Source organism: Aotus nancymaae, unplaced genomic scaffold, assembly GCF_030222135.1.
Source record: "Aotus nancymaae isolate 86718 unplaced genomic scaffold, 86718_ANA_hifiasm-v0.15.2.pri h1tg000032l_1, whole genome shotgun sequence".
NCBI lineage: Eukaryota > Metazoa > Chordata > Mammalia > Primates > Aotidae > Aotus > Aotus nancymaae.
The window spans coordinates 917,907-988,218 of NW_026988446.1; the positions used below are offsets into that span (position 1 = coordinate 917,907).

Below are 70,312 nucleotides of genomic sequence, written 5' to 3' on the forward strand. Positions count from 1 at the left end.
ATGTGGTGCTGAAGAAAATTACGCTGCGTGAAGGAAATCGGGAGTAAATCTGTGAGAAGAGGAACACTAGAAATAAAACGGAGATAACAGACTCAGAGAGAGTAGTGCCATCTTGCTTTACGGAGCTGCGGCAGCCGGTCGGCTTCCGGCCTGGTGACGGAGGCGGGCGCGACGCCGGAAGTGAGTGGTAAACTTCCGGCCGTGGTGGCGGGGGCGACTTCGCCCGCGAAGGAGAAGTCGGTTTCCAAAAGTGACTTTCCTCACTCCAGTGAAGTCGGCGGAGGCCTTAGGGACGGCGGACGGCCCCGATAGGTAAATCCCAGTCCTCAAGGCTTCTGTACCTCGCACCTCGAACGACATTTGGTGGGGTCACCAGTTACTCCGTGAATGCTAATCAGGAACGTAGTCACCGTGAACGCGGTGAATTCTCTGGTGCGCCCAGGCTCACACGCCCTCCATGAGCAGGAGTTTGTTACGCGGCAGTGCGCGTCGTTACCTAGGTCCGTGAACCCGCGGCCTGGCTGTCACCTGTAGGCGTTGCTTGATGAGGCAAGGGCCCAGGCCTGAGGGGAAGGGCTTCGGGATTAAATGTGTTGTTTTAACGAAAGGCGTAACTTCCTCAAAGCCAACTCAAAGTTCGCCCTGCGGCTGGAAAAGGCAGATGGCCTGAATTCCCCTTCCTTTTGGATCCTGTCGAAGATAACCCAGCTGGACATGAAAGCAGTGAAAAAACTTGATTCAGTAACTACTTGCAGAAAGGGAAAGAACTGACCTCTGTTCCGATGTGTGCAGAAGCGACTGGGCATTTCCGAGGGAGAATGGGGGAAGGAAGGTCATCAGGACTCGGTAGTGTCAGAGAAGTGAAACATTACAGGTTGATTAGGATAAATGCGATTAGGCCAGATGCGTCTGCTACCTTGAGACAGAGTTTCGCTCTTGTTGCCCAGGCTGGGGTGCAATGGCGCGATCTCGGCTCACAGCAACCTCCGCCCCTGCTCCCTCCCCCGCGGTTCGAGCGATTCCCCTGCCTCAGCTTCTCGAGTAGCTGGGATCACAGGCGCGCGCCAACACGTCTGGCTAATTTTTGTATTTTTAGTAGAGACAGGGTTTTGCCAGTAGGCCAGGCTAGTCTCAAACTCCTGACCTCAGGTGATCCACCCGTCTAGGCCTCCCAAAATGCTGGGATTACAGACGTGAGCCACTGCGCATGGCCTAGAGTGTTATTCTTGCACCGAGATTGGGAGGTAGAGGCTCTGCCCTTCCTGACGATCCCATTTCAGAGGAATAGCTCTCAGGTCCTTGAAAAGGACCTCTTGAGTTGTAGGAGAGGCATAAACACCCTAAAGAGAAGAAGAAAGGATTCGTAATTGTAAGCCCTTAATAAATGCTCTGAGAAAGGGAGGTCAGGAGGCTATCATCAGGTGTTGGCTAGAACAAACAGTAAATTCTCCTAGTAGCATTGAGCTTTCTCAGGCAGGCATTTTAATGGGGGAGCTGAGGTTAATCTACAGACATGCTCTTAAACTGCTAGAAGCCATGTAAAGTTTGTCTCTTAGTAACTCAGAGGTTTGGATGGAGTCATGTGCCCAGAGTTCTACAGTTCTCAGTCATTTCTTCTATCCCTTCACCCCATAAATAACAATTTTTTTAAATTGAGCAGAGCAAAATACATTCCTTTAAAAGAGGTGATTGAAAACAGATTTTTCCATTAAATTGGAGGGGTTTTTTTAAATTACAAAAGTGATTTCTCTAATTTCAGTAAGTCAGGATCTTGAGTAACATTGTCTAAGTGGACGCTCTGATGGATAATATGCCTTAGTCTTCTACCACAGTTCTTTTTGTTATTAAAGTGCCATACAAAAACCATAAAATTTAAATATAAGGTGATAAACATTTATTTATTCTCTACCAGTCACTTTAATTTTGTAGAACTAGAATTTCACTATAATAACCTCATTTTACCCAAGATGTCTGTCCACCCTAGGCTGAATTCTCCAGGCTTTCTTATTCAGCAATGCTCCAATACCTATCATTCTAATGCCCCATCCCATAGCCCCTTTTCTCTGTGTAATGCTTAGCAATCACAAACTGCTGCTGCTTGTCACAGATCTTCGGTGGGAAAATATGAATACTTACAATGCCCAGACCCCTAGATCACATCCTGAGCTTTAGCAGCCCCTTTAAAGTCTCTATTGGCCTCTTCCAAGGTTAACTGTCACCTACTGAGACCAAATGTGATTCTGTCATGTATGGATTGTAATGTAATCCCACAGTAGTTTTTTTCTGCTGGGTTTGAATAATGTTTTGGTAGAGATTGGGGAATGCTGTGCATTGATTTAACCTAAGCTTCTTTATTGAAGCCAGCACAGACATGATGAATTAAAACTTTTGTCTAGAGCAACACTGTCCGAAAGACCTTTCTGCAAAGAAGGAAATGTTAATCAGCTCTGCACAGTATGATAGTCTGTAGACACATGTGGCCATTTAGAACTTGAAATGGAGCTAGTGTGATAAAGGAATTGCATTTTTTATTCTATTTTAAATAGTTCTGGCCAGGTGCAGTGGCTCACACCTGTAATCCCAGCACTTTGGGAGGCCGAGGCAGTGGATCACCGGATGTTGGGAGATCGAGACCAGCCTGGCCAACATGGAGAAACCCCATTTCTACTGAAAATAAAAAATTAGCTAGGTGCGGTGGTGCATGCCTACAGTCCCAGCTACTTGGGAGACTGAGGTAGGAGAATCACTTGAACCTGAGAGGCAGAAGTTGTGGTGAGCTGAGATCGTGCCATTGCACTCCAGCCTGGTCAACAAGAGTGAAACTCCAACTCAAAAAAATAGCTCTGTGTAGCTAGTGGTTCCTTTCGTGGACAGCACATTTTTAGAACCTGCCTTTTCTCTGTAACTTCTTCTGAGTACATACTGAACTTTCACATCTTCAATACAAAACAAACAGATGCCTCCTGGTCTCCACTATCATTTGTCTTTTCTTCCCTTCCTTTCTTCCCATTTACTTCTGTAACCTGGCTTCAGGTACTGCCAATTCATAGGAATTACAAAGATAAGGTCATCCATGCTCTCAGTATTGCCACATCACTGACATCTGACACTGGGTTATTTCTCTCTCTTTTTTTCTTATCCTTTAGTTTCTGAGTAACCCTAGTGCTGGGTTTCCTCTTCTCTTGCTTGTTGATTCATCTCTTTATGCTGTATGTCTTTACTGACTGCCTGTTATGTGCCAGAATTTCAGGCAATGATGAGAAAAAGGACACTATCCCAGTCCCCATTTAGCTGCTGGTCTATGGTGCTCTATTGATTGATTGATGATTGAATGATTGTAGAGTCTCACTCTGTTGCCCAGGCTGGAGTGCAATGGTATGACCTCGGTTCACTGCAACCTCCGCCTCCCAGGTTCAAGTGAGTCTCCTGCCTCAGCCTCCCGAGCAGCTGAGACTACAGGCGCATGACACCATGCCCAGCTAATTTTTTTGTAATTTTAGTAAAGACAGGGTTTCACCATTTTGGTGAGGCTGGTCTCCCAACTCCTGACCTCAAGGGATCTGCCTGCCTCAGCCTCCCAAAGTGCTGGGATTACAAGTGTGAGCCACCATGCCTGGCCAATGGTGCTCATTTTATAAACTGGTGAAATTCAAACTAATTGGAAGACAACCCAGATACATGTTTTACCTTGCAACTCAGTATACATATATATGTCTAAATATATTCATTAAAAAGGTACAGGAAAAGATCTTTACCCAAATTATATATAAAGCACATTAATGTTTGTATACTATTTTTAAATGCTGGTGGACATATCTTTTATTGATTTCATGACAAAAGATATTCACAGTTTGAAAACCCTATCCTAAATGTTACTGTGCTCCACGCCCTGATGCTAGCCTCTGACCATCTCAAGCTGCCTACTTTCCCTGAGTTCCCTTACCCTAGTGCATGGCTACAGTCCTTACCCATGGCTACTGTTCCTTCCTTGGAGCTCTGTCTCCACAGACTTGCCACAGATCACATTCTGAGATCCATCGGCCTTTGAGATACCACTGGCCTGTCCCAGAGTTGCCTTTCTCTCAGTGGATGCAAATCTGATTTCATCCCCTTTCCCAAATCCTGCTCTTTTGACATTTAATGTTGGTAAATGGTTCTATGGTCCATCTCTTTACCCTAGGGAAAAACCTAGAAGGCACCCCTCCACATTGCTTTTCATCACACTAAGTATTTCAGAGATACCTTCTGTTCATCTCATTGCCATAGCTTCAGCTTAGATTCTCCTCATTTTCATCGTAGATCACATACCTCAGAAGTCTTCCAAATCAGCGCTTAAAGTAGCACTTAAGCGATGATGGAAATTACTATATTTGCACTGTCCAATATGGTAGCTACTAGTCGTGTAGCTCTTGAGCGAGTTTAAATAGTCACATACAGATCCTGCCGTGAGGATCCCTCCTAGTTCCTGGCCCTAATAAACCACTAACAACCCCTGTCGACTGAAGCCATATAAAGATGTTAGCAACACCGTCAATTACTATGTAATATCATGAATCAACTTTACTTCTTAAATATTTTTTTCATAAATTTTTACTTGTAACTTTTAATTTTCTCACATAAGTACCCTAAATTGCTGCCATCATTAAAAATTACCTTTTTTTAGTTTTTTTCTACCAACATAAGCCACCTTTTTATAGTTCTTAACTTTTTTTCTACTATCAGTTATGTATTTAATAAATACCATCAGTAACTGCTGATTAAACATTAGTTGACAAACGTATAGTAACAGAAAACAGGTCAGTGGTTGCCTGGTGGGGGAGGTGGTAAAGATTACAAAGTGGCGTGCAGCAACTTGTGGGTAGTGGATGTATTCTCTATCTTGATTGCAGTGAGGCTTTCTTGAGGGTGTATATATGTCAGAACTTCTCAAACTGTACTTTCAGTGTGTAATTTGTGTATCAATTATACCTCCCTAAAACGTTTAAAATCCAGTTGAAAACTTGCTCCCAGAAATATATAAAATCTACTAATAAATGTTAATGAAAGGGGCAGCCTGTATTACATTTATTTATTTATTTAATTTTTTTAGAGACAGGGTCCTGTTCGATCACCCAGGCTGGAGTGCAGTGGCCTGATAATAGCCCACTGCAGCCTCAAACTCCGGGGCTCAAGCAATCCTTTTGCCTCAGCCTCCCAAGTAGCTAAGACTACAGGCCTGCACCACCATGCCTGGATAATGTTTTATTTTTGTTTTTGTGAGAATTGGGTCTTACCGTGTTGCTCAGGCTGGTTGTGAACTCTTGGCCTCAAACAGTGCTCCTGCCTCAGCCTCCCAAACCATTGGGATTACAGACATGAGCCCCCATGCTTGACTTAAACCTACATTACTAAAAATCTTTATTTTTACCCTTGTTAAATCTGCTAAGTTTTCCAGAGGTAAATTACTTCCCCAAGTTGCTCAACACATTTCTTAATAAAAACAGCAAATGCTTATGCAGTGTTTGCCTCGTGCCAGACACTGTTCTGGTTTACTCATTTGATAAAAAAAAACTGCAGTAAATTGTACCTTTGTTTTACAGTTGAGGAAATTGACATACAAGGATATTAAATAACTTGTCCAAGGTCATACTGCTGCTAAGTGGTGGAACCAGTCTTTAAACACAGACAAAAGTATTTAAGGTTTTTAAAATTAATTTATAGCAACACATCATATCATATGTTAAGTGTAAATGTATCTACTTACATTTTAAATGCTCTAGTTTGTGAAAATAGCCAAAATCAAAATACTTTCTAAAGATCCTACAGGTTTGCATGTGATACCATTATTATTTATACTACTGTTCTTAACCTTTAAAGTGGTTTCAGTTATAAAAACTTATTTTATCTTACCTTGCATTTTGTGTTGAAACTGATTTTTTTCCCTTGAAAGTTCTGCTTTGTGATTTTAAGCTCATTTTCTGTATATTTTGTGAACCACTGAGCCTAAATGTGAATTTTGAACATAATTTTTATATAACATAACTCAAAAAATTGTCATTAAGGACTAGGAATTTGTATTTTAAAGAAAGTTGATATTCAAATATCCTGTCAACAAATATTCTACTTTTGTGCTATTCCAATTTTATCTAGTTGACTGTAGTTCTTCACAATTAGTTTACTTGTACAAATGTAAAAATAAGTAGCACTCTCTCCGATGGAATCAATGTTTGTGTCCTTGAAGTTGACCTCAGACTGTAAGCAGCACAAACTCCAATCGTTTTCTGTTAAGGTTACTGTTTAACTTAAAAGACATTAAATCCTCTGTGTCAGATTAATATGTCTGTTACTGATTCAATTTATATTTTCACTTATTTTCTTGTTTCCTGAAATCCATTTTGATACGGCATTACAATATGTTTGCAACTTGAAATTAATGCAAACCCTTATTCCTTAAACGTATATATAAAATCTGCATTTCAGGATTTAGTCAGCCCAGTCTTTCCAGTTGTCATTTTTCTGAATTGTTAGATTTCACTTTTCTGTACTTGGTTCTTTCCTCTATTTGAAAACTGTGTCAGTTGACATCTGTGGAGTTATTTGGGGAAGAACTGGAAGCTACCCTGCTCTTGAAGCCAATATTTTTATTGTAACTGAAATTAGAATGTTTGAAGAATAGAAAATACTGTATTTAGCAATATAGGAACAAGATGAATTAAATTGAAACAATCTTCTCGGTCCTTCTACCACTAGTAACACAGTAAGCCTTCAACATCTGGTATTTGACATTGTGAATATCCATTGCGCTCACATTTCAGACAGGGATTTGAAATAGTGATCTATACTTTTGCCCTACTTACTTGCCTTTCAGTTGCCCCAACAGTAATGTAAGCCGTGTACTATGTGCCTGCTCTGCATGCCTATAACTTTTACTTCCCTTCCTTTCTGTCTCACTTCATAAACCACTGACAGTGTCCTCTAGCCAAACCCAACTGCCTTGATGCTATTTGACTTACTTAGCATTGGACACCGTCCACCATTTCCTGACATAGGAATCCAAAATCTGACCATGTCCTGCTCCTCTTCCTCCCCAAAGGCTTTACTGGCTTCTGCTGCAGCTGCCTCCTTTTGGAGACTGGTGCTCTAGGGTGCCTTCAGCCCCTACTAATCCACCTATAGCCTCTTAGAAATGTCATCCACTTAGAAATGGCTTCACTTACTCACCTCTAAATTCCTAGTCTTTACAAATCCTGATACACCACGGCTCCTACTCTTCCCACTGAGGGAAGCCTACACCCTTGGGTATGGGATAGATTCCATACTGTAAAGGAACATATTTTATTCATCTCTATATTTCTATTACCCAGACAGCTGTAGACTTAGCAGGTCTTCAGAAGCTTGTGGAAAGGAGGGATTCCTTGATTTAGCCCAAAACTTATTTGTGGTTCCTCTTCCAATACCTCCACCCACTCTACTTTCTTGAATTCCTGTCCTACCCCACTCAGCGTCTTCCACAGAGATTCTGAATCTCCTCTACTCGTTCTGTCAGGCTGGACTGAGTTCATGCTCACTACTTTCCTATTCATTTAATCCCTCTGCCTGACCCAGTCCCATCACATTGGCAGAAATCTCTCAGTGTGGGTCTGTTGGGGAAGGTGAAAATAATGGTCACCTCCATTCACAGACCCCTATACAAACTGTTGGCTACAAGCTGAGTCAATGAAGTTTACTGATGGCCTATTGCAGAATTACCCTATTCTTCCTGTTCTACCTTTATACCACTTTGTACTTTGCACTTGATGGGATGGCAAGGTCTGGGGGTGGGGGAGGGGGTAGGGATCTGCCTGCCCTCAGCATGTCCTGAAAGGACTCAGTCTTCATTTTGTCTCCAATACTTAGCCTATTTCTTTGCACCTAGCAGGTGTTCAGAAATGTGCACCTAGACACTGACTGACTCTGCCCTCAAGCTTATACTTTAGTAAGAGAAATAAAGTATGCACATTATTCTAAAGTACATGGTGGCCAGGTACAGTGGCTCATTCCTGTAATCCCAGCACTTTTGGAGGCTGAAGCCAACAGATCACTTGAGGCCAGGAGTTCAAGACCAGCCTGGTCAACATGGTGAAACCCCATGTCTACTAAAAATACAAAAATTAGCTGGGCATGGTGGTGCATGCCTGTAATCCCAACTACTTGGGAGGCTGACACACGAGAATCACTTGAACCTGGGAAGTGGAGTGAGCCAAGATCACACCACTGCACTCTAGCCTTGAGTGACAGATCAAGACTGTTTTAAATTAAAGTACATGGTAAAGGATGTAAATACAGAGAAAGTGTCTTATGCATCTTGTGGCTTGCAAAGACAACAGTTTTTTAATAAATACTTAAGGAATTGCTGGATGAAGAATACTAGTGGTCTTCAGAAGAAGATAACGGTTTTCACTTTGAGAGTGGGTTGGCATTTGAACAGAAGCCTGAAGGATAAGTAAGTCTTTGGCAGACGAGAAAAAGTGGAGGAATAGGAGAAGTGTATGTCAAGCTGAGAGAATGTAGAAGGCAGGTGGGGAGTGATCTGGTTTAATGGAGGGTTTAAGAGAATGGTCTGGAAAGAGGCTGGAAGAGGTGGAAGAGGGTCTTGACCATTACACCAGAAGAGTAAACTTCATTTGGTGGTTAATATAAACGTTCGACTGTTATGAGCAGGAATGTGCTGCAATCAGAACTTTAGGGAGATTCATCTAGTAGATTCACAGCTGTTATCGCCAACATCTAGAACACTACCTGGCATATAGTAGCTCATAAATATTTTGAATATTTACAGAACCACATTAAGAGTTGTCATTTATTGATGTAGATGTGCAGAGAAAACCATTTGCATGTGATATAGTTGACAAATATACACATAACTTCATCCTTGACCTTTCTTTCACTACACTCAGCATTTCTGTTACAATTATCATCCCCCACTGTGATGCCTCCCACAGCACAGGAAACCCAAATCCAGCTTCCTGTTCTTCCCCCCATTGTTCGAGTTTTTCCCTCCAAAGCTACACAAAAGAAAGTCATCTAATCCAGTCCTCACATGAAAGTTTGTTAGAATTTGTGTACAGTCATTATGTACACACAAAAAAGGTTTCTAGGTTAAATATGTCCTGCCCCTTCGATTATATGACCATCCTAGTTACCATCCTAAGCCAAGTGTGTCAGTGCCCTTAAAAACATCATATCAATAATGAGCAATGAGTCCAGAAATGTCTAAATTAGTCCATTTCTCTGGCTTAAAGACTCTGGAATTATCCTCAACTAGTCACTCTCTACATAATACTACCTTATCTGTATATGATTCTTTACAATAAAAATATGTGTACTTCAAGCACGTTTTCCATGTGTCTCAATTTTATCCCTTCCTGATTCAGGCCCTCGTCACTCCAGACCTGCATCCTGTGTCTTGGTTTTCAGCTTTCTTGCCTGCCGCTACCAGATCTGTCTTCCTTAATCTGTGTTGTCCTATACAGGTCAGCAAACACTCATCGATCATCTGTGGTGTGCTGGCCTTGTGCTCATGCTTCAAGGGATCAATCGTTCATGAGTAGGACAAGGCCTGTCCCTTAAGCTATGGGGGAACAGTGTTCATCTGACTATAACGACAGTAACAACATGCAGGAGGTTGCACTGCCACATGGATGTATCCCCAGGACTGAGGATGGAGAGGGGCATTCTAGCATAGGCTTATGGAGATGGCGTTTGACTCAGCTTTTAGAAATTAAAACAGAGAAGAGGGTGAGAGTTTTCCAGGCCAAGCGTGCCAGATCTGAGTGTACACTAATTTAGGGGACCCCCCCAGCAGAGCTCAAGATGTGTAACAGGAAGAGTGGTACTAAGTGACCTCGAAAGGAAGATTAGAGCAGTGAAGAAGGACCTTGAGGGCCATCCCTGGGCGTCTGTTCTGATATAGGCACCCTAAAAAAAGGATGGTCAGGCTCCCAAAATGCGTTTCCGTAAAACACTAGTAGCACTGCCTAGCAGACATTAGGGTCAACATTTGGACAGGCAGCTGAACCAGAAAACTCGTGGAGAGGCAGCTGGCAAGCCGACCAGGAGCAACCCCTATACCTAGCATTGCGACTCTGGGCGCCTCATTAACTTGTGGGGTCCTCACTTAAAATACAGGGAAAATGCCCAGATTTCCCCTGGCAGGGCTGTGGTGAGGATTGAGAGATAATAGGTATCAGTCTGGCCTCACTTATAAGGAGGCGCTAACCTAACTTCGGGGATGGCTGCCGCGGCCCTGTCCGCGTCAGGCACCGGCTACCGCGCCGGCAGCACCCAAGGGTAACCCCCTCCGGAAGAGCTGCGGAAAGACCGCGCAGCGGACCGCCGAGCTCCCAGGACTTCGTAAGGCGGGGCTGAGGCGCGCGCAGGCTCAGCACCCTTTCCTCTGATTGGGAGGGACGAGGCGCAGGGGCGGGCCAACAGGCAAAGGGGGAGGCAGGAATTGGTCAAGTCCGGAGGGAGGGCGGGGCCTTGGCCCGCGCGGGGGGCGGGACTGGAGTCCCTGGGCTTTCTCTCCTAGTCCCGCCCCCTTCCAGGCCGCAGCTGGGGCCGGAGAGACTTTGTGGTTGCTACGCAGCTCGCTGGCCTCTCAGTCCTCCCACCAACCGCTGACGCTGCTAGCGCGAGACGGACCACTAGCCGGCGTGGGCGAGAGGGACGGGGGCGTGGGCGAGAGGGACCGGAGCGAGAGCTCCCCGACGCCCAGGCGCCTCCTCGCTCCCCTCACTCGGAGGCCGCGCGCGCCGTCATCCCCTTCGTCGCTCCCCCGCCCAGTCCCGCAGTCCGGGAGGCGGGGGTCGGCCGCCGGCCGAGTGGGAACCGCGCGGTGTCAGAGGAGCCAGTCGGCGACCGGTGAGGGGACGGAAGGGCAGGGAGGGCGCGGGTGGCGCGGGCCAGCGGTCCTCAGCTGCGGCTCGTCTTCGCCCATCCGCCCCGGGCGACTCGTGTCTGTGGCGGTCGGGAGCGCCGCGCGGGCTGGGAGTGACGCGGAGACACCGTGGAGCGAGCGATTGGCCGGACAGGTCCGCGGGCAGCCGCGCGGCCTGCTCCTCCCAGGCCTTCCCAGCCGCCTGTCCTCGCTGGTCCCCCCGGGTGACCTTCGGGGCTGGCGTCACCACCACCGGCATCGTCAGGCTGAGCCGGCTTAAGGGGGCAGCCACCGCCACCGGGTGCTGGCAGCGGTCAAAGCTCCCCTCTCCCCGCTCCGTTTTTGGTGCCCGGTCTGGCCCTCCAGGTCGGCTGCGCCACGCGCCACGGGCCACGGGCCAGGGTAGGCTCGGGGGTGGGAAGGCGCTAGCCCAAGGAAAGTTTGCCCAGCAACTCGTGACGCGCACCGACTGAGGCGCCCCAGGATTGGCTGCGCTGCTGTGGGTCACGGAGACCGACCTGTTAAGGTGCCATGTTCCTCATTCGGCGGAGAGCTGTGCTCGGCTCTTAAGTACCAGGCACCGAGCCCCAAAATGAGTAGCCAGCTTCCCTTGTTTAATCTTAGGGGCCACAGGTCGCGCAGGTGGAGCTATGAGAGGCCCATGCGGTGTTGCTCTAATCGTATGAGGGATTCTTAGGGGTTGAGTGGGGAGGACTGAAAAGGGCTGCAGACCGTTTAGGATGCCTGGAGTAGAGACGGGAGTTAAGCCCCTTACTCAGAGTTCCTCTTAAGAACTGTCCAGGGCCGGGCACAGTGGCTCACACCTGTAATCCTAGCATTCTGAGAGGCCAAAGGGGGAGGCTCTCGAGCTCGGGAGTTCAAGACCAGCCCAGGCAACATGGTGAGAACACTCATCTCTACAAAATAATAATAATAATAATAATAATAATAATTAGCCGGGTGTGGTCGCACGAGCTCATAGTCCCAGCTCCTCAGAGGCTGAGGTTGCAGGGTCGCTTGAGTCCAGGAGGTCGAGGCTGCAGTGAGCCAGTGATCAAATCACTGCACTCCAGCCTGGGTGACAGCAAGACCCTGTCTCAAAAGACAAACAACAAAAAGGACTGTTCTAGGGAGATTGAATCCTGCGCACTGGACAACCGCAGTTCTCAGTCTTAGCATTTTTTTTTTTTTTTTTTTGAGATGGAGTCTCCCTATGTTGCCCAGGCTGGAGTGCAGTGATGTGATCTCGGCTCACTGCAGCCTCCGCCTCCTGAGTTCAAGTCATTCTCCCACCTCAGCCTCCCCAGTAGCTGAGACTACAGATGCGCGCCACCACACCCGGCTGATTTTTGTATTTTTAGTAGAGACGGGGTGTCACTCTGTTGGCCAGGCTGGTCTCGAACTCCTGACCTCAAGTGATCCACCTGCCTCGGCCTCCCAAAGTGCTGGGATTACAGGCGTGAGCCACCATGCCCAGCAAGACTTAGCATTTTTTTTTTTTTTTTTTTTGAGATGGAGTTTCACTCTGTCATCCAGGCTGGAGTGCAGTGGCACAATCTCAGCTCACTGCAACTTCTACCTCCCGGGTTCAAGCAATTCTTCTGTCTCAACCTCCCAAGTAGCTGGGACTACAGGCGCACACCACCACGCCCAGCTAATTTTGTGTTTTTAGTAAAGACGGAGTTTCACCATGTTGGCCAGGCTGGTCTCTAGCTCCTGACCTCAGGTGATCTGCCCGCCTTGGCCTCCCAAAGTGCTGGGATTACAGGCGTGAGCCACCACACTTTCTTAACTAAAGTTTTCCCAGGCAGGAGGATCAGACACTCCAAGTCTACTGTCCACGATCAGACAGCTAGTAGTGGGAAAAACCAGAATTTGGACGCCTGCCTCTCTCGTTGTGCTACACAGCTTGCAAGCTCAACTCGGTAAATCAAAGCAGAGTATTTGCAGTATATGCAGCAGGTAGCGCTGTGGCGGATACGATGACTGTAGTCAGGCTCTTTCCTCCAGGAACCTAACATTTGGGAAAACTGGATTCCAGACTAATACGTCGCTTACAAAAAGCGCTGAGTGCCTCCTGTGTGCCCAGGTCCTTGCTAGGCCCAGGGAAGGTGCAGAATACCTTATAATCCCTTCTCCCTGATCTGGGATGCTCTGGCCACTCTAGGCTTCAGTGTTGCCTGTGTCTCAAAAGGACAGGACAAACTTTCACTATGTTTCTTCTCTCCCTGTCTACATCCATACCTTCTCTACGGTTCCCAGATTTCACAGGAAAATCTTTGTGATATCAAAATTTTCAAAAGAATGTATTTGGGCCGGGCCTGGTGGCTTGCGCCTGTAATCCCAGCACTTTGGGAGGCTGAAGCAGGAGGATCACTTGAGGCCCGGAGTTCGAGACCAGCCTGGGTAATATGGCAAAACCCTCCTCTACTAAAAATATAAAAATTAGCTGTGGTAGCTCAAGCTTGTAATTCCAGCTACTCGGGAGGCTGAAGCGCGAGAATCGCTTGAACCTCGGAGGTAGAGGTTGCAGTAAGCCGAGATCGCACTGAGATGGTGCCACTGCACTTTATCCTGGGTGACAGAGTGAGACTCCGTCTCCAAAATAAAAAGAACGTATTGTCTTACCGTCAGACTTGAACACTTGGGTGAGAGCGAACTGTCATTCCTACTTCCACCAGCTCCTTAGACATAGACTGAATCTGAAGCTGGAAGGAGCAACTTCTTTTGAAGTACTGGATTTTGTTTCTTTATGGGGAGAAGGAAGCAAGGAGTGGCAATTCTGGTGCTCTGAATTCCATACCCTATCAGCACCTCCTAGAATAGGGCTTAAATCTTTTCAGAGTGGATAGTAATCCCTGTTTCCTGTTAAATTCACTGATTAATATATTCTCCTTCCAGCTTCAGATTCAGTCTGACATGTCTAAGGTGCTGGTGGAAACAGGAATAACGGTTCGCTCCTACCCCATGTGCCCAAGTCTGATCATGGTCCACATACATTCTTTTGAAAGTTTTGGTTCCACAAAGATTTTCCTGTGAAATCTGGGAAGCGTAGAGAAGGTATGGATATAGACAGGGAGAGAACATATAGTGAGAGTTTATCCTGTTCCTTTGAGACATAGGCAATGCTGAAGGCCAGAGTGGCCAGAGCATCCCAGATAAGGAAGAATAAAGCTGAGCAATGAGTATGAGGCAGGTGTGGAGGCAGGAGGAGCCTTTCTGGGAAAGGGTTAAGTAGAGAGTCCTGAATGAGAGAGTGAGAGAGCTTTGCTGGTAGAAGGAACTGTAAGTGGCAAAGCCCCAGAGCTGCCTTCTGAACGCCAGGGAACTTCTACTCCATACCTTTTCTAGAGTGGGGAATGGATAATTTGCTTCTGTCTCATCTGGATTTCAGGGCAGTCTAGGGGTATCACAGAATCCTAGAGATAGCAGCATCACTCAGATCCTGAGGGGTAAGAATACAAGCAGAAGCCAGCAGAAGAATCACCTCTCCTGATGCACCTACAACTCCCACCCTCCCACTGCCAGTTCCTGCCCCTCTTCTCATGGGGACTGTTCCATTTCTGGACCAGAGCTCCAAGGTTAACACAGCGCACACAGCAATCCCAGGGCCCGAAGTGGTGGTTCTTGGGGTTGGCATTTTACCCTCTTGTTCCCTGGCTGCCTGGTGCTTCTCTGTGAACTTCACAGCCAGGTCTGTCCCTGGTGTTGAATGAGCTGCTACCAGCCTCCTGGGGCCTCTAGGAACGGGCGGGGGCTGCCCCAGGGAGAGTGAGAGATGGGCTACCTGGCCTGCTGCCTTACTCCTGTCCCCAGACCCAGCTGTGCACTTGTGCTGGATGACTGGACAAGCCTGCATAGGAAGCCCACGTCACATGCGGGTTCCTGGTAACAGCCACCCAAAGGACTACTGGGAGGACAGAAGGGAAACATGTACAAACGTGGCTGTGTGTTACCAGTAACAGCTGGTATGCTTTCACCTTCTGAGAGTCACAGTGAGAGAAGGTTTTCCATAAGTCATAACCCCAGTTCCCTACCAGGTCTGGATGTCCAGTTTCCAAAACAGCAGGTCGACTTTTCTGGAGAGGGTGGCTAGGAACTAGAGTCTTGAAAATGCGAGGAACTCTATGCTTACTGAAGCTCTGAAGGTTAGGCAGAGTCAGTGAACTTTTCCCAACTAAAACTCTCCAAGTTCGGAGGTGGGCCAGCCCCCATTTGTATGTTCAAGGATTTGGAGAGGCCATCTGGACAAGCACTATCCAACAGAAATAAAATATAAGCCACTTCTGTAATCTTAAATTTTCTTTAAAAATGGGCAAAATGTATTCTGATATATTTCATTTAACCCAATATATCAAAAAAACATCATTTCAACATATAATCAATACTAAACATTAATAACGAGGTATTTTGCTTTCTTTTTTAATACTAACTCTTGGAAATGAGGAGAGTATTTGGCTGTTACCACTCATCTCAATTTCAACCAGTCATGTTTCAAGTGCTCAGTCACCACATGTGGCTCTGGGCTGCTGTAGTAGACAGCACAGCATTGGAGAGTTCCCCTCAGCCCTACTCCTTGCTGTGCAGACCAGGTTTACCAACTCCAACTTCAAGGTGACCACTTGTGTCTTGTGAGTCATGACTTTTTGAGGTCTTTTGTCCCACCCCAGAAATACTGGCATGGCAGAACAGATAACCAGGGAAGAAAAATCTTTATTCTGATTGAAGGATGCAACTCAAGAAAAATCTGTCACAGTAGATTGTTTTTTTTTTTTTTTTTTTTTTTTTTTTTTTTGAGACGGAGTTTCGCTTTTGTTACCCAGGCTGGAGTGCAATGGCGCAATCTCGGCTCACCGCAACCTCCGCCTCCTGGGTTCAGACAATTCTCCTGCCTCAGCCTCCTGAGTAGCTGGGATTATAGGCACGCACCACTGTGCCCAGCTAATTTTTTGTATTTTTAGTAGAGACGGGGTTTCACCGTGTTGACCAGGATGGTTTCGATCTCTTGACCTCGTGATCCACCCGCCTCGGCCTCCCAAAGTGCTGGGATTACAGTCATGAGCCACCGCGCCCGGCAGTAGATTGTTAATAAATGTTCTAAATCCTGATTAAATCTAACACTCTGGATTTGCAATTTGTGATTAATTCGGATATGGTTTGAAATACCTGCAATATCTATTAAGAAACAAATGACATATAAAACTCAGAAGTTCATCTTGGCCCTGTTTTAAATATTAGTTTTTCTGTTAGCTTATCTTCCTTAATACCTGGGTTTGTTTGTTTGTTTGTTTGTTTTTTTAGTTAAATATATAGTATTTGTATTAAATGCTTGAAAGGTACTTACATATGTATTCAACAATGAGAATTTTCACCAATTCACACGTAATTTTCCCCTTCCCTCTTTCCAAAAACTCACGTTCAATCAGAAGAGTAGGAATTAGGATGGTCTAGACGTCATTATTTTTTTGGCACAGTAATATTTTTTCTTTCAGGTTTCCACTCCAAACACAGACCCCTTTGCCTGTGGGATGAGCTCCAGCATGGGTTGAGATATAGAAGAGAGACTTGAAGAGCCTGCCTTGGCACTCAAGCTCCAAATCCTGCACACTAGCGAGTGTCTTGCTCTGCATCCATAATGGAAAGAAATGGTATTATTATTTATATGCCATTTATGTGTGCATGTTGGCATTTGTGCATTTGTCTTCCTTGGGCATGTGCCCTGGGAGGCAGTGGCCTGGGTAAGGGCGGGCTCCCAGAAACATGGTTTGGGAGGTACCGTGGTCTCCAGATACCGAAGGAGGAGGCAGAGCATTCAGTGGAGCATGAGCATTGCTTTCCTTGGCAGTTGGGATCAGCCACTGAGTCTCCAGAGAAGTTTTTATTTTCAGAAGGGCAAACATTCCTCTGAACTGACATCTAACTAGAATTAGCAGCTCATGTGTCTGGGTTGAAAGTCCCTCTGGAGGAACCAAAGGATTCTCTCTGAAGTCTACTTCAGCCTGGGTGTGGTGGCTCACGCCTGTAATCCCAGCACTTTGAGAGGCCAAAGCGGGGAGGTCACCTTAGTTCAGAAGTTCAAAACCAGCCTGGCCAATATGGCAAAACCCCAGCTCTACCAAAAATACAAAAATTAGCTAGGCACAGTGTTACTTGCCTATAATCGCAGCTACTTGGGAGGCTGAGGCAGGAGAATCACCTAAATCCAGGAGGCAGAAGTTGCAGTGAGCTGAGATCCAGCGACTGCACTCCAGCCTGATAGACAGAGAGAGGCTGTCAAAAAAAAAAAAAAAGTCTATTCCAGAGTTCCTGCTTGCATTTTTTGATTAAAAATCATACTAATCATACTGTTTGTATAAGATGTGGGATTTAAAATGTTCTAGAACCTTCCCCCACCTCCCCTCCTCCCCCAAAAAGCAGAGTGGTGGTGTAAATGAAACAAGAATGATAAAATGGTGAGTGATTTGTGATACTGTTCTCCCTAGTTTTTTGTATTTTAAAATGTCTGTTAAATAAATGCCCTCCTCCAGAAAATATTTCCCTCCCTTTCTCCCCCTCTCAGTTGTAATTCACATTTTCCCTTGTACTTCACCTCTGCAGGGCACAGCACATCCTACTCCAGAGGCACAAGAGGAGGACATCCCACGCTGGCCACTCCTGCCCAGCCTGGTTGGGGAGCAGAAGCTCCAGAGCCTGGGCTTGCAGGTTTGCTATTTTCAAGGCTTTTTTCACTTTACCCCATTTACATCCAAAACATAAGGACCCTGTCTGTGGGGGTATTTTTAACCAAAGTTTTGAGTATTTATGATGAACTTTCATCTGCTAAGAAGAAAGTGACAGCACACCATTTTGTTTGCCTCCTCTCCCTGATCTGTTGAGCGACAAGAGGCTATCCTGTACTAGCAAGTAGACCTGCTGTCCAGTTAGGCTGGAGATTGACCGGTGGGCCTTGAGAGCAGTGGTCAGTGGTGAGGCAAGCCAGGTGAGGAGAGCAGCCACGTTTGTGCTCTTGACTAGAGGGCATGTGCAGTTCTGTGCACGTACTGCAAAGGCTGACCCTGCTCCCAGAGAGCTGCCTGGACCAGCTTGTCAGAAGAATTCAGGGATATCATGTGAGACAAACAGGATAATAGAGCAGATTTGTCTCCATAAAGGAGTTTTTCTGCTACTCCGGATTCTCAGATCCCTGAGGCTGGGACAGTGAAGAAATGCTGCAGAATGTTTATAAACAGTATGGTTTTCTTCGTCAGATTCATCATACTCAAACCTTCACAAACAACTTGGATATCCTGACAATTACTATAGAAAGGATGCCCATTCCTTCTCCCCAGCCTTTCCTGAAAATGTGAAAAGTATTTCTTGGATAATGCCACCAACTTTTAATAATGTTTTTTGTGAATTACCTATGCTCCCTTTTTACCCCTTTTCTGGGTCCTGAGTTGCTTTCTCAACTTTGGGGCTGTATACTGGCATGGGATAGTGTGTTTATCAAGTGCTGTCCAAATCCAAGGAACAGTATTTTGGGGTTTCTCAAATGCCTTCCCTTGGCCGGGCCCCAGCCTCTTCAGTAACTTTGGGGTCTGAGCCCTTTACCTGGCTCTTGCTGCTGGACCTGTTTGTGCTTCATCACATTACCTGCTTTGTCCCTCCCACCCAAGCCTAGCTGGGTTCATGTCAGTGACTCAGGAAACCTGGGTCTTGGAGGAAGGCATTGGTATAGCCTAAACCCAGGGAAGCGCTCACTGCCCATTCCGCCTTGGTCCTCTCCTAATGTATCTGCAGACAAGGATCCCCATCTAAGGCCAGAAAACAGGCGTTCCCTTCCCTCGGAGCAGTGTTGATGGATGGCTCCCATGCAGAATGCAAGCTCCCCTTTGAATCTATTCCTGTCTGTTCTCCAGGACACTTGTAGTTTGTACCTCCTGCCCTCACAGGTGGTTCGAGGACGCTTATGGCTTTGCTTTGTCTTGGAGAAGGGAATCCTGGAGATGGATTACCTGAGGAGGTTATAACAAATAGGGAGTTCATGTTCCCCTCTCCATTCCTCAGGAGCTGCTGCAGAAGCTCACGATGACTTCTCCCCACAGGCTCACGGTGCAGGGTGAACCTGGGCACATCCCACCTCTGGACAGCTGCAGTGTCTGCCCCTTAGAGAAGACCCCTGGAATCGGACCAGTTTTCATGGCCTCCTCCTTTCCTCTCTGTTACATTGCCCTTTCCAGGCCTTAAGAAAAGTAACACTTAGCCACAGCATCAGGAGGTGGATCCCCGAGTGTGAGTGGCACATTCTCCTGTGAACTCATCCTCACCATGTTCACCATATCTGCAACGGTGGCAGCGGGGAAGCCTTACATGTGCGGCGAGTGTGGCAAGAGCTTCTGCTACAGCTCAGTGCTGCTGCGACATGAACGATCTCACAGCGGTGACGGCCGCTTCCGTTGCCTAGAATGCGGCGAGCCCTGCGCAGGCGCTGCCGACCTCCAAGCGCACAGGCGCAGCCATGCTGGCCAGACCCTCTACATCTGCAGCGAGTGCGGCCAAAGCTTCCGCCACAGCAGCCGCCTTGACCTACACTTGGGCGCACACCGGCAGCGTGGCCGCTCCTGCCTCTGCCATACATGCGGCCGCCGCTTCCCGCATCTCCCAGCGCTGCTGCTGCACCGCCGCCGGCATCACCTGCCAGAGCGGCCCCGCCGCTGCCCGCTGTGTGCCCGCGCATTCCGACAGAGTGCGCTGCGCTTCCACCAGGCGCGGGCGCACCGCCCGGGGACAGACTCTGACCCTGCTGGCCCACGCTACCGTTGCGCGCAGTGCCCGCGAACCTTCCGAAGCGGCGCCGGGCTGCGGAGTCACGCGCGCATCCACGTGTCCCGGAGCCCCAGGCGACCCCGTGCCTCAGACGCCCACCAGTGTGGCGTGTGCGGCAAGAGCTTTGGCAAGAACTCCACGCTGACGCGACACCTGCAGACGCACTCGGAGGAGAAACCCTTCAAGTGCCCGGAGTGCGGCAAGGGCTTCCTGGAGAGCGCCACGCTGGTGCGCCACCAGCGCACACACACAGGCGAGAAGCCATACGCATGTGGCGACTGCGGACGCTGCTTCAGAGAGAGTTCCACGCTGCTGCGCCACTGGCGCAGCCACCAGGGCGAGCGGCCACATGCGTGCGCCACTTGCGGCAAGGGTTTCGGGCAGCGCTCCGACCTGGTGGTGCACCAGCGCATCCACACGGGCGAGAAGCCCTTCCCGTGCCCAGAGTGCAGCCGCCGCTTCAGCGACCGCTCGGACCTCACCAAGCACCGGCGCACGCACACGGGCGAGAAGCCCTACCGCTGCGAACTGTGCGGCAAGCGGTTCACGTGCGTGTCCAATCTCAACGTTCATCGACGCAACCATGCCGGCCACAAGCCACACAAATGTCCCGAGTGCGGCAAGGCCTTCGGCGTCGCCTCTAAGCTTGCGCTCCACCGCAAGACGCACCTGGGAGAACGGCCAGCGGAGTGCGCAGAGTGCGGCAAGTGCTTCAGCCACAGCCGCTCGCTGTCGCAGCATCAGCGGGCCCACACGCGCGCCCGCGCCGCCGCCGCAGCTGCAGCTGTTGCCGCTGTCGCCATCCAGGCCGCAGTAGGCGCTGCCCTTGCCTTAGAGGGGGCGGCTGAACAGGAAAGGTCAGGGTTCTTTGTGTCCTAGTTGAGGGATGCCTGCCGAGGCTTCTCTACAGGTAGTTAGGCCAGCACCTAGACGGCATCACAGGGACCGGTGAGGCAACTTGTAGACGGAGGTTTGGGAAGAGCATGTGGCCTCCTGCCTTTCCAGTTTCCGTCGGCAGCCGTTCACTTGGCTTCCTGCCTCGCCTGTGCACCTACTTCCCTGTCAACTCTTTTGCCATCCTGTCCTGGTATAACTTGGCATCTCTCCTAAGGTGTAGGTGCAGAGAGGGAAACCTTAGACTCCCCCGTGTGCAAGAGCCCAGGTGTTGGTGTGTCCCATTGCTACTGTGCTTGCTGGTGTTTCCGATTTTCCTGCCTTTGTCTGTCTTCTCTTGTCCCATCTCCTTATTCCAGCCTGCATCCCTTCTGCTTCTCCTTTCCCGATTACTTTTGTTGTCCTGCCTCTTCAGGTTATGGCCACAAATTTGGCTGTAGTTACGTATCACTAGCCGTATGGTCTTGTCTTCATGCTGGGCGCTGCCTGCTCCCTGGTGGCCACCACATAAAGGTGGACAGGGCCCTCAGCATGGCCACGTGTCCCCAGGGCAGATCAAGGCGTCTCTCAGGACAATGTTCCCTAGCCAGGTGGACATTTTTGCCGAGACCCAGGCCAAAACCATGTGGGTCCACAAAGCCAGGAATGCCAAGTGGAGCATGAGTTTATTTCCAAATCATGGGAACCATGGGGAAATAGGTTCCACCACAGGGAGGGGGCAGGATGGAAAATCCCCTTTAACTGGTCAACAACTTTTTGCTAATGGCTAGTGAAATAAAGTTGTTTGTTTGGGTCCTAGATGCCAAGCGCCCCCTTTGTCAAACCTAAGACTGCTGACCAGAGTTTGGAAGTGATCCAAGAGCAGGTCCATTCAGTTCCAAGGTCTCTCCCAAGGCAGCTCAGTGATCTTACATGGAGGACCACTTGATTCCACACTAAAAGGTGAGACAAGGCCTACACATTGGGTTTTCTCTGCTGATGGAAGTACAAGATGGCCCAGGGTCATATGCCTCTATTTCTGCTCCAGCTAGTCCGCCAGGAGTGACCCAGCACTCTCCAGACTATCTCTGCCTGCTCTATTTGAGTGTAATAGTGAGTGTTTTACTCCACAGGAAAGGGCTGCAAAGTATCAGTGAGTCTGGAAAGGCTCAGAGGTGAGGGCCTGCAGAGACAGAAACAGGGCCTCCACCTAAGCTGCATTCTGGTACATGTTTTCAAAGGGATCCAGGGTTTCTGAACCTTAGGTGCCAAAACACTCACTCTGCCCATACATGCCCACATAAAATACTCTGTTTATTTGTCCTTTAGGAAGATTAAAGTAGTCTGGCTCCCCTACAGTCCAGTCTTGCCCCCACCCTGCACTCTGCACTCTGCAGCCTTAGTTCCTGGGGACCAAGCATCTGGTGTTTCTCAGCAGACTCTCTTCATTGCTCCTTTTCAGTCTCTGGAGTCTGGCTCCCCAAAGCCAAAGCTGGAGAGCTCATTGCTGAGGGGGCAGGGTTGGAGCCTGAGGAGATGCAAAGGACTTGGACCCCTCGCTGGATCCCAGAGGCCCAGGGGCAGAGATGCTGGGACAGGGCTCTAGGGGGCCACTGGGTGACTCTTGAGGGGCTAACAGCAGGGCAGGATGACTTTTGCTACAGTGGGCTGCAACACTGTCTGGCTTCTCAAAGCGCTTGCCGCAGAATTCACAGGGGAAGCGCAAGGCAGCTACCGTCTCTGCGTGCTTGCGCTGGTGCCAGTTCAGGGAGGCCTTCTGGCGGCAGGTGAATCCGCATATCTCACACCTGGAGCCAGGGACAGAGGAGGGAAGGTACAGGCCTCAGGCCATCCTGACTTCCCTAGGGGGTTCCTCCTGCTCCCCACGGCCTAGGTGTCTTGTATGCCTAGCTTCCCGACTCCACCTCCTCCCTTCTGTCCCCTGGCCCACAGACCCACACCCCAGCACTCACTGCAGGGGTTTTTCTCCAGTGTGGATACGTCTGTGGATGACAAGGTTGCTGCTAGTGCGGAAGGACCGGGCGCAGAACTCACAGATGTAGTCCCGGGTGTCTGCAGGCACATGAGGGGCACTCCAGCATCTGTGCCCACCCTGCGGCCCCTCCTTGGCCCACCTCCCCAACTGTCCCTCATAGGAGTGAGTACACCAGTATTGGAGGTCAGAAGGCTCAAGTTCTAATCAGTTGTTACCCAAATCATGGAGCCCGTCTGGACCTCTTATTTGATCAGTCATGACAACCAAGTAAGATATGAACCCAGCTAAAAGACTTCATTGTTATTCACCCCAACCCCTGCCCGCCAATCCCACTCGAACCAATGAACTCCCAATGGAGGTGCACTACCCCACCTCTGAGCCTCTAGCCTGGTTCCTTCTCAAAGGAGACACATGGAATGGAGAGCTTGGTCCTTAGTATGAATTGAAGGCACTAGGCAGCAGCCCCAAGCAGAAGCTTGGAGTTGGTGATGGGAATTATGATTGAAGCTCAAGGCCCCAGGACAGTCCCCAGCACCTGGAGTCATCTACCACCTGTTCAGGCTTGCATATCCCAGCTGCAGCAGACCCTATCAGGGCCCTGGGGAACTACCTGTCTGCAGGCAGCCAATCCCCTCTCCTCTTTTTCCCTGAACCTGCCCTCCCTGCTTGTTCCAATAGCACCTGCCTGTTGCCCATGGTCACTGTGTGGCCAGCAGCTCTCACAGGCTGCTGTGGTTTTTCTAACCCACCAAACCTCACGGCCTGCAGTAGAGAAGGTGTCTTTGCTCTTCATGATGCCCTTCAGACCACCTCTACCATCACCACCTCTCTGAAGACCCCACCATCAGACCACACACACACATACCTGCAGCCTCCTTGGTTCCCATCACTCCCCCGCCATCCACACAACTCTGGGTTCAGTGCCTCCACTCCTGTCAGCTGCCACTACTGCCCACTGTTCCCTGACCTCACTGACTTCATCGCTAACCCTCCTCAGCCACCAGTCTCAGGTCACACCCACACACTGCACCACTTCAGAAACTGCAGTTTCTTCTAAGATACAGTAGGTTAGGGGGAGAAAAAAGGAAATTGTGATTTCAAGTATCCTGGTTCCTGCCAGGGCCTCCTTCCTTGTCCTCTTGCTATGATAATCCCATGTGAGGCCAGTCGACTGGCCCTACCATCTTCCCTCTGAGCCCATCCCCGCTCAGCTGCATTTCCACAGCCATCTTTGTTGCCTTCTCTCATTCACACTACCAATCTTCCTGTCCCTCTCTCCATCCACTGTACTTGCTTGGTTAAAGCCCAACTCAGGATAAACAACTTTTGGTCTGCTCCAGGCTTGCACGTGTGTACAGAAGTGGGCAAAGTCTTCCTCTCCGCCACCCTTTTCTATAACCACAAGTCCTAAGGCCCCCTTCCTGCCCTACTGCATCTGCATTTCCCTCATCAGTTCACTTTTCCAAGTTTCTAGAAATACAAAAGACATTTCACACCACCTCCTTTCTCCACCAGCCTGCAACACCCCCAGCCTACCTTATTCAGCAGTGCTCTTGTTTTTAAAGTTGCTAAGAAACTAGAACACCCACATCTTCTGCCCACCAAATCCACTATTCAACTTGCATCTGTGCCCATATAAATGACTACTCAAACTGCCTACCCTGTGGCAGCTCCCCACTCTGCCCCTAAAGACCAGCTCCTCACTTGAGGTCTCCCATCCCACTCCAGCCTCAGCAGCAAGCCTTTCTCTATGGAATCATTTCCATCTCTGCATCCTGAGCCCACAGCCTTCTAGCTAACACTGCATTTATCTGCCCATCTTACAGCGACACTCCACAGAGTTGTTGATACTTGTGTCTCCACTCCGCCTTGAGCGCACCCCATTGTGACTATCAGACCCACAGCTACACTGCCCCCCCCGTCAGTTCCATCTTGTCATCTGGTGGCTTCCCCACTGCCAGATCTGGTGGCGTGTTCTCAACTTACTTTATTTGGCCTGTTGCACTGGCAACCGTTGCCCCTTCCTCCCTGGAGCATTTTCTATACTCAGCTCCTCAAATAGCACTCTCTTCATCTTCCTCACCACGTACCTGGCCTGCCCTCTGATGAACGGTTAGAGTGCCATGACACACACTCCCTCTATGTAGGGACACTCTGGCCCCATGGCTCTAAATACCACCCATAGGCTCATGACACACACATTTATATTTATAGTTTTGCCTGACATCTCTAATCTCCACATTCACATCTCCTGGATGTTTAATTAGCATGTCTCAAATCAAATTTCCCTTCCCAAGCCCATTTCTCCCTTGTTTTCAGGAAATCACATCACCTTCTGCACAGCTGCTCAGGCTAGAATCCTCTGAGTTACCCAGCTCCTCCCTGCCCACTCAACTGTAGCCAACCCATCCTTCCCAGAGCACCCCATTTGGCTCCATCTGCGCACACACTGGCCTCCAGCCGTTCCTCACCAACTCAACTACCACCAGCAAGTCCAGGCACCACCTTGCCTTGCATGTTTCTGCAGTCATCTCACAGCTGAGTGCCTGGTGCTGCTCATCTGAGGTCCCCACGTTCTTCACACAGCTGCCACAATGATGTTTTAAAAAGTCAGCCATGTCCCTCTGCCATTCAAGACTCTGCAATGGCACCCATCTCGCCTGAAGCAGATGTCAGACTGTCCTGTGGATGGTCTCAGAGGCCTCCACCAACTGTGTGACCTCTCTCCTTTCTCAGCTCCTGGCCTCTTCCCTATTCCTGGAACATGTCACCTAAAGGCGCTGCCCACAGTCTGTAAGGTACAGGTCTCCACTCCTCACTTCACTTAGGTCTTCTCTTTCTCCAACAGCAGCTCCTCCTCATGCTTTCCTCTCCCTTGCTTCCACATTTCTTCACAGCCCCATGTCACTAAAGCGGATGTCTCGGGAGGTCAGCGCTGCTCGCGCTGCTCATTGTACCCAGTACCCAGAACAGTGTAAAGCAAGCAGGTGCTCAACACACGGGGCATGCAGGGTGAGTCAGAGTTGTCCCTCAGAGGGAACTGAAGAAACCCGCAGAGTGGGAGGTGACGAAATCCATAGAGCAGGGGTGACGGGACCCACAGAGGAAGGTAAAAAGTCCCGCACGCAAAGGCGGAGTCCGCCACTCACCACTGTGCAGCTTCATGTGCTCCTTCAGGTGTTTCTTGAAGTTGAAGGACTTCCCACAGGCTGGCTCTGGGCAGGAGAAGGACTTCCGGTGGATGTGTTGGTACTTTCTGTGGTGCTAGAGAAGGAAGTGGGTGGTGGAGAGAGAAGAGGCAAAAGAACAGCCTTCCACAGGGAGATAACTGAGCTGACCCAGCAGGCATGCTGCTCTATCCCCTCCCTGGGCCCCAGCAGCTCTCCCTGTCATGGCCCGCTCATCTCGAGGCTCAGTCCTCACCTAGACCAGGAGAACCACACCCATCCCGTCCTGACCACTCGGCTCTCCCATCACCCTGTTCTGTGCTTCACTTCTCTTATCTCACCTCCTCGTCACAGTCTCACCCTGCAGTGTCCTACAGTGTTGTTCCCTGTACCAAGTATCACTCTGGGTGACACCCCTGGTTCACCAAATCATGAATGCACTATCTGCTAGGGAGGTGAAAGTAGTTCACCTAAGTATGATTATCCTTTTGACGTCGGTATTCATATACAACAGTATCTCTCCCACACACTCACACACGCTATCAACCTAGAACACTGTTAAGGGTAACAGGCTTTTCAACCTTAACTCCTTAATATCGAAGCACTTCTCTTTTCACCTGACCTAACTTGGCATCCTGGCTCACTGAACTGCATGGGCTGTCCCCTTCTTTAGAATCCCATTTTTCCACAGTTAAACTTCCAGGGGCTGCTCCGGTCTCTTCCATAACAGACTCCAGAATGTCTCGCACGCCCTGCTGAATGCTCTCTTTAGCCCAGAGCTTCACTATCTCACGGGACATCTTCCCTTTTCACTGGATTCCTCTCTCTGTCACCTGTGGGCAGAATTCTCCTGTCTATCTACCCACACCTCACCATCCCAGTGTCTGTGGCCCTCCCCAGCCCTGGTACCTGCTGTGCCAAGGGCTCTGGCTGACTGTGGGGATTGGACCCTTCCCCTTCTGTGCCTCTGACTGGGGACAGGACCATCTCCCAGCCCTTTACACTCTCAAGCCAGGATATGAGGCAGCCCATGCATGGACTCCGAAGCCAGGCCACCAGGCTCAGAACCCCAGCACTAACACACACTAGCTCAAGAGCCTTGACCAGTGCCTACCCTTTCTGTCTGCAAAGTGGGAACAGTATCAGCACCTAAGCCATAGGGATGTTGTGAGGACCAAAAGACTTTATACATGTCAAGTGCCCAGAACTGTCATTAGCACCCCCAGGGGAACCTGATCCATGCCATTGTTATCTCTGTGGGGTCCACCATGGAACGAGCAGTAGAGGGCAGTGCTCTGTGCACCTGAGGCATGCTTTCATCTATCAGTTGTCTGATTTTTTTTGTTTTGGTTTAGTTTTTTCTGAGATGGAGTTTCATTCTTGTTGCGGAGGCTAGAGTGCAATGGCACGATCTTGGCTCACTGCAACTTCTGCCTCCTAGGTTCAAGCGATTCTTCTGCCTTAGCTTCCCGAGTAGCTGGGATTATAGGCATGCACTACCAAGCCCAGCTAATTTTTTGTATTTTAGTAGAGATAGGATTTCTCCATGTTGGTCAGGCTGGTCTCGAACTCCCGACCTCAGGTGATCCACCCGCCTCAGCCTTCGAAAGTACTAGGATTACAGGTGTGAGCCACCACACTCAGCCGTCTGGTTTAATGATGATAATTACAGGAAAGCTCTGCATGTCTACCCTAATCTCTGCTTCCTGGTTCTGAACCCTCCCATGCCTTCGGATCCTTCTCCTTAGTTTCTCTTTCAGCCCTTTTCCCACTCCAGCAGCCACACAGGCCCCAACCTGTGCCCCTTACATTCAAATACTGCCGGTTGGAGAAGATCCTCCCACAGCCAGGGAAGTCACAAGGCATCAGCTCTCTTTTGGCAGCTTTCCTGGGAAAGAGAATGGAGAAGAGCAGGACAACTCCTGCCTCCCCTTCTCTGCCTCCCTCCTCTCCGCCCTCCTCAGAACCCCATCTCCCCAAGTCCTACCTAATTCTCTTGGGGCCAATCTGTGAAGTGTCCTCATCCCAGGCTGGGGTTGGAGCAGACTGGGCCAGACTCCCAGTGCTACGGGCAGCAAAGAGGGAGCAGAGGGCCTCGAGGGAGGGCCACATCCCAGGACGCCCCTGCCCTTTCTGTCTCAGCCATCAGGTTACCTGGCCAGAGGCTCGGCCTGCTGGGCCGCTCGAGGGGTCCTGCTGAGCTCTGGCTGCACCTCGACTTCTGCAGGTGGAGGAGTTCTGGATCCCAATGAGGATGCTGACAAGGATGGCACAGCAAGAGGAGTGGAGAGTGCTGCAGGGGCTGCTGGTGTTTCTCCCTCTTTAGGTGGGCAGGTGACAGGGGAAGGGGGTAGTCTGGGGGCGTCAGGCTCACTACTAAAAGGAGAACAAAGAGGAAGATGGCATTATCTCTTAGCCAGCCAGCCCCAGCCCAACCCTAGCGCCTAAATCGAAAAGATCTCAAACTTGAATCAACCCTACCCCCACCCTCGGCTCCCCATTCATACCTGCTTTCAGCCCTCAATCTCCCTGCGCCTGACTTTACCCCTTTTCACTCCCTCAGTTCAAAGCCTCTAGTTCTTTTGCTTTTCCCAAAACCCACCCTTCCCTCCACACCAACAAGCCCTTCCCTCTAGTCTGCAAAGCCTTGAACTGCCAGGCCAGCTGGCTCCTCCCTCTCTTGCTCTGCTCAGCATTCTCCCTCAACCCCAACTTGCTCATCTGGGGAGGAGCTGTAGGTCCATAAGCTGGCATCACTGAGCATCTCCTCTTCATCCTCATCATCGTCCTCTTCTTCCTCACCCTCTTCCTCTCCTGGAGGTGGGAAGGTCTCTGGTGGGGGTCCCACCCTCCTGCAGGCCAAAAGAAGACAAGCCTGAGGTCTTGCTCCCTCATCCTCCCATCCATGCAGTCCTGCCATTTCCCTCCTACCTGCATCCTCACCTGGGCAACCTGGCCTCGTGGGTCCTCTCATCATGCTCAGATCCCAAATCTGTGGGACAGGCAGAGTCAAAAGGGAAGCAACTCTGGACTCGAGGGATGAGGACACGTAGAGTTCTAAGGTCTGAAGTGATGGGAGACTCTTCTTTTTTTTTTCTAAATAGAGACTGGGTCTCACTATGTTACCCAGGCTGGTCTCAAAGTCCTGGGCTCAAACGATCCTCTTTCTTTGGCCTCCCAAAGTACTAGGATTATAGGCGTGAGCTGCTGCACCCAGTCAGAGGCTTTTAAGGAGGAGGAGGAGGGAGCAGAGGCTATTGGAGTAGGAGAAGCTGTTCTGTTTCAGAGATGATATTCATAGTTCACAAAACTATCCATTCAAAAGTCTCCTTTCCAATACTGTTCCCCATCACCTGCTTCTTCCCACAGGCAACCTGGTTTCCTGTGTGCCTTCCAGAGATATGCTATACATTCACAAGTACACACATACACACACACACACGATTTTCCCATTTGTATTTTTCACCAATGATGTCATACCATACACCCTATTTTGTTTTGCTTTTCATGCCCAACAATGTATTTGATGATATATTTCTTTGTTAACATAAGGAGTTTTTCAATTGAAAATGGATCACTTTTAGAGGAAAGCGTTCTGAGCTAGAGAAAATGGGAAACCTTTTTCCTCCCTTTTCTCCACAACTCTGCTTTTTCCCAGCCTACCTGCAAGCTCCTGCCCACTCGTGGCCTCGGGACACCAACTTCTCCCGGTAGTATGTGGAAGGGAGGCTGGCTTGAGTGCCTCTGAAGGTGTAGGGCTCAAAGAGGGTCCCCAGGAGAAGGTATGGCCTGCTGAGCACTCCCACACAAGCCCCCCATCTTGGCCGCCAGGCCCCCGAAGCCCGGGCACCAGGCTGCACTCTCTGCTGTGGGCATGAGACAAGAGCACCAGATACTGCAGACCTTTTGGAGGCAAAGGCTCAGGACCTGGAGGGGTGAGGGAAGCAGTCAGGCTGAACTGGGAAGTCTCCTCCTCTCACCCAGAGAGCCCTGTTCCCTCAAACCCCAGGGCTATCTCAGCCACAGTCCAATGTATCATTCTTCAGAACCTAGACACACTGGGTCCTGAAACTTTGCTCCCTTCCCTACCAAGAGGCTGCCCCCATCAAACTGCCCTGTGTTCCCCAACTCACCCCACCCTTCTCAGACTCACTCAGGGCTCCCTCTGATGCAACCCTCCTTGAGGAGGGTGTTTCTGGGTCACCCTGTGGCCCCTCTTCCCTCTGGCTGTCACCCCCTGCCATCCCCTACCTACCTGCACAGAGGACACAGCCCGAAGAAGTGTACCTGCCAGCAGGAGAAGAGGCAGGTCAGGGCCCCGGTGGCCAGCCACCCTCAGCCCTGGGCACTCACATATGGGAGGGGCCGGCCCTAAGGGCCCGCTATTTGCTGAGACCAAGAGGAGGGGAGCAGGACCCTGGTGGGGCCACGAGTCACGCAGGCCGTCCTGCTAAAGTGAGAAACCTGGGGTGGGAAAGAGCAGCAGGACAGGCCCTGGAGCGGGGTTAGGGGCTGCTGCCTGGGTGCCCTCCCCCCGGCCCCTCTCCCGGCCCCTCACCGGTCCAACAGGAACTTGGCGAGCTGCGAGTGGAGGGAGAAGCCCAGCCGCTCCTTGAGGAGGCACCACTGCTCCATGTGCCCGCCCAGCCGGATGCGGCACTTGCTGCGGCGCGCGTCCAGCTGCCGCCGCTTCTCCCGCCGCCTGCAGGACACGTCCCCCGCCGGGGAGGAAGCCATGTGCACCCGCGCCTGGAGGGGGGAGGAGCCGTCTCCAGCGCCCAGCCCATCTTGGGGGGCGGGAACGCGGGCTCCACCTGTCGCTAGGGCCTCAGTTTCCTCATCAGCGAATTGGGGCAAGACTAAACTATTTCAATAGCAGCGGCGGGTGTGGAGCCAGACCTCCCGTCCTTCTGTGATTCGGGGTGCGGAAGCCCCGCGCTGCGTGTGGGTGTCGTGGAGTGCGAGGTGGGCAGACAGAGGCAGTCAGAACAAAGGCCTTCGCCCTGCAGCCCCCTGAAGTGGAGCCGTGGGGAAGCGGCCACAGACTCCCACGGGAAATCTGAACCGGTCGGGGGGGGTCCACACGTCACCTTGAAGCGGGCGGCGGCCTTTACTGGTTACAGGGAAGGAAAGGCCGTGTCCTGGGGTGCAGCTGGGGGCGCTCTTAGTTGGGTTGACGGGAGGTGGGGCGGGGGTGAGAGGTCTGGAGGGCGCCCCCCGCCGTAACGCTAACAGTGAGTGGGGCGGACCGATCCCAGTGGCAGCTCCCCAGGCTGCCCAGAGCCCCCGTGGCGACCCACGCCCACCCGGCCTTACCTGTGCGCCCCCACGCGCCCTCACCCCGACTGCGCCTGCGCCTGCGCCTCCCGGCCTAGCGAACAGGCCCGGAGCTGCGGGAAGACAGGGGCCCACCTCGCGAGCGCAGCCGTCGTTTCTCTTTTAAGAGGAAACCGTGCCTTTCGGCGGCGGCGGCTCTAGCCCGGAAATGGGGCCCGGGCGCCCGAGGGAGGGGAGAGGCGGAGGCCCACGGCGTGCGCCTGCGCACTGGGTGCCCCGCGCAACGCCTGCCGGGAATTGTGGTTCCCCGACCCGAGTCGCTCGCGCGTGTCGTGCAGCCTCGCGGGAGTCGTGGAGTCGTGGTTGGGTCGCTTCTGTGGTGAGCGTCTGCGCTTGGCAACCAAAGGTTTGGGGGAAAGTAGAAGAGACAGAGTCAGGCCTCCTGAGTTCCAACCCCAGCCCGCCCGACCTGTTTGCGGGCGTGGCCTCTTCACTTGCTCGCGTTTTGTACTCACCTGCGATTTCCCCTCACAGTCGCCACCTGCAAACATGATGCAGAAGCAGCCACTTTGAAAGCCAGCTGGAGCCCTCTCGGGACCGCGGATTCCCGCCAGCTACAGCCCGCTTCTATTAGCATCGGAATTCTTGCTACAAGTTGCCTCCGTTCTCTGCGGACTCTCTCACTTCCCAGCCCCTTCTCTCCAGGTGGCTCTGATGGAACTTTCCTGCCCATCCAGCGCCCGCCGTGGCTCTTCGCAAGGTCGCTGGCGACGGTCGTGTTGCTGCATAGCAGCTGTCAGGTGTCTGCCTCTCTGCCCTAGACAGAGTGCGACTACGTAGCTCTCTTCCCCATCCTGATGGCTCCCTCTACGTTTTTTGGCCCCAGTTTTACTTCTGTGACTTCATATGCTCCTGATTTTCCACCCGCCTCACTGGCGCCTTCTTTCCTTTTTTGGATCCATCCCCTCTGTTCTGCCAAAAGATGAAGTGTGCCTTGGCTCAGGTCTTGAACCAGCTCTTCTCTCTGGATATATTCTCTTGGGTGATCTAATCAGTTCCATGGCTCTAAAAACACCGATGGCTCGTAGCCTAGCCCTCTTTCAACTCCAATCATGTATCTTACTGCCCACTTAGCAGGGCTAACTAAGCTAACACATGTAAAGAATTTAGGACAGTGCCTGGCATGTAGAGAGCATTGACACATGATAGGTGATATTTTCTCCAACATAACTATGGCAAAATGTATAACAATAATGCCTGTTCCCTCCCCCGTCTCAGTAAACGATGTCATCACCCACCCCCTTGCTCAGAAAAAAGGGAATAAAAGGGAATCAGACTTGATTCTTTGCCTTTTATGACACCTAAACCATATACATCAGCAAATCCTGTTGGTTCTGTCTCCAAAAATTTATCTTAAATCCAGTCACTTCAGACACTTTCAAATGCTAAAACCCTACTCCAAGTCACTTGTATTAATTTTCCGTGATTGTTGTAACAAATTGTGTTGTGTGTTGTTTTCAGCCACAAACTTGCTCCCTTTACTCAAATGTATTTTCTCACAGTTCTGGAAGCCAAAAATCCAGGTCATCTGTAAGGGCTCTAGGGGAGAATCCTTTCCTTGCTTCTTCTGGCTTCTAATGGTGGCCAGCATTCCTGACCTGTGGCCACATCACTCTAATCTCTGTCTCTGAGGTCACATTGCCTCCTTCTGTGTCAGATCTCCCTCTGCTTCTCTCTTACAAGGATGCTTGTGAATGCATTTAGAGTCCATCCTTATAATCCAAATAATCTCTCCATTTTAGTATCCTGAAACAATTACTTCTGTAAAGTATTTGCCATATAAAGTAATCTCCAGCTGGGCACAGTGGCTCACACCTGTAATCCCAGGCCGAGGCAGGTGGATCACTCAAGGTCAGGAGTTCAAGATGAGCCTGGCCAACAAGGTGAAACATCTGTGACTTCATATGCTCCTGATTTTCCACCCTCCTCACTGGCTCCTTCTTTCCTTTTTTGGATCCATCCCTCTGTTTTGTATTTTTAGTAGTCTCTACTAAAAATAAAAAAATAAAAAAAAATTAGCCGGGCACGATGGCACAGGCCTGTAATCCCAGCTACTCCGGAGGCTGCGGCAGGAGAATTGCTTGAACCTGGGAGGCAGAGGTTGCAGTGAGCCAAGATTGCGCTACTACACACCAGCCTGAGTGACAGAGCAAGACTCCATCTAAAAAAAAATTAAAATTAATCTCCACATGTTCTAGGGATTAGGACATACATATCTATCTTTTCCAGGACTATTTTTAAGCCTACAATACCACCATCATCTCTCACCTGATCTATGGCTACATCTTCCTAATAGCTTTGCCTCCTACTTTAACTTGTATCCTCACAAAGCAGGGAAGATTTCCTCAAAGAGCAAATCTTTTGCTTAAAACCTGGGAGTGGTCTCTAGTGCAATCCAAAACCCTTATCATGGCCTCAAGGCCCTACTTAATCTGGCCTTTGGCTACTTCCCACTTTGTCCTGGCCACTCCCACCTTTTTGCTATTTCTCAAGTGTGCCAAGTATGCTGGAGGGAGTTCTTTTGTCTCTGGAGCACTCAATCCCCCCCACTACCCCGTGCCCCAACCCCATCCCCCAGCCCATCACCTAGCTCTTCATCCATTTGCTCTCTTCTTGTCATGTAAATCTTGGCTATAAAATCACCCACTTAGAAAGCTCCCTTTCCTCAGTCATTCTCTACCTCACTGTGCCCTGTTGTATTTTCTTCATGGCACTTACTCTCTGAAATCCTCTCAGGGACTTGCTATTTGTACTTTTGTCAGTGTTGAGCTATACACAGTTTACAGACTGCTGAAACTGCCAATTCCTTTTTACACATAAAAGGGTCCATGTGGAGGACATATTTATCTTCATAACATTAATTTTTCCTGGACTACACATGGCACCATAGCCCTCTTCTTCTCTCCTGCCTTGGGCATAGCCAAATCTAATATTGCTGTACCCTCTGAACTTTTAGTATCTTCTCTCCAAAGAGAAAAACTACTTTCCACTCCCTGGGCCCAAGGAGGAATGAGCCAACCCACTGCTCTCAAATCCTGAGATGTATTCCCTGTGGGAAAAGGAACATGCCTTCAGGACTCTGTGCCCCAAATTTCACAAGACCCACAGACACCCTCAGCCCAGCCCAGGCTCCAAGTATTTGCACAAATCCTCCCTCTTTCTCAGCCTGCATCCTCTCAGTGACTGGTATCTTCTTCCTCCAGCCAGTCATTATTGCTGGGAGTGCAACTCCGTTTTTCTTGAGCACTAAATTCCCCACCCCCCGCCCCCACCCCCACTCGGTCCCCCAGTCCACCACCCAGCTCTTTAACTTGTATCCTTACAAAGCAGGGAAGATTTCCTCAAAGAGCAAATCTTTTGCTTAAAACCTGGGAGTGGTCTCTAGTACAATCCAAAACGCTTATCTTATGCCCAGGGCAGGAAATAAGAGGGCTATGGTGCATGTGTAGTCCAGGAAAAACAAATGTTATGAAGATAAATATGTCCTCCACATGGACCCTTTTATGTGAAAAAGGAATTGGCAGTTTCAGCAGTCTGTAAACTGTGTGGTTCAACGCTGACAAAAGTACAAATAGCTCACATTTAATCTTAGCTGTTGTAATGGGATGCTAAGATGGAATTCAAGGTCTCAGACTGCAGTGAGGCCACTAAAGGCAGAGAACCTCTCCTAAAAATGACAACTGATGGTGATGCCTCTACCTTGAGTCTGATCAGGCCCTCATGCGGCTGACCTGGGCCCTCTGTGATGCCACGTGGCTGAGGCAGGATAGGGTGGTATATAAGACATGCGGTTGCCCTTGCTCCTGGCTGGCCCAGCTGCCTGGGCTGGTTCTGTTAGCTTCGGCTCTGGGCCGGAGAGCAGAGGATGAGGAGCAGGAAGCTAGAGACTCATCGTGGGAAATTCAGCGTCTGCAGGGGTGCTGGCCGCTGTAAGCCTGCGACGCTGGCCGCGGAGGGACATATTGCTCCTAATGCTGAAGCAGCAGCTGTCCAACCTCGCTGTGGTTTGTGCTGGTGGCAGCGGCAGCCCGTCTAGAGTTGCTACTGCCAGATGCTGACTGCAGTGGGGGAGGGGGCCTTCTCCACAAAGCTGGTGGGAGCTGGGACAGGCAGAAGCCACGCCCCCTTCTGAGGTGACGGGGTGGGAGCTGGGCGCTCCCTGGGTGCAGCTGCTGTCGCGCAGCTGTGGCTGCGGACCCAGGCCTCCCTGTGCTCTTGGGGGCCAGGAGCAGCCAGAAGCCCCGCCCTCCCAGGGACAGCTACTGCTGCTCAAGCCTGTGGCTGCAGACCCGGCTTCTCTTCCCTCTCCAGGGGCTAGGAAGGCCCCCCTTGACCGCGGCAGGCTCCGAAATGCCTGCTTCTGCTGCCTGGTCTCTGACCGCTCCCGGTGCCGGCTCCACGGGCTCTGAAATGTCGGATCCAACTCCTGGCCTCTCCCTGCTCCCAGTGCCCACTCTAATCTCGGAGCAAAGTCGAGGCCAAGGCCGGCGCTATTGCAACCCGGCCGGGTGTGCGCACACTCGGGCAGCACTGACACGCCAGCCCCCTGCTGCCTCGGCCCCCTCTGGACTTTGGGCGCCAATGAGCCCAGGAGGGGCAGAGCAGCATTGGCCTGCAGATGCCCCTCAGCACGAACAGCCTGGGTGCTCTAATGTTCCTTCTGTTTTACTTCCTCCCTCGGCCCCACGCCAGGACGGAGTGTCACTCTTGTTACCCAGGCTGGAGTGCAATGGTGCGATCTCGACTCACTGCAACCTCCGCCTCCTGGTTCAGGTGATTCTCCTGCCTCAGCCTCTGGAGTAGCTGAGATTACAGGTGCATGTCACCACACCTGGCTAATTTTTGCATTTGTAGTAGAGACGGGGTTTCACCATGTTGGTCAGGCTGGTCTCGAACTCCAGACCTCAGGTGATCCACCTGCCCCGGCCTCCCAAAGTGCTGGGATTACAGGCATGAACCACCGCACCCGGCCTCTGTTTTACTTCTAACTGCTCTTCTTCCCCCTTCTCTGTGACTCTCTCGCTGCATAATTTTGCCCCCGCTTTCTCTCCTTCATCTACTCCCCTTTTCTTTGCCTCATCTCATTTCCTCCCTCTGTACCTAGAAAGTTTTGCATTTGGGCTAAAAAATGAATCCAACCATTTCTTTTCAGCCATCTTCCAGCATTAAGCTTCTAATACAGAAGAATTAGTGAGCTACCAACAATCTGAAGATCTCTCTTCTAGTTCTATTCTTGTTGCATTCGCCTCCTGTTTAGTCCATTCACCAGACTATATTTGGGCTACTCCCTAGCTTTCTCTCTGTCCTTCCATTCAGCAGGACTTGGTAGATCTTACCCTCTTTACACTGCTCATTCAGCTGGTTAGAAATGAAGCCCTTCCCACCAGTAAGAACTGGGAAACATGGTTGACTGAAGAATTCTTCTCCCCTTCCCTCATTATCAGTCTTCAGTTCACTCTATCTAGGAGCACCTAGAACAGCTTGTGACTAAACATCTCATTTGGACCCCTGAGCAGAGATTGCGATCCACTAGATTAGGGTCCTGGGCTTCGAGCCTGTGTTTATTTCAAGGCTTTGGCCTATATTTATACTTTCAGGAGCGCATGCAGAGGCTAACCATACCATGCTGCTTCCCCTGGGCCAGACCCTAATGACAGATGCTTTACCTTGAACACTAAATGGACAGGCCTTGATCACAAAGCATCACCTCTCCCCTGGACTCCAGAGGATTGTTCCTAACTGCTTACTTGACATATCTATTAGGTATCTCAAACTGGAAGATTAAAACTGAACTCTCCCTCATCCATAATCTGCCTCCCCTTAGCCTTCCCTTTGTCAGTAAATGCTAAGTCTTTTCCTTGTATTGCTAAGGCCAAAACATCCTTTTTGATGCTCATTTACTTCTTGCACATCAACAAATCCTGTTAGCTCTACCTGCAAAATAGACCCAGAATTCAAATCTTGCTCACCACCTGGGCTGCTGCCATCTAGTGCAGACCAAGGTGGCTTGCAGCAGGCACCAGGCCCTCTCACTCAGTTTCAGCCATATTGTCAGTTCTGCATTCCCTGTTGGCCTTTTCATTTGCTCTTCTCTTTCCCTGGAGCCCTCTTCCCTCAGATATTTTTCTCTGGTCACTCCTTGACTCTCTTTAAATTTCTGCTCAAATGCCACATACTGAGAGATTTTCTGAACCACCTGCATCTCTCCCTAATCTCTTTCTCTGCATTATTTTTCTCAACAGTACTAATCACCACTCATTCCCAACAAATAATTATTTTATTTATTCTAGGTCTTTCTCTGCTGGAATGTGAGCATCTTGAGGACATATACTTGTTTTATTCTCTGCTGCATCCTGGTCCATGGTGCTCAGCTAGAGCAAGGGAGTTTTCTGGGCAAGGCAAAATGAACAAAGACAGATCAAGTCCCTTTAGGAAAACGCACCAAGCTTGCTGGGGGATATGGAGACAGGGAGGTGAGGTCAGGCAGGCCAGAATGGACTGAAGGCCACACAGGCCACCAGAAGCATTAGGATGTCAGGGTGATGGAAAACAACCCTCCTCCAGTGTTTACTTTCTCCCTTCAGAAAGGACTCCAAAGTGATTTAAAAAAAAAAAATTGCCCACCTTAGGGATAGAACGAGATGACAGAAAAGGAGTCTCCATTTCTTTCTTTCTTTCTTTCTTTTTTTTTTTTTTTTGAGAAAGAATCTCACTCTGTCACCCAGGCTTGAGTGCAATGGTGAGATCCTGGCTCACTGCAACCTCCTCCCAGGTTCAAGCAATTCTCCTGCCCCAGCTTCCTGAGTAGGTGGAATTACGGTCATCTGCCACCATACCCAGCAAATATTTTGTATTTTTAATAGAGATGGGGTTTCACTATGTTGGCCAGGCTGGTCTCGAACTCCTGACCTCAGTTGATCCACCTGTATTGGCCTCCCAAAGTGCTGGGATTACAGGCATGAGCCACCATGCCCAGCCCAGGATTTTCCATTTCCTATCGCCCTGTAGATACATCAATTTGAACTACTATTCACAAATGAAAATATTTTTACAAGAAGTAAGGAAACCAGATGAGAGACCACAGTGCCTGGGTGTAGCAAAGAAGTAAGAAGAGAGGCACTGGCCGCGCATGGTGGATCAGGCCTGAGCACTTTGGAAGGCTGAGGCAGGTAGATTTGTTGAGTTGAGGAGTTCAAGAAAAGCCTGGGCAACAAATTGACACTACATGTCTACAAAAAATTAGCTAGGTGTGGTGATGGGCACTTGTAGTTCCAGCTACTCAAAAGGCAGAGGTGGGACGATGGCTTGAGCATGGGAGGCAGAGGTTGCAGTGAGCCAAGACTGTACCACTGTACTCCAGCCTGGGTGGCAGAGCCAGACACTGTAAACACACACACACAGAGACAAGGAACAGGGGCATTGAAGATGGTAGGAAGGACAGTTTTACATTACCTACATCACCCTTCAACCTCAGGCAGCACAGCAGAGAGAGATACCTTCTACTTGGAGAAAGAGAGAAGTGAGCACTGGATTTTGCCTTGGACCCTAATGCTGGGCCCACCCCAGTCAAACCCAGCTCCAGGCAGGCCCCCATATCCCCAGACTCTAGGCCAGTACCTGAGGTATGAGCTTTCAAGTCTGCCTGGCCCCAGGCTGGATCCTGCATCCCCAGGTTCCAGGCCAGTGACTCAGTCTCTGGCCTCTGAGCCCACTCCAGTACCAGGCCGGCACCAGTGGCACAGGGCTTCAAGCTCATCCCAGCACCAGTCCAGGCCCTACAGACTCAGTCTCCAGCCACACCCCAGGGTCAGGCTGACCCCGGTAGCCCAAGGTCCCAGGCCTGCCTCCACAGCTCCAGGCTTCAGGCCCACCCTAGAGCCAAGTTAGCACATCTAGCCTCAGGCACCAGGCCAACATCCTTAGACCTTAAAGACTTAGTCTCCAAAGTAGCACACACACACACCCTTAACCTTCAGGCCAACCCCTGTATAACTAGGCTTCAGGCCAGCCCTGGTGGATCCAACTACCTGGGAAGTACATATAATCCTAGGCTCCAGTGGAGTCGGGGTCCAGGCCACCCCAGTAGACCCTGGAGCCAGGCCAGCCTCTGTGGACTGAGGATCCAGTGATAACTGCTGGAGATCCAGGCTCTAAGCCAGCCTCTGTGAACTCAGGACATAGGTTCACTCCTATGGACTTAGGTTCCAGAAGACACCGACTCCAGGCCTATCTCAGTACCTGGCTGGTCCCTGCAGACTCAGGCTCAGGGCCCACTCCAGTGTTAAGTCAGCCCTTGTAGACCTGGGATTCAGGCTCACCACCAGGGACACAGGTTCTAGGTCTACCCCAGCAGATCCAATCAACAGGTTCATCCTAGTGGATCCAGCCTTCAGACCTGCCTGCCTACTCACCCAGACACTAGACCAGCCAACCTGAGGACTTAAGTAGCAAGCTCACCCATTGGCCACAACAGGTGGCCTGCCCAGAATTTCTGGACAGGCTGATTGATAAAGGGTGTTTTCAGATAATCAAATCTTCAAAGACTGGAATAAGTAGCTAGTTCTTCAAATGTGCACACACCAATGTATGGCAGAATCAAGAACAATCAGAAAAATACCTTACCAAAGGGACAAAATGAAGCACCGGTGACTGACTCTAAAAAGATGGAGATGTTGGCCAGGCATGGTGGCTCACGCCTGTAATCCCAGCATTTTGGGAGGCCTAGGCAGGTGGATCACATGAGGTCAGGAGTTCAAGACCAGCCTAGCCAACACGGCGAAAGCCCGTCTTCACTTAGAAAAAAAATTAGCCCGTTGTGGTGGTGCGTGCCTGTAATCCCAGTTACTTGGGAGGCTGAGGCAGGAAAACTGGTTGAACCCGGGAGGCGGAGGTTGCAGTGAGCCGAGATCACGCCACTGCACTCCAGCCTGGGCAACAAGAGCAAATCTCCGTCTCAAAAAAAAAAAAAAAAGATATTACCTTCCATCTGTTAGAAAGGCTTTTATCAGAAAGATGACAGATAGCTAGCATTGGTGAGGATGAGGAGAAAAGGGAGCTCTTGCACGCTGTTGGAGGGCATGTAAATTAGTACAGCTATCGTAGAAAACGGTATGGAAGCTCCTCATAAAACTTAAAATTGCCGTATGATCCTGGACTCCCACTACTGGGTATGTATCCAAAGTAACTAAATCATTATGTTGAGGAGACGTCTGCACCCATGTTTGCTGCAGCGTTATTCACAACGGGTAAGATGTGGAAACCACCGCAGTACTCATCAAGGATGACCTTCAATAACGTTCTGTTACTTGTGACAACACGGGTGAGTCCAGAGGGCCTCATGCTGCGCGGAACACGCTCTGCGGGGCGCGTCCCGGGCCTTCCCGTCGGACGCTGGGGCGCGCTGCTGCTTCCGACCGGTTAACTGCGGTGTAAACGGAACCCGGCTTCCCGCACCTCCCGGCGCCCGTCCCCGCCGACCGCAGCTGGGCGGCTTCGTGGAGGAAGCGGGGCCTTGAGGGAAGGGCTCCTGCAGGAACCATGAAGCAGAAAGCCGCTGTAATTATAACGATAATGAAGAAAACAAAAGCGTCCATTATCACTCTGTGGCGAGCGTTTTTTCCAGCTACTTTCCAAGTAGTAACGACCGCCGGGGTTTCCCCCGCGAGGGCCGCAACGTGAGGACGCAGCGTCTACTTCGCCTTCCTCACGCATCTCCCGGCGTTTGCGGGGCCGGGCGCTGGCGCACGCGCACAACCCACGGTCCTCAGCCTCGGTTCCGGCCGGTAGAGCGCTGCAGTCGCGGCTTTCTCCAGAGCTCAGCGGAGAACTGGAGGCGCGGTAGCATCGCACCCAGTCAGGAGGAGGCCCGCGGCCGCGTCGCGGTGTGACGTGACGGGCAGGCGCCGGGAACACAGACATTAGAAAAAGTGAGAGGGACTTCGTGTTTGAGTGTCAGGATGGCCGAGTGGTCTAAGGCGCCAGACTCAAGGTGAGAACCTTGCCTACGGGCGTTCTGGTCTCCGGATGGAGGCGTGGGTTCGAATCCCACTTCTGACACAGTCGTTTTATTAATATTTTCTTCCCCTTAAGAAACCCTAGAATTTTCCTAGAGCCTGTTGGCATTTTATTGTCTTCTTCAGGAAGATGGTTACAACTAGACTCTACTCGTCTTTGCTGCCCGGTTTTTCCTATCTGCGGCAGCGAGAGGGCTACCTACCAAGGCGAGGGAAGTGCCGTCAGCATCTTCCCAAATGTCGCGATAAAAAGCATCCAATCATATGTCTGTATAGGATACACGTCACAGGATGTTTATTTAGTACGGGATGCTGCCACAGCAGTTTCTGTGTCTTCCCTGGTGGTCTAGTGGTTAGGATTCGGCGCTCTCACCGCCGCGGCCCGGGTTCGATTCCCGGTCAGGGAAGTAGCTTTTTTTTTAAAAAAAACAAAACTTTTTGGTGGAACCAGGCTAACTCATCGGCAGTGTTCCTAGAGTTAGCTGTGACTTGACTTTTAAACAAAGGGTAAAATGCATCCGATATCCTCATTTTGCAGAGTAGTTACCTGAGATGAACTCTACTACGGTGTGTCAGTGCTGGCTATGTAGTCAATAGCTTTACTCACGATATCTTAAGAACGGTGAAAGAATGCCAGCAGCACAAAACGATCCAAAAAGATGGGCTTGGGGATGCCAAAAATGCCTGGTCTTAAAATTATATCGCAGACTTCAAAAAGTCTCCCTAGGTGTCTGAAGGTCATTAGAATGGCACCTGTTGCCTAGAGGGGCGGGTCAGGGCGGGTCTTAGCTCCTTAACAAAGCTTGGGTAATTGTCGCTATGGAAAGAAATCAGATACTTCTCTGATTTCTTTCTCACCCCAGCATCTATCGTTTCATTTTTTTAAATAAGTCGAGATAATTGAAATAATGCCACAACCAACCCTGGTTTCTCTTTACCTGCAGTCAACACTGGTTAATATTTTGTCACATTCTCTCTCTCTGTCTCTTGCAAGGTAGATAGGTAGATAGGTAGGTAGGTGGATAGACAGATGATAGATAGATGATAGAGATAGGTATACATTCCCTATTCCATTTGAAAGTTGAAATCTGTAAAACTGTCCTCCCCACTTGAAAATTGCAGACATGACATTACTCCATGCCACACCTAAGAAAATTGACATTAATATTTATCATATGCTAGTCTACATTAGAAATTTCCCTAATTGTCCTTAAAATGTCTTTTATAGCTGCTTTTAGTTTTTATTCTAAAATTTTTATTGCCCATTTTTTTAAAAATTGGGAAGCCTGTGAAAAATATTTTAATAATGAAAACCTCCTAAATCACATTTAAGTTGTATCTTCTTAACATTTTATAACATTATGAGCCTATACACCTAATTTGTTATTGTTTTCCAAAGTTTTATTTCTCTCTGGGTACCTTTTTCAGATATCTAGGCCAAGGCTGTGTTATCACACACTCTACACGAACAGATAGAACCAGGTCCATGCACATCTGTGTTTTCCACAGTGTTTGAAATCAAATAGGCCTATTTTAACTTCCTGAATTTCTGCCTCTTGTACTGCTAAAATGACTAGTTTGAAATTATTCAAATTGCTGCACATATTTATAGCAGTTTTCTTTTCTTTTTTTTTTTTTGAGACAGAATTTTGCTCTTGTTACCCAGGGTTCAAGCAATTCTCCTGCCTCAGCCTCCCAAGTAGCTGGGACTACAGGCGCACGCCACCATGCCCAGCTAATTTTTGTATTTTTTTTTAGTCGAGATGGGGTTTCACCTTGTTGACCAGGATGGTCTTGATCTCTTGACCTCATGATCCACCCGCCTTGGCCTCCCAAAGTGTTGGGATTATAGGCTTGAGCCACCACGCTCGGCCAGCAGTTTTCTTAAATAATATTTATCTTGTGGTGGTAAGTTTGGTAAAATGAGCTGTTTGTCATATCCTTGTTTCTAGAACTGTATAAACTGTGCATGAATATATGTGACTTTAAGCTGTTCTTTTATCAAAAATATTTTGACTCTCCTAGATGTTGATTTGTAAATTAATCTTAATAGGTTAATTAGAATGGGTTCTAAAAATTTAGGTGGAGGGTTTGTTATTCCTGTGGTTTCCAGTGATGTGTCCTTAAGCAATATGTCTCATTCCAGCACCCTCTGTCAATCACGCAAGGTCCAGGGTCCCATCGTTTAACACTGGATTTTATAAAAGAGATGTCTTTAGCTATGAATAGAGGTAAGTGGAGTCTAGTCTTGTTATATTTTGGTAAATAGGGAGTTGAGCTGACCATGTAACCTTATTCCATGACCCACTGGATGGTTGGTTCATGGAGAAAAACTAATTTGACATACCTGGGTCTGCTTTTTGTGACTTTATACATATTTATTTTAGTTCCTAGTGTTTCCTACCAGTCAATTGATTTAAATTGTATGCTGTCTCTACATCTTTGAAATGAAAGTTTGGATCATTCTGAATTTCCATTGGGCACATTGGAAAAAAAACTTGATTTTGTATATATTTGCTTTTTCTAGTAAATTTGTCTAATATAGTCATATTTCTTGTTTCTTTTTATGTAAAGAATGTGCTAATAAGGCCGGGCACCGTGGCTCATGTCTGTAATCCCAGCACTTTGGGAGGCTGAGGTGGGCAGATCATGAGGTCGGGAGATCGAAACCATCCTGGTGAAACCCCGTGTCTACTAAAAATACAAAAATTAGCCTGGTGTGGTGGTGCACACCTGTAATCCTAGCTACTTGGGAGGCTGAGGCAAGAGAATCACTTGAACTGAGGAGGCAGAGGCTGCAGTGAGCAGAGATTGTGACACTACACTCCAGCCTGGGTGACAGAGCGAGATTCCGTCTCAAAAAACAAAACAAAAAAAGGAAGTGCTAGTAATCTCTGTTGTTTTGTATGTGGTTGCAAATGGTTCAAATACTGGAAATACTAGAGTGAGTTAGATAATAGCAGCTTATAGGTCTCTAGTCTGTGAGTACATATGAATATTAATTGTCCCCACTTTGTTTGGTTGTAATTTATTAAAACAATACTTGTATCCAATGGTGTCCAGCACCACCATGAGTTTCTAGAAGATTTTGACCTCCAGCAAACAATAAATTTAGTAGGAATTTTGCAGGTTGTTGTAGCTACTGTGATGATCAGGAATTGGTACAGTTTTCACTGTCGTGTCCAAAATGAGCCTGTTTTGGTGTTACATTTCATCACAGAGTGAAATTTTCAGTTACGATGACATATCTGTCTACATTTTCTCTAAAGTCTTTGCCTAAAGGTGGTTTGGGTATATTGTAGCCAAGTTTGCCATGGCTCACTGCAGCCTCAACCTCTGAGGCTCAAGTGATCCTTCCACCTCAGCCTCCTGAGTGGCTGGGACTATAGGCATGCACACGAATTTATTTAATATGTATACACAGGAGCCTTCAGAATAAAGACCCAACCTTCCAATGCCATACAGAAGCTTATATACCATCTTGAGGTTACAGAAATAATGGGGGCTTGGATCCTGGTAAAACAGGTTATGGGAGGGGGAGAAGAAGAATTCTATTAAAGGACAATAAATGATTATTAGGGAGAATGATTGGATCAGGGAACAGAAATTAACTTGGAAATAGTTCGCTTTGGAATTTAAATAATCCTTGGATACAGTCATTATCTTGAGAAAGGGTTTGTTAATATGATGGCTAATATAGGGTCAATGAGAAAGGTGATAAGACCAGTTGAGAAACTACACAAATTTGCAGCCATGTTGTCTCAAGTGAGTAAAGTATTTAATTATTCTAGTGATGGCTAGAAGTGATGTTGAGGTTAAAAATATAGACCAGATGCGGTGGCTCACGCCTGTAATCCCAGCATTTTGGGAGGCCAAGGCAGGCAGATCACCTGAGGTCAGGAGCTGGAGACCAGCCTGGCCAACATGGTGAAAACCCGTCTTTACTAAAAACACAAAAATTACCTGGGTATGGTGGCATGCACCTGTAGTCCCAGCTACCTGGGAGGCTGAGGCAGGAGAATGGCTTGAACCTGGGAGGCAGAGATTGCAGTGAGCTGATATCGCGCCACTGCACTCCAGCCTGGCAACAAAGCGAGACTCTGTCTCAAAAAACAAACAAACAAAAAAAATGGGGTTAGTGGCAAGGAAAATTGGATTGAAATACAGTTTCCATTAACTTTATGGAGAATATTAATGCAATGACTAAAAGAAACAGTGTAGCACCAATATTGCAGAAAGTGTGATAACAAATCTAGGTCTAGTGAGAATTTGGAGAAAGGTTATAGATTTGGGGTAATTGTTAACTTTTCTCTGTTTTCTCTAGTCCAGTAAGTTTTTCTGCATCCATTGGCCACAATGTCCTGTTCGGAGATAATGTCATCATTTAGCGTAGCGCTCACCTTCTGAGTTATACTATTTGTATCGTTGTTTACCATATCCTTTGTGACTGTTAAAGTCAGTTTAAGGTAAGAGTGGGGGTTGCTCTTATAAAGTCTTTTTCTTTTATTTAAATTAAAACATGCCAGGTTAAGAACTTGTTGGAATGTGCTCATTTTGTCTAAATTTTTAAGTTCTCTTTTCAGTATTCATTAAATCTCTATATTCTGTACTGGGATTATAAGGTATGTGGAAATTCCATTGTATAACCCATTTATCTGCTAAAGCTTCTGTGGTATTTGATGTAAAATGAGTTTCTTGGTTACTTTCAATTGTTTTAGAAGCTCCATAGTACACTGCCCAATTTTCTATGGCTAAGATGGTATATTTGGCAAATGGTGGCTCCCCACTAGTGCTATGCCAATCTCTGTATAGGTATCCACTGTTGTTACTGCATATTTTTGTTAGTTGAGGTGATTTAATGGTCCTATAAAACCTCTCTGTAGTTAGGAGTTAAAGGTGTTGGGTTCATATGTATCTATGGGTTTAGTGTGTCTGTATTTATCCAGGTTGGTTTTACATTGCTCACGATTAGCTACATAGCCTTTTAAATGTGACATCTTGTCACCTTTTGATTTCTGTCTTAGACACTTGAGCAATGAGTGTGTGTTTATGTAATTATATGAGTGTTTGTGGAGTGTAATCTGCTTCTGGTGTCTGTTTAATTTTAAAATAATCTTTCTGTTTTATTATTATTGGGAGCACTTGGGTATCTCCCATTCATTGTCTGATTTTCTTCTGAATCGTAGAGGTGGTAATGAATGTCTTCATGAGTTGTCTGGATTTCTTTGTGGCTTTCATTTGGATATGTTTTATGTGTCATTTGTTAGGTTCCTTGTTAATACATCTAAGTATTAAATTTGTGGCCTTTGAATGATCTTTTTGTTTTTTGTTTTTTGAGATAGGATCCTTCTCTGTCACCCAGGCTGGAGTGCAGTGGCGTGATCTCGGCTCACTGCAGCCTCAACCTCCTAGGCTCAAATGATTCTCCTTCCTCAGCCCTCCGAGTAGCTAGGACCACAAGTATATGCCACCACGTATGGCTAACTTTTTTTCTTATCTTTCGTAGAGATGGAGGTCTTGCTGTGTTGGCCAGGCTGGTCTCCAACTCCTGTGCTCAAGCAGTCTTCTCACTTCAGCCTCTTAAAGTGTTGGGATTATAGGCATAAGCCACTGTGCCTGGCCTAAATTATCTTTTTGGTATGCTGCTATGTATCATAAATATCTTAATTCTGTTTGATAATTTATATAGTTCCTCTCAGTAAGATTTGGACCAAATGTCATTGTCATTAATTTTAAAATTATTTTGTTTCCATATGTGTGATTATGGGGCTATGTTGTTGTGACTGCTTATGAATTTGTAAATACACACACACACACGCACACACAGATATAGTCCTTTGATTTTCTGATACTGAGTGTCTGACTGCTCTAACAACTGCAGTCAGTTCCGCATAAATACACTTATTTGACTCCTTCAGGATCATGTGGTATTGGAGTCTGAGTGCTGCTGCTGTTCAGTGGGTCTGGCCTTTGGGATCATGGAGGCTGATCCTTCTGTAAACCTAGTGTTAGGCAAGACATGAAACCAGACCAAGCCCCATTTTCCTATATTGTCGCAGGTTTTTCTCATCTTCAGAATAAATTCTGGCAAGTCTGTTTTAGTCTTGTGAATCTGCTCCATGAGAAGACACTGGTTGATCCTCAAAGCCTCAAAACAGATACACCCTGGATTTATCTGTTCCATGTGAGCAGCTTTCGATCAACTTGGATACTTGTCAGTTTTTCAGGACTCAATTTTATCCAGGGAAGAAAAGGCATATGGCATGTTATTGTAATGTTGTTGCCAGTCAGATGCTTAGTGTTTTTTAGGGCTTCATATGTAAGCCATATGTATTTATGAATGGGCTGTATTTGTTGTTAGAGTATGGGCATTTTGTTATTTGAAATCTCAACAGCCGGAAAGATTTAGAATCTAACTTCTATGTCCATAATGATCATGTTCTGTATTCATTACTCATCAGAACTTTCAACCCAAGTTGTGAATCTGAAGATGGGTAATGCAATATTTGAAATATGCTAATGTAGTTTTTGAGTGTTTCAAGTTCTTGTCCCTATGTGTAGTCTCAGGATTTTCTAGATATATTATATATTGGTTCCAAGATGATGTTTAAGTAAGGTGTACGCCGTTTCCAGTATCCACATAAACCTGTTAGTCTTTGTGCTTCCTGTGTGTCTTTGGCAGCTTAAGGGCTTTTATTTTATCTATTCCTGTGGTTGAGATTTTTCTCCCTTCTGATGACCATTGTACTCCTAAAAATTTGCAGTTGGTGTCTGGGCTTGTGATTTTATCTCTATTAATAGTGTATCCCAAAAATCCTAAATGTGTTATTAATTAGGATTTTTTCCTGTTTAATTTGTTCCTGGTCATTATTTACCATTTTGATGTTATCTATGTATAATATTATTAGTGACTTGTAGTCTGATGCGTCCCCCACCAGGTTACCTAAGGGTGTGTGTCTGCTGCCTGAACCCTGAAGGCTAAGGAGTGAGCCAAAGCCATGGTGCCCAGCGTAGGAGCAGGTGTCCATGAGAACCCAAACATACCAGGGAGTGTCTGAGAATCTTCCAAGAAAAACAGTCTCATTTCTTAAACGCGGTAGGCAAAGAGCCAGAAAATTAGCTTAAAAAGCAGTTTAGAAATGAGAGGTGGTGTCTAGAGCTAGCCTACCAGGAGCCCCTGTGTGTAAGTCCTGATACATTTGTTTACTCCTCAAGCTAGACTCTTCCAAGTCACTCTTTGGTCTCTTGCTTTATTTCCAGTTTGGGGGATGCACATCACAGTCCACGTTTTCTTGTTATACATGTATATTCTGATCGGTCTGTGCATGATTATAAAATGGAGTGAACTATTGCTGAACTATTTAGATATCCCTGTGGTAATCTTTTGAATTGGTATTGTTTATCTTCCCATGTAAAGTTGGTCTATTCCTGGCTTTCTTTATTTATTGGTGTGGTAAAGAACATGTCTGACATGTCTATAATTGTATAGTATTTGTCATTATGATTAATAATCTCGTTTATAAACTCTTCTACATCTGCTAATGCTCTTGGCACTTTACTTGATACTTTATTTAAATTTCTATGGTCAATAATTAATCTATAGCTCCTGTTTGTTTTTAAGACAGGCCATACTGAACTATTAAAATTGTTTGAAATGACGATTGTAATAACATCTTCCCTGAGGAGTTCTAGAATCTTGGCTGTTATTTTTTTATGTCCGTTGTTTAATGAGCCCTGTTTGGGGCATGTAGCCTGCTGTGGTGTAGGCAGTGTTATGGACTTCATTTTAATTTGTACTAGGTTAGAAAATTTTAGTTCCTTTAGTTTCTAAATAGACCACTATAAGTTAAAAAGATTTGGAATACAATTCATTCCTGTAATGTCTTATAATTTGGGCAAGGAGTAAAATGTGCAAGGTATAGCTTTAGAGCCATAGAGCAGTACAGAAGCAGAGGCAAGAAAGCTTCAAGATGATTTACCTCTGAGTCCTTCTGTATGAACGTTTATGTCAGAAGTGGTGCATTATATTTTAGAAGGCTTACTTGTGATCCAGAGTCTTTAAAAAATGATATGTATGTGTATATTTGTAATTTTATGGCTAAATGTTCATATGGTCTGTTATCTCCAGGTTTGAGTGTTATAGCCTGCACCTGAGGGGTTTCTCGTTTCTAAAGATTATTAGTATTATTTGAGATGGAGTTTCACTCTTGTTGCCCAGGCTGGAGTGCAATGACGTGATGTCAGCTCATTGCAACCTCCACCTCCCTTGTTCAAGCGATTCTCCTGCCTCAGCCTCCCGAGTAGCTGAGATTACAGGCATGTGTCACCACGCCTTGCTAATTTTGTATTTTCAGTAGAGACAGGGTTTCACCATGTTTGTCAGGCTGGTCTCGAACTCCTGACCTCAGGTGATCCACTCACGTCAGCCTCCCAAAGTGCTAGGTTTATAGGCGTGAGCCACCACACCTGGTAGAATTTTTTTTTTTTTGGTAAAATTTCTCTGTGGTTGTTGTTGCTATTTTTGAAATTCTTGTGTTTGGTGGATGGCCCCACTGCCACTTCCTTGTGACCTTGACTGCAAATTATTTGTTCAAGTAACTGCTCACATTGTCTGGGTTGCCAATTTGCCTTGATTTATTTTGCCAAGTTGCCCTGGATCTGTTTTAGTCTTTATTAATTTTTTAAGTCCCAAGGACCTGAATACAATGTAGGTTCATTTTGGATGAATTTTCAGACTTGTGTATTTCATATAAAGGTTATATGTGCCTTCTTGAGTTTATTTATTGGTGTTTTTAAGTTTGCTGCAAATATTATCTTATAGGTTACTGAAAATTCGGCAAAAAGTTGGAATACTTCTAGGTAAATCTTGCATAGTTCTACATGCTGACAGAGAATTCATGTAGGAGACCTTAAGGTTAGGTGGTAATCCCAGGAGAAGTGCTCTCTTTATTTCATTTGTAACATATTTCAAATGGAGTGGCATATCAGTTGTATCTATCATACAGCGTTCCTAAAATGGCAAATTTCTTTGTATTATTTCTGCTTGAGGTAAATTATTCCATTTGAGTCTGTCCTCAAATTTTATTGGGTCCAAATATGGGTGGACAGATCTCCAGACTAATGTGATCCAGTTCCAGGGGGTAGGACACTCTTGGGTGATTTGTTGTTACTTTACAGTTCATAATTCAGTGATGGGTTTTCTGTTAGTGTAGTAATCTCATGCATTTCTGTGCCTGATAGTGCGTGGTGCTGCTTTGTTATTCCACAGATGGAAGAGTCAGTCTGCATCTGTGGTCTGTCTTTGGCAAAAATCTGCTCTTAGCTCTTTAAATTTTGCTCTGGTGTATCCTCTGCTCTCACGGATATCCTGAGTCTGTAACTCTTGTTTAGTTATTGTAGGTCTTGCCTCTATGCCCCCTCCCCAGGGGTCATTATGATTTCCTGGGTCCTCTGGATGGGGGTTCTTTCATCCCCATGTGTTCCTCTTTAAAAGTTACTTCTAAAAAGGATTTACTTTTCCTTGAAATACTATGGGCTAGCTTTTTGCCTTTCTGGTAATCCCAGTGCATCTGTGAGATATTTTGCGTTAAAAGTGCAGGATTTCTTCTTTTAGGGTCCTGATAATTAAAGGTTGAACATTTTTAGTGTCCTTCAAGTCTGATCATGCATCCCTAGGGGATCATACAGAAAGTTTTCTTCTGATTTCCAACTCTGTTAGGTACCAAGGATCCTCAATATTAAGACTTATATTTGGGTAGCAAGCCCTCTGTCAAGCTACTTTAATTTTTTTTTCTTTTTTCATAAGAGCACAAATCCACTTTTATTTATTGACTTTTCATTAGTTTAAATCCTTGAGGGGTACAGCATCACTCAGATTCTGGGTCCAATGGCCTTAGCAGGAAGATTGCTTCAGAATTTGGCACGAATCATGCCACTGTTTCTGTGGGCTTGAGTGACTTTTCCCCAGATTACTCTTTGGTTTGCCACCAGGAGTCACTGTGTTGTTCTTTGTTTTGCATATATAGGCACATCTCTTGTCCAAATAGAATTCTGTTTCATCTTGGGCATGAACACCTTTGATTTTAAGAAGAGCTGTGTGCTCCCTTTGATTTTGGAGACCCTGCTTATAGCCAGCAAAAATGGCTGTGGATAACAGCTTTCCAGACATATTTTCTCAGGGATCCAGGCTTTCAAGGCAAAGTGAGATTATGTCTTTTTTTGAGAAGTTGTTTGTTTTGCCAGATGTCTTGTAATTTAAGTTGTGGTGAAGGCCTTGGCTTTAGAAATTTTATTAATTGTGTTACTACAGTTTTGGGATCATAAGTGCCAATTGCTTTTAGTTTTGGAAATTTGTGGAGGACAGCTGCTGACTATGCCAATTGTTGTGCATGGCATGAGGTAAGACCATAACGAGGTCCATACACATTTGTGTCTTTCCACAAGGTCAGACTTTTATTGCTGCCTGTGTAATAACAAAAGCCGTGAGCTACATGAAGTTCCCGAGGAGAAATTCTCTTTAGTACAACCCATTCACTTGGTAGTCAGACCCATGGGCACACAAGCTCAAGCCAACCCACATGTCAGTCAGTATTGCAAACCACACATGGTAGTTATTTGAAAGACGTTGTTAAGAGGATGAAAAGATAAGCTACAGATGGAATAATGATTTACACACCACATTTCTGACAAAAGGCTCATATCCAGGATATAGAAGAACTCTCAAAAGTCTGCATTAAAAATCAAACAATCCAATTGGAAAATAACCCAAAACTATAAGAAGATATTTCACCAAAGAAATACATGAGAAGATATTCAACATTATTAAAGTACAAATTAAAACCACAATGCATATCAGTATATACTTATCAGAATGGCTAGAATTTTTTTAAGTGATAACATCAAATGCTGATAAGGATGCAAAGAAATTGAATCACTTATAAATTGCTGATGGGAGCCAGGTGTGGGGTCTCACACCTGTAATCCCAGCACTTTGGGTGGAGGCCAGGGCGGGAGGATCACTTAAGAAGAGTGAGTTGGAGACCAGCCTAGGCAACATAGAGAGATCCCATCTCTACAAAAACATTTCTTAAAAAAGAAAAAATTAAATTGCTTGTTGGAATGTAAAATGGTATAGTCATTCTGGAAAGAGTATGGCAATTTTTTACAAATCTGAACATGCAATTACCATATGATCCAATTATATTCCTGAGCATTTATTCCAGAGAAATGAAAATTTATGTTCACATAAAAATCTACACACAGATGTTCATAGAACCATTTTCCGCAGCAGCCAAAAATCGGAAACAACCAAAAGTCCATCAATGGGTGGATGGCTAAACAGGCCACGGCACCACCACAGCACAGAATGTTACTCAGCAAGGAAACCAGGTAAGCTGGCTGGCACGGTGGCTCACGCCTGTGATCCCAACACTGGGAGGCTGAGGCAGGTGGATCATTTGAGGTCAGGAGTTTGAGACCAGCCAGCCCAATATGGTGAAACCCCATCTCTACTAAAAAATACAAAAAAAAAAAAAAATAGCCAGACATAGTGGCACTTGCCTGTAGTCCCAGCTACTTGGGAGACTGAGGCAAGAGAATCGCTTGAACCCGGGAGGCAGAGGTTGCAGTGAGCCAAGATTCCACCACTGCACTCCAGCCTGGGCAACAGAGCGAGCGAGACTCCGTCTCAAAAAAAAAAAACCAAATGAACTATTGATGCATGAAACAACTTGGGTAGACTTAGCGTAGACTCAGGGAGTTACACTAAGTGAAAAAAATCAATCATCTCCAGAGGTCGTATATGATGCCAGTTATATAACATTCTGTAAATAACAAAATTATAGTGACAGAAAACAGATTTGCCACGGTTTAGAGATGTTAGGGGGTGGGGAGTGGGGTGGCTATGACTATGAAGGGCTGGGTAGCAAAGGGAGATCTTAGTGTTGATGGAATAATTCTGTATCTCGATTGCAGTGGTCAGTATAAGAATCTACAAATGTGATAAAATGATATAAGAACTGTGCACAAACATTATACCAATGTCAAATTTCTGGTTTTGTTGTTATATTATAATTCAGTAGAATGTAACTCTTGGCAGAGATTGAGTAAAGTGTACACTGGGACCTATGCGTAGTCACTTTGAAACTTCTGGTGAATCTATACTTAAAAAAAGAAATTACCCACTCCCTACATAGTGATGACATTAACTTGCAGTAGGTGTAGTCCAGGAAGAAGCCCGCTTCTGGCATCCCAAGGGTTTTCCTGTTGTCTTCCTGACAAATGCCATCATTTGTCACTTGTCACACTTATTTGGACATAGTCTTAGTCCTTACGCTCGTCTTCAAGGTCACTGAGGGCAGGATTTAGGTCTTATGCACCAGATATCACTGCTTTTTGCTTGGGTAGTTTCTCAGGGTTGTGCTTTAACAAGCAACCTTTTTTCCTTTTTTTTTTTTTTTTTAGACGGAGTCTTGCTTTGTCGCCAGGCTGGAGTACATTGGAGTGATCTCAGCTCATTGCAACTTCCACCTCCTGGGTTCAAACAATTCTGCCTCAGCCTCCCGAGTAGCTGGGACTACAGGCGCGTGCCACCATACGCAGCTAATTTTTGTATTTTCATCACGTTGACTGGGGTGGTCTTGATCTCTTGACCTCATGATCCCCCGACCTCAGCCTCCCAAAGTGCTGGGATTATGGGCGTGAGGCACCGTGACTGGCCAACAAACAACCTTGAAGGATAAAATAATGTCTTTCCCTGAAACAAGGAGCAGACTTGCTTACTGCTCGCTTTAAGTTTGGTAAATTCTCTAAGCTCAGTGTTCTTCAGCTGCAATGTCAGCCCAGTGCACACGCAGTGTCTACATGGGTCCCCTCTGTGTTGGCCCCCTGGGGCTTCGGACGTAGTGAAGTAAGGTGTTCATGCTTCTTGCTGTGCCATGGGTAATAAGTCATTTGTCTTATGAATCTGATGTTTTCTGTCAGTATCCATGAAACTGCGACAGGCTCACGTTTAGCCTGCGAGTAGCATAAAATCCCAGACCCTGCTGGAGTGAGGTTCCTGAGATTCATGGGCACATTGTTCTGTCCCAGTGACAGGGTCTAAAGGGCATGGCACTATGTCAGCTGGATCTGAAGGCCTGCTTGAGGCACCTTCTTGTCTTTGGTGAGGAAATGTCCCCTCACTTCATAGCCACTTGGCCTGTTCCTAACTGACAGCCTCAGGTAGTCCCCTAGGGCCAAAATTCAGGCCAGGTCACTGCCAAATGCTGGGCCTCTCTACACTTCATCCATCTATTTTACCAGTCATCTTAGCGACTCCATCTGTCTGACTCTTCAGCCTCTCAGGGCTACTGGAGCAAGAAGATGCAGAAGGGTGGGGAAAAGAATGGGGGTGGGGTGGGGTGGGGTGGGCAAACCATGCAGCCTTTGCCCTGTATAATCTGGTAACTTTCATTTATTAAAACATCCAACAGACTGGGCATGGTGGCTCATGCCTGTAATCCCAGCACTTTGGGAGGCCAAGGCAGGTGGATCATGAGGTCAGTAGATCGAGACAAGCCTAGCCAACATGGTGAAACCTCATCTCTATTAAAAATACAAAAATTAGCTGTGCATGGTGGTGCGCGCCTGTAGTCCCAGGGACTCAGGAGGCTGAGGCAGGAGAATCGCTTGAACCCGGGAGGTGGCGGTTGCAGTGAGCCGAGATTATATCACTGCACTCCAGCCTGAGTGACAGAGACTCCATCTTAAAAAAAAAAAATCCAACTGCTTTATTGCTGAATATCTCCAAAGTGAATCACTATTTGTTTAAGGAACACAAAAAAGAATAAGACAGAGCATCTGAGCCTAGAAGAAGTATGCGAATTTGGAGTTAATTTTAGATTTTGACCACTTTGGACTGACATTTGTGATGTCAGCAAAATTATTTAACCTCTTTGAGAATCAGTTTTCCTCACCTGTAAAACAAAGTAATATTAGAATATTACATCAAGAGTTGCTGGAATAATATGGAAAAGCATTGATCACATTGCTGGCCACACAGTTGCCTTCATCTAACTATGGTAGGTCCTCTGTTGACAGGTTTTTGGAAGCTGCAGCTTTGTTTTTTTTTTTTTTTCGAGATGGAGTCTTGCTCTGTCGCCCAGGCTAGTTGCAGTGGTGTGATCTCGGCTCACTGCAACTTCTACCTCCCAAAATCAAGCAATTATCCTGCCTCAGCCTCCCAAGTAGCTGAAGTTACAGGTGCATGCCACCACGCCTGGCTAATTTTTGTATTTTTAGTAGAGATGGGTTTCACCATGTTGCCCGGGCTGTTGCTGAACTCCTGACCTCAGGTGATCTACTGCCTCGGCCTCTCAAAGTGCTGGGATTACAGGCGTGAGCCACTGCGCCCGACAGAAGCTGCAACTTTAAGTGAAATGACATATAATGAAACCAAGTTTATGATAGACTAATTGGTATAAAGAGTTAAATTTCTATGGCATATTTCTGTTCACAAAAACATCACCAAACTTCTAAAGATCCAGAACATTTATAATATTAAACATTGAAATAAGTGTGAACCATATGCACATTTAAGAAAAATTTTAAAAACCAAATAAGGTAATTCTTTACCCATTTTTTTTCCTGTTCAGGGTCACAGGTGGCTGAAGCCTATCCTGGCAGCTCAGGGCACAATGCAGGAACCAACCCTGGACTGGTTGCCATTCCATCCAGGGCACACTCCCACAAACTCAGGCTCACTCAGACTAGGACAGTTTAGACATGCCAATTAATATGTATGTCAGCCAGGCATGGTTGCTCACGCCTGTAACCCCAGCACTTTGGGAGGCTGAGGCAGGAGAATCGCTTGAACCCAGGAGGTGGAGATTGCAGTAAGCTGAGATCGCACCATTGCACTCCAGCCTGGACAACAAGAACAAAACACAGCCTCAAAAAAATATCTATCTATCTATCTATCTATCTATCTATCTATCTATCTATCTACCTACCTACCTACCTACCTACCTACCTACCTACCTACCTACCTATCTATCTGTCTATCTGTCTGTCTTTGGGATATGGGTGGAAACCATACCTAGAGAAAACTCACACAGACAGTGGCCCCAGCCGAGAAGCAATTTTTTTTCTCATTAACTTTATAACAAAATTATGTTGAATAAAACAGTGTTATTCAATGACCTGCTGTGCCTGATTTTCCAACTTCTTTTAAAATTCACAGTCATGGGAGGTGGAGGAATGGAGATGGGGAGGGGAGCTAGGGCTAGGATCAGATTAAAAGAATAATTTTGAAGAGTCAAGAACCACAAGTGAGGGCCTTGGAGGGCAAGGGCCTCCCTAGCCCTCCATGCTCAACTCCAAAATTATTCAGATGCCACTCAGAATATAGATAAGACAGTTAGTGATAAACTTAAGTTCAGGAATGCTTTATCGCTTTAATCACTATATCACATGTTCTTGATGTTGAGACATTACTGATAAATCCAAGGTCATGGGTAAACAGATATTCAGGGGACTCCATTCCTTGGCCTTAGGTGGTACCTCTTGGTTTGGCATCATCAAGCAAACACGAAGATCATGTAAGATGCTGGGTTTGTAATCTTTTCCTGATAGACCAAGGTGATCGGAATCACCCCAGTTTCTGGGTGTCATGAGGTTGCTTGTAGCTTTCTTTTGGAGTGAGGGTCTTTTGGGTCCCTGAGATCCTTTGTCAAAGCCACGCCCACAGCCTCTTGGGTGCTCCTTACAGCCCTGAGCCCTCACGTGATGGCCGTGTCATCCAGCTGTGGGGCAGGGTCATGTGCTCGCCAGCTAAGTGGATCAGCCCTTCCGACCAGCAGAGCTCCTGGGCTAAGTCCACGTATTGGTAGGGGGTGAAGAAAGCAGAGCCGCCCATAGAATAGGGGTCCTGGCTCCAGCGCTTGATCATGGAGTAGGGACACAGAGCCTGGAGCTCCTCTTTGATAGAGTCCTGGACTGCACCCAGGTCACGACATCCATCACCCGGGCCTGGTCCATGGCAGTAAACAACACAGCATCATTGTTCAAGGTATAAGGAGGCCAGGATGACCCTCGTGCTATTGGGGAAGATGCGGTTGGAGCAAAAGATTAAGCGGGAAGCCTGGTCAGTGTAGGACTGGCCACTGAAATGCTGTGGTGCTCCCAGGAACGCTGTGTGCAGGCCGGTATCGCTTTGGTGGTGCTGTTGTAGTGGACCGAATGTCATGCAGCCTCCTTGCCTGGGGAGAGGGGCAGCTGGAGACAGAGGAGCCTTGGCCGTGCTTGCCACCAACACCTGCTCAGTGGTCAGACGCAGCTTGGGCTGCAGAGAGTCAGTGATACAGAATTGGTCTCCTGATATCTCTACCTCCTCTGCCGGTGAATGGAGCAGTATCGTTCTGGGCAAGGGAGAATCGTGTAGGGCCTGAGGGAGCTGGCTATAGTCTCCTACAATTTCATAAAAACTGAGAGTGAAGCAGGCAAAGGAAGGAGAGAGAAGCAGGTGCTGGAAGGCCTGGCCCCACTGAGCTGTTGAGTGAGACTGGATCAGGGTCTCAGAGCTGGGAATGGTTTTGCTGAGCTGCAGCAGGATGACGCTCTATCAAAGTCTGGAAACCTAGACAGGAGCCTCCTGTGACAGCTCTCTGTCCCAGAGTCCAGCTGTGACACAGAGGTCTCCCTGGGCCAGGGGTCAGGGAAGACAAAGCCACTGTCAAAGCTGAGTAAATATCAGCCAGACAGAGAAAGAGGGACAGGTGTCCAGGGAGGGTCCAGCATTGTTTCTCCTCTTGTCTACACATCTATAATGATGATATTTTAATTCTAGCAGGAGTCATATGCCTGCCACTGTTCTTGTCACTTTACACACATCCTCTCACTTAATCCTCACAACCAACCTGGGAGAGAGGCTCCAGTACTGTGGTCATTTTACAGAAACACTGGCAGAGAGAGAGACAGTATCTTGTCTGGGGTCATACGGCACATTTGAGTCCAAAGTCCAGTTTGTAGGACTCTCTGCCTTAAACCTGGACCAGCTATGATAATTTCAATGGCAACTAGTTTGATTTCTGTGTGAACACACATAGAAATGTTAGGGATCTGAGAGCACATTCATAATGACTGCAGAGTGTATGGCCCCAAATAACCAAAAGGATCAGAATCTAGTTTGAAGAGAGTTTATTCAAGCACAAAGTTGAGGATAGGCCTGCCTGGGAAGCACAGATTCCAAAGAATGAAAGTCAGTGCTCCAAAGTGCAGAATTTGAGACCGCTTATATAGATAAAGCTTGGGGATGTTTAACAGAATTTCAGCATCTTTCTATGTAAGGCTTAGGGCATAGTTACAACAATCTGAATAGGTCAAGGTAGTCTTGTCCTCCCTCCCTCCCTCCCTTCCTTCCTTTTTCTTTCTGTCTTTGAAAGGCATATTTAGCATTCTACACTGAAGATGTAACAGTCATAGAGGGTCTTGGGTGTCATCTAGTCTGAGTTAGGTACAGGACAATAAAGGAGGCAGTTAATCTAAAAAAAAAATCAGTGATTGGAAGGAGGGGTGAAGGTCTGATCTCTGGTCCCTCCTAGTCTTTTAGAGAACAAGTACAAAAATGAAGAGAATTAAGATGTAATCTAAGAAGCACAATTGTAAACATGCTATGTGATTCAGTCTCCAGGACTTAACTTCTTCCTTGGCATAATACATTTAGAGAGTCCTGAAATTTTATTTTCTTTTACACCTGGCTATTAAGAGACTACCTCTAAGTCCTTGGAATATCCTGCCTGATAAAAGTGTTTTTATTTACTTGGGGCTTGGGCTTCCCTAGACAGTCTATGTGAACAATATGATTTGTGGTGTGGGACTTGGCTCATGCAGTACCAGCTTGATCTTTGGATGGGCTGGAGACTCAGGTTAACCGCCCAGGTAGTCAATCATATCTATTTGACTCACCCCTGATAGAAACTCTGGACACCCAGGCTTGAGTGTCCTTCCCTGGTGGACAATGGTCTATGTGCATTGTCATGATTGTTGCTGGGAGATCTGACCACTGTCTGTACAACTGCACAGGAAAAAGACAAGTGGAAGTCTGTTGTCTTTTCTGGATACGACATGTTTTACCTTTGGTCATTTTATTTAATTTATTTTTCCAGGTTTATCAAGGTATAATTCATATCCAGAAAACTGCACATAATTAATGTATACAATTTGGACATGGGTACATACTCATGTTACCATTACCTCAATAAAGGTAATGAACACATCCATCAATTTCAAAACTTTCCTTTTATCCCTTTGTTGTTGTTTTTGATAAGAACACTTAACATGCAAAAAGTCCTTTAAAATTTTTAAGTGCCACGATACCTTATTGTTAACTATATGCACTATGTTTTGTACAGCAGTTCTTCAGAACTTATTTTACATTAACTGTAACTTTACACCCATTGAATAACAACTCCCCATGTCCCTCTCCCGCTGTCCTGGTAACCACAGTTCTGTTGTATACTTTTACATGTCTGACTATTTTGAATACCTCATATGAGAGGAATCATGCAGTACCTGTCCTGTAGCTGACTTATTTCATTTAGTATCATGTCTTTCAAGTTCATCTAAATGACTGCAAATGATAGGATTTCCTTTTTAAAAGGTTGAATGATATTCCATTGTTGGTATGTTTGTGTATACATATGTCATTTTCTTCATCCATTCGTCTCTCAATGGACATTTGGGTTGTTTAAATATCTTGGCTACTGTGAATAATGCTACAAGCAATGAGAGTGCAAATATCTCTTCAAAATTGTAATTTTTATTCTTTTGGCTATATGCCTACAAGTGTTATTGCTGGATTATTTGGCAGTTCTATTTTAATTCTTTTTTCAGGAAACTCCATTCTATTTTCCATAATACCTGTACTAATTCACATCTCCACCCCCAATGTACAAGGGTTCCCTTTTCATTACATCATTGACAATACTTTTTTCTTTTGTTTTTGTTGATTGATTATAGACATTCTAACAGGTATGAGATGATATTTCATTGTGGTTTTGATTCATGTTTCTCTGACGTGATGTTGAGCATCTTTTTATATATCTGCTGGCCATGGCCATTTGTACGTCTTTGGAGAAATGTGTGTACTCAGGTCCTTTGCTCATTTTTGTGTCAGGTTTTGTATTCTTTTTTTTTTTTTTTGGTATTGAGCTATAGGAGTTCCTTATGTTGGAAATTAACTCATCATCAGATATGTTATTTGAAAACGTATTCTCATTCTTTGGGTTGTCTTTTTATTTTATGGGTTGTTTCCTTTGCAAAAACTTTTTAGTTTGATATAGTCCCACTTGTCTATTTTTCCTTTTTTTTTTTTCCTGTCTTTTTGGTGTCAGATCTATGAAATCATTGCCTGAACCTAGAAAAGTCAAGGAGCTTTACCTCTATGTTTTCTTCTAGGATTTTTATGGTTATGTTGTAGAGAGCCAGAGTAGCCCACCTGCTTTGGGGGAGTCAGCAGCAAGCCTGCTGTGAACTTCGGGTGAACTCCAGAGAAGTGAAACCATAATAGGAGGTTGTGTATGTCTCAGGGTAGAGCAGACAGGCCTAGAAAAGATAACCAGCATTCACTGACCTTGCTGGAAGATAGTTGTTAGCTGAAGTATGTTAACTGAAGTATGAGAATAATATTCACAGGCTGTTCTAAGTAACTGCATCCTCCCTCTGCTATGTGCTTTGTGAACATATAAAATAAAGTACTCTGAGGCAGGTCGAAGCCAGAGAAACTGACATCCTCAGTTTCCCAGACTGCCTGGCCCAGCTTTCTCTCTGTTATGTTTGTCTTTGTGTCTTTCTTTATCCCCCACCATTTTTAGTGTTCAGTTCATTTTCAGTTACTTTTTGTCTAAGATGTAACATAAGATTCCAATTACATGCTTTTGGATGTGAATGTATAATTTTCCCTATTTATTGAAGAGCCTATCATTTTCTTATTGTGTATTCATGGCAACCTTGTTAAACATCAGCTGGCCATGTATGCATGGGTACTTTTGCTGACTTTAACCTGTATTCTTTCACTCTAATAAGTCAAAACTCACTGTAATGAGTATACACAGATTTTCTTTCTTCTTCTTCCCTTTCTTTCCTCCTTTTCTTCCTTCCTTCCTTTCTCTTTCTTTTCTCCTTCCTTTTCTTATTTCTCTCTTTCTTTCTTCTCTTTCTCCTTCCTTCCTTCCTCCCTCCCTCTTTTTCTTTTCTTTCTTTCTTTCATTCATTCTTTCTCTTTCTTCTCTTCTTCCTTCCTCCCTTCCTTCCTTCCTTCTTTCCCTTCCTTTCTTCTTTCTCTTAGCTGGGGTCTAACTCTGATTGTGTCACTGGCTAGAGTGCTCTGACACAATCACAGCTTAGTGCAACCTCAAACTCCTGGACTCATGTGATCCTCCTGCCCCAGCCTCCTGAGTAGCTTGGACTACAGGTGTGCATGGCCCGCATCTGGCTATTTTGTTGTTGTTGTTTTAGTTTTTTTTAGAGATGGGATCTTTTATGTTGCCCAGACTAGTCTCTAACTTCTCATCTCAAGGTATCCTCCTGCTACAGCCTCCCAAAGTGTACCCAGCCTATAACAACTTTTCTGAGTTCTCTAAGTCCTTCCAGCAAATCATTGAACCTGAGAGTGGTCTTTGGGTCAACTAACAAAAGGCCGATGTTTGGGAACCTAACAAAGAGCAAGAAGACAGAGGAGTGTGACTGAGGAAGCCACAGTCCGGTTTTCCCCTGATTTCAGGGAGACCAGTCCTGCCTACAGAGTGCTAGGCCTCCTCTTTGGTGGTGAGTGGCCCCCATATTTGTGGCTATAGTGCCAGCCCAACCTGGCACACGCCAGGACAGAGGAGGAGGAAGATCTGAGTAGCATGGGGTTTGCTGCTCAAGGAAGTAACACTGTGGCAAGAATACCTGTAAGAATGCAGTGAACAAACAAGGTGATTGAAGTATTCAGACCACAAGAAAGCAGCTGAGGGAGAGGCAGGAATGTAGGGAAGAGCTTGGAGAAGGGCTCCTCTCTGTTCTCACGGACCAGAAGAAATACATCAAGGATTGCTTTTTCAGAACTCCATTCATCGATACTTTCATTTAATCAGAGGAGCAAAAGATTTTTTTCTTTTTTGCTATACCTCTGGGGGTGAGAGAGTCAAAGTATGGAAAAAAGGACTCATTCAGGGATTAAAAATCTGCAGTTTGGGTATCCTGGCTTCTGTTGGGGTGGCACAAGCTCAGGGACCCCGGTTCTACTAAAAATTCTTCTGAGATCTATATAGTGGTAGTCACTATGCTGTGAGCAGATCAGTGCATTTCAGGAAAAGTTCAAGCAGAAGTTTCTGTTTTATCTCTGTGTAATATAAATTGGTTGAGTACAACACTCTAGGTTCCTTCATTGTGATTTGTCTGAATTGTCTGGGCTCCTAGGCCATGTCTGGGAGGCTAGTGCCCTGTCCTTTACAGATTGGCAGCAGAGATCTGGCCTGTATGCATGGGCAGAAATCAACATCCAGTTTAGAAATTCAAGCTTACTCACATGACCCTCAGCTCATCTTCCCTGGCAGAAGAAGACAGGACATCCATGAACGGGGCTTGGCCCCTGCTCTGCTCCCCAGTCCAATCATCCTCATATGTGGTGCTCTCAGACATTTAAGGAATTAAATATCTTAATGATATTTAAGGCCTGCAGGGTATTTTTTCTTTTTCAATATTTTGGAGGAAACAGGTGATTTTTGATTACATGGATAAGTTCTTTAGTGATGATTTCTGAGATTCTGGTGCACCAACATTTTGGTACCTGAGTAGTGTACACTGTACCCAATGCATAGTCTTTTTATTTCATTTAATTTTTTAACTATACTTTAAGTTCTGGGGTACATGTGCAGATCGTGCAGGATTGTTACACAGGTATACACATGCCATGGTGGTTTGCTGCATCCATTGACCCATCATCTACATTAGGTATTTCTTCTAATGTTATCCCTCCCCAATCTCCCCACCCCCTGCTATCCCTCCCCTAGCTCCCCCTAACCCCCAACAGGCCCTGGTGTGTGATATTCTGCTCCCTGTGTCCACATGTTCTCATTGTTCAATACCCACTTGTGAGTGAAAACATGTGGTGTTTGGTTTTCTGTGCGTGTGTCAGTTTGCTGAGAATGATGGTTTTCAGATTCATCTATGTCCCTTCATAGGACATGAACCCATCCTTTTTTATGACTGCATAGTATTCCATGGTGTATATGTGCCACATTTTCTTTGTCCAGTCTATTATTGATGGCCATTTGGGTTGGTTCCAGGTCTTTGCTATTGTTAACAGTGCTGCAATGAACATACATATGCATGTGTCTTTATAATAGAACGATTTATAATCCTTTGGGTATATACCCAGTAATGGGATTGCTGGGTCAAATGGTATTTCTATTTCTAGATCCTTGAGGAATCACCACACTGTCTTCCACAATGCTTGAACTAATTTACACTCCCACCAACAATGTAAAAGCGTTCCTATTTCTTTCTCCACATCCTCTCCAGCATCTGATATCTCCAGATTTTTTAATGATCACCATTCTAACTGGCGTGAGATGATATCTCCATGTGGTTTTGATTTGCATTTCTCTAATGACCAGTGGTGATGAGCTTGTTTTTTATATGTTTGTTGGCTGCATAAATGTCTTCTTTTGAAAAGTGTCTGTTCATACCTTTCACCTATTTTTTGATGGGGTTATTTTTTTCTTGCAAATTTGTTTAAGTTCTTTGTCTATTCTGGATATTAGCCCTTTGTCAGATGGGTAGATTGCAAAAATTTTTTCCCATTCTGTTGGTGGCTGGTTCACTCTAATGATAGTTTCTTTTGGTTTAAATCTTTACTCCATCTGGAGTTAATTTTTGTATAAGGTGTAAGGAAGGGGTCCCGTTTTAGCTTTCTGCATGTGGTTACCCAGTTTTCCTAACACCATTTATTAAACAGGAAATCTTTTCCCATTGCTTGTTTTTGTCAGGTTTGTCAAAGATCGGACGGTTGTAGATGTGTGGCATTGCCTCCAAGGCCTCTGTTCTGTTCCATTGGTCTCTATCTCTGTTTTGGGGCCAGTACCATGCTGTTTTGATTACTGTAGCCTTGTAGTAAAGTTTGAAGTCAGGTAGCTTGATGCCTCCAGCTTTGTTTTTTGTTTTTGTTTTTTTGCTCAGGGTTGTCAGCTATGCGGCCTCTCTTTTGGTTCCATATGAAGTTTAAGGTGTTTTTTCCCAGTTCTGTGAAGAAGGTCAATGGTAGCTTGATGGGGATAGCATTGAATCTGTAAATTACTTTGGGCAGTATGGCCATTTTCACGATATTGATTCTTCCTAACCATAAGCATGGAATGTTTTTCCATCTGTTTGTGTCCTCTCTTATTTCCTTGAGCAGTGGTTTGTAGTTCTCCCTGAAGAGGTCCTTCACATCCCTTATTAGTTGTATTCCTAGGTATTTTATTCTCTTTGTAGCAGTTATGAATGGGAGTTTGCTCATGATTTGGCTGTTTGTCTGTTTTTGGTGTATAGGAATGCTTGTGATTTCCGCATGTTGATTTTGTATCTTGAGACTTTGCTGAAGTTGCTTATCAGCTTAAGGAGATTTTGTGCTGAGACGATGGGGTCTTCTAAATATACAATCATGTCATCTGCAAATAGAGACATTTGACTTTCCTCTTTTTCTAATTTAATACCCTTTATTTCTTTTTCTTGCCTGATTGCTGGCCTTTGTGGGGGTGGGACCAGTCGAGCCAGATCACTTGACTCCCTGCCTTCAGCCCCTTTTTTTCTGGGGAATGAGTGGTTCTGTCTCGCTGGTGCTCCAGGTTCTGGCCAAAATGGCTGCCCCATTTTGTGCTGGAAACCCACGGCACTGGTGTTGTAAGCACCCGCGAGAATCTCTTGGTCTGCGGGCTGTAAAGACTGTGGCAAAAGTGCAGTATCTGAGTGCCAGAGTGTCCGGATAAGTCCCCAGTGGCCTCTCTTGGGTAGGAGGGGGACTTCTCTGGCCCCTTGCACTTCTCGGGTGAGGCAACACCACACCCTGCCTTGGTTTGCCCTCTTTGGGCTACACCCACTGTCTAAGCAGTCACATTGTGATGAACCTGGTACCTTGGTTGGAAATGTGGAGATCACTTGCCTTCTGCATGCTGTCACCAGGAACTGTGCTCCAGAGCTGTTCCTATTCGGCCATCTTGGTGGAAATCTCCAGTGTGTAGTCTTTTATCCCTCACACGCCTCCAACCCTTCCCCACAAGTCCACCAAATCCATTATATCATTTTTTTTTTTTTTGAGACAGAGTTTCGCTCTTATTACCCAGGCTGGAGTGCAATGGCGCGATCTCAGCTCACCGCAACCTCTGCCTCCTGGGTTCAGGTAATTCTCCTCCTTCAGCCTCCTGAGTAGCTGGGATTACAGGCACACACCACCATGCCCAGCTAATTTTTTGTATTTTTAGTAGAGACGGGGTTTCACCATGTTGACCAGGATGGTCTCGATCTCTTGACCTCGTGATCCACCTGCCTCGGCCTCCCAAAGTGCTGGGATTACAGGCATGAGCCACCGCACCCAGCCCATTATATCCTTTTTATGTCTTTGCTCCTCATAGCTTAGCTCCCACTTATAAGTGAGAACATACAATATTTGATTTTCCATTCCTGAGTTACTGCACTTAGAATAATGGTCTTCAACTCCATCCAAGTTGCTGGCTTGCAGTTTTATTTTTTTATTTTTTGAATAAATGAATTTAATAAGCATACATTGAACAAATGTATGGTTATATGACAATATGACAATGAAGGAGTAAAATAATTTTTTCCCTTATGGAGTTTACATTCTTTTTTATAGTTTAAGTTCTGTGGGTACATGTGCAGGATGTGCAGGTTTGTTACATAGGTATACATGTGCCACGGTTGTTTGCTGTACTCCATCAACCCATCATCCACATTAAGTATTTCTCCTAATACTGTCCCTCTCCTAGCCCCCTGACCCCTGACAGGCCCCAGTGTAATGTTCCCCTCCCTGTGTCCATGTGTTCTCATTGTTCAACTCTCACTTATGAGTAAGAACATGCAGTGTTTGGTTTTCTGTTCTTGTGTTACTTTGCTGAGAATGATGGTTTCCAGCTTCCTCCATGTCCCTGCAAAAGACATGAACTCATCCTTCTTTGTGGCTGCATAGTATTCCATGGTGGGTATGTACCACATTTTCTTTATCCAGTCTATCTTTGATGGGCATTTGGGTTGGTTCCAAGTCTGCGCTATTGTGAAAAGTGCCACAGCAAATATACATGTGCATGTGTCTTTATAGTAGAATGATTTATAATCCTTTGGGTATATACCCAGTAATGGGATTGCTGGGTCAAATGGTATTTATAGTTCTAGATCTGAATCAAGTGGACCTGATAGATATCTGCAAAACTCTCCACCCAAACTCAACAGAATATACATTCTTCTCATCGCCACACAGAACTTACTCTAATTGAACACATAATCTGAAGTAAAATGCTCCTCAGCAAATGCAAAATACTCAATAACAAACAGTTTCTCAGAATACAGTTCAATCAAATTAGAACTCAAGATTAAGAAATTCACTCCAAACCACATTGCTACATAGAAATGGAACAACCTGCTCCTGAATGCCTCCTGGGTAAATACGGAAATAAAGGCAGAAATCAAGAAGTTATTTGAAGCCAATGAGAACAAAGCGACAACCTACCAGAATCTCTGGAATGCAGCTAAAGCAGTGTTAAGAGGAAAATTTATAGCATTTAATGCCCACATCAAAAAGCTAGAAAGATCTCAAGTCAATACCCTAACATCACAAATAAAAGAATTAACCCCAAAGCTAGCAGAAGGCAAAAAATAACCAAGAGTGGAACTAAAGGTGATAGAGACATGAAATACCCTTCAAAAACTCAGCAAATCCAGGAGCTGTTTTTTTGAAAAAATTAATAAAATAAACCAACCATTAGCTAGACTAATAAAGAAAAAAAAGGAGAGAAGAATCAAGCAGATACAATTAGAAATGATAAAGGGGACATTGCCACTGATGCCATAGAAATATGAACAGCATCAGAAAATACTATAAACACCTCTTATGCAAATAAACTAGAAAATCTAGAAGAAATGGAGAAATTGCTGGAAGCATACACCTTCCCAAGACTGAACCAGGAAGAAGTTGAATCCCTGAATAGACTGAGTTCTGAAATTGAGGCAGTATTAAATAGCCTACCATCCAAAACAAAACAAAAAAAAGAAGCCCAGGATCAGAAGGATTTACAGCTTAATTCTACCAGAGGTATAAAGAGGAGCTGTTATCATATCTTCTGAAACTTTCAAACAATTGAAAAGGAGGGACTCCTACTCATTTTATGAGACAAGCATCATCCTGATACCAAAACGTGGCAGAGATACAACAAAAAAAGGAAACTTCAGGCCAGTATTCATGATGAACATGATGAACACAAAAATCCTCAATAAAATACTGGTAAACCAAATCCAGCATCACATCAAAAAGCTTATCCGCCATGATCAAGTTGTCTTCATCCCCAGGATGCAAGGTTGATTCAACGTACACAAATCAATGTATGTAATTCATCACATAAACTGAACTAAAGATAAAAACTACATGGTTATCTTAATAGAAACATAAAAGACCTTTGATAAAATTCAACATCCCTTCATGTTAAGAAATTCTCAGTAAATTAAGTATCGAAGGAAAATACCTAAAAATAACAAGAGCCATATATGACAAACCCACATCCAAAATCATACTTAATGGGCAGAAGGTGGAAGCAATTCCTTTAAAAACTGGCACAAGACAAGGATGTCCTCTCTCACCATTCTTATTCAACATAGTATTGGAAGTTCTGGACAGAGCAATCAGACAAGAAAAAGAAATAAAGAGTATTCAAGTAGAAGAGAGGAAGTCAAATTATCTTTGTTTGCAGGTGACATGATCATATATCTAGAAAACCCCACTGTCTCAGCAAACTAATCTACATTAGAACAGAAAACCCAACACCACATGTTCTCAACTGTAAGTGGGAGATGAACTATGAGAACACACAGATGGAGGCAGCAGTGGGATGGGGGGAAGGGTCAACACACACTGGGGCTGTCAGGGACCTGGCGGGAGGGAGAGCATCAGGAAAAGTAGCCAATGTATGCTAGGCTTAATACCTAGGTGATGGGTTGATTTAAATGACATAAATTAATAAATATATAAGTTTAATTCCCCAAGTCCGTTTTCCTCCTTTTTATACATTTTTTGAAAAATTGTTATTTGGCAAAAAAAATTCTGAATTTAATAAAGAAATGGCAATAACTGTTAGATACAGTAATTCAAAATATTTTCACTAAGCACCAAATAGGATAGTTCTCAATCTTTTAATCAAGAACCTCTTTGAAAGAACACCTAAAACCTAATCAGTTTATTTAGGTTTTTAATCAAGAAATATAAAGCTGCCAATCAGAGTTTCTAATTACCAGGAGATGACCAGGTTAACAACATTGAGGTCATAGCATATGAGCTTTTCAAAGTCTTGTTTAACCTATACATCCTAACTGAGGGGATTTGTTGGTGTTAAGGTGTTAATCACAGATCCATGTGCCAGATACTATATACACACACAACAAAAAGAAAAAGACTATATGGTCCCTATATATGTAAGGGGAATAATGTCTAATTCTCATTAGCATCATTGAATTAGGGTAGATAAGAATCCATGATTACAATTGTGAGGGGCAGAGACAGATACAAAGCTCTAACCCACCAGGGAGAACCTAGCAAGGGCAGCAGAAGAGATCAAAGTCCCATGCCTTAGGGATGCAACAGAATGGGTGCTGGGAGGCTTCAGGGACAAGGCACATGAGTGGATGTCAGTGCATGTGGGAAGGGGCCTTCAAGGCTGAAGAAAACAAAATGAGGCAAGCCACAGAGCCACAGGAGTACTGCCAGTCAGAAGATAGTGAAGCATTTGTTCTTGGTAAAGAGATGTGATCTAATAAGCTCTAATAACAGACTATAAAACTCAGAAAACCTAACCAACAAGAGCCAGAAAAAATGCTGGTCTCCATTTCTTAACAGCAACTCAACAGGGAATCCAAGGTTGCCTGCAAAACTAACAAGAGAGCAAAATATCCTTCCAAAGGCAGAGGCGCCACATGCTCTTTGTGGACGCTCGGAAGCCAACGATCACCCTGCATCCCCTTCCCACCTCCACTGCGACACTAGTCCCTTGGAGTCAAATCCACTGGTAACAACCTTCCTTAACAGAAAATGTTCCCCTTCCCAAAATGTAAAACAAAAATGATACATGCAAAGAAAACTCAAAACAGAAATAGACAATCAGAGCAAGCTTTAGCCCCTCATAGCTCACCTATGCCCCCACTGTCAGGCTACTGAAAACAGTGTCTGCCTCATTAAGCGGATTCATTAATGCAGAATGTGACAAATGTTAGCGTATCACTGCTCCCACTACATCCCTCCTTATCAAAGAAAAAGTGAGCACCACATAAAATAGAAATATACCCCAAATAGAAGTCAGCACCAACCTAAGGATCCTACTGTAAGGTTACTACACTAACCCAAGATAGTTCAATCCTATTCTGACCTATTTATTAAAAAATCCTTATTCTGAGAGCTCTGGAAACATTACAAATACTGTGTTAGATTCCTCTTCTTGAGGTAGTCCAAAGTCTAAAACCAGCAAATTTATATACTTTTCTATCACCACTGAAGGGTAATTATCATAAGGCCTACAACTAAAATCCCCTTCTCCTAATTCTCAGGATATTATGCTTTTTTCCTTCAGATCAAACCATGGGAAACACACATAAAGCAATGAAAAGTCATACAAAATTTAAAAACAAGCAAGACCACCATAAAAAAGAATCTGTGTCATCACACTCACAGTCAAAACTTTGCTAAAGACAAAAAAAAATTTACCTGGTTTATCCGAGCTACAGACCCTTTATAAAGTACTCGAGAAATTAACAGGTTATAAAAATAGTGGAAAAGGGCCGGGGGGAGCGGTGGCTCATGCCTGTAATCCCAGCACTTTGGGAGACTGAGGCGGGCAGATCACGAAGTCAAGAGATCGAGACCATCTTGGCCATGGTGAAGCCCTGTCTCTACTAAAAATACAAAAATTAGCCGGGTGTGGTGGCATGCGCCTATGGTCCCAGCTACTTGGGAGGC

The 70,312-nt window shown here is 46.4% G+C and overlaps 2 protein-coding genes, 1 long non-coding RNA gene, 1 other non-coding gene and 1 pseudogene across 9 annotated transcripts; 2 read left to right on the forward strand and 3 right to left on the reverse strand.

The window, feature by feature from the left end:
- Positions 1-10,798: 10,798 nt before the first annotated feature.
- On the forward strand, positions 10,799-21,396 carry ZNF672 (zinc finger protein 672). 4 transcript variants are annotated; one of them, XM_012472713.3, is made up of 4 exons: positions 10,799-10,881; positions 16,390-16,545; positions 17,495-17,599; positions 18,944-21,396. In XM_012472713.3, exon 4 carries the CDS (start codon positions 19,205-19,207, stop codon positions 20,579-20,581), a length of 1,377 nt encoding a protein of 458 aa, XP_012328136.1. In that variant the 5' UTR covers positions 10,799-10,881; positions 16,390-16,545; positions 17,495-17,599; positions 18,944-19,204; the 3' UTR covers positions 20,582-21,396. The 4 variants fall into 4 exon arrangements, with proteins under 4 accessions (XP_012328136.1, XP_012328134.1, XP_012328137.1 ...); XM_012472711.3 differs by having other exon boundaries at positions 18,982-21,396; XM_012472714.2 differs by having other exon boundaries at positions 19,117-21,396.
- A 472-nt stretch (positions 21,397-21,868) lies between these two features.
- Positions 21,869-30,512, reverse strand: ZNF692 (zinc finger protein 692). Of its 3 annotated transcripts, none has more exons than XM_012472709.3 (11): positions 30,297-30,512; positions 29,994-30,025; positions 29,402-29,665; positions 28,682-28,730; positions 28,456-28,590; positions 27,893-28,111; positions 27,726-27,803; positions 27,548-27,626; positions 25,721-25,835; positions 22,549-22,648; positions 21,869-22,383 (listed from the first exon to the last, which is right to left on the reverse strand). In XM_012472709.3, exons 1-11 carry the CDS (start codon positions 30,473-30,475, stop codon positions 22,077-22,079), a joined length of 1,557 nt encoding a protein of 518 aa, XP_012328132.1. In that variant the 5' UTR covers positions 30,476-30,512; the 3' UTR covers positions 21,869-22,076. The 3 variants fall into 3 exon arrangements, with proteins under 3 accessions (XP_012328132.1, XP_012328131.1, XP_012328133.1); XM_012472708.3 differs by having other exon boundaries at positions 27,893-28,114; positions 30,297-30,490; XM_012472710.3 differs by lacking the exon at positions 29,402-29,665 and having other exon boundaries at positions 27,893-28,114.
- Positions 30,513-31,283: 771 nt separating this feature from the next.
- LOC135277714 (uncharacterized) lies at positions 31,284-40,387 on the reverse strand. The gene is made up of 3 exons (XR_010345311.1): positions 39,698-40,387; positions 31,531-33,065; positions 31,284-31,402 (listed from the first exon to the last, which is right to left on the reverse strand). It is a non-coding gene; the product is annotated as an uncharacterized LOC135277714 (long non-coding RNA).
- A 638-nt stretch (positions 40,388-41,025) lies between these two features.
- Positions 41,026-41,131, forward strand: TRNAL-CAA (transfer RNA leucine (anticodon CAA)). Its single transcript has 2 exons — positions 41,026-41,063; positions 41,086-41,131. It is a non-coding gene; the product is annotated as a tRNA-Leu (tRNA).
- A 9,800-nt stretch (positions 41,132-50,931) lies between these two features.
- LOC135277708 (large ribosomal subunit protein eL33-like) lies at positions 50,932-51,256 on the reverse strand (annotated as a pseudogene).
- Positions 51,257-70,312: the final 19,056 nt, after the last annotated feature.

Excerpts from the sequence above, each read along its gene's own strand:
- ZNF672 (XM_012472713.3), top strand. The coding sequence starts at position 19,205 with ATGTTCACCATATCTGCAACGGTGGCAGCGGGGAAGCCTTACATGTGC.
- ZNF692 (XM_012472708.3), bottom strand. The coding sequence starts at position 30,475 with ATGGCTTCCTCCCCGGCGGGGGACGTGTCCTGCAGGCGGCGGGAGAAG. Across the intron at positions 30,026-30,296 it reads GCCAAGTTCCTGTTGGACCG|GTACACTTCTTCGGGCTGTG; the intron begins GTGAGGGGCCGG and ends TCCTGCTGGCAG. Across the intron at positions 28,115-28,455 it reads TACAGCTCCTCCCCAGATGA|TAGTGAGCCTGACGCCCCCA; the intron begins GCAAGTTGGGGT and ends TTCTCCTTTTAG.